Raw genomic sequence first — 72,089 nt, 5'->3', positions numbered from 1 at the left:
TGGTGTAGATTTTTTGTGATGAATTAATTCCTCTTTATGACCAAAGGTGCTAGTAATTACTGAGGGACACTCACAATTTGTTCCAGCTCAAGCATCCTGTTCTTTATAAGAGGAATGATGACTGGTGCTGGTCTGGTCTGACTACAGGGCTCTTCCCTCCCAAGAGCTGTCAGCTGGCAGGGAGGAAATTGTAAGTCAAGACGTGAAGGTAAGCTACACACAGGGGAAAAAGCAGTCTGGGTTTATTGAAAGGCAGGTAGTGCCATACTAACCCAGTATCTTCCTTTGACAAGACAGATGATTTTTCCCTGCAGATTTGCTCTGTTTTGATTTCAGTGAAGCATCTGACATGGTGCCATACAAGAAATATCAATTGAGAGGAGCTATACCAGAACTGTGACCTGCCTAAGAAGCTTGCTAAATGGGAGATGAAACACAGGCTGCTGAGAGGTGGGAAGCACGAATCCACAGGGTGGTCACTAGAAGGGTTCATCAAGGATTGGTCTTTAATCAGTGGTTGCACATTCCAGCAGTGTGGGAAGTCCACGGCCAGTGCCATTGAGAGCTCAGGACTGAGCTTTGATAAGATGGGAGGTAGAGAGGGATTTGGGACTGGCCAGCAATTGGTCCACCAAGGCACCTGCTGTGTCACGGGTTCCTGCACCACCCATGCTGGGCAGAGCATACAGTGAACATAACCCACAGTGTCAGACCATGGCAGACGTTTCATATGCTGATCCGAATACTTCTTCCACTTTGGATACCACGAGATCTTCCAGCTTCACCAGCATGGGGGGATACCAGTGAGCCAAGAGCTGATGGTGCTGCTGGCTCCAGAGGTCTCCCTGCCACTGACTTGCCCAGCAGGTGTGTCTAGGAAGATGAAGCAGGACCTGCTGTCATCTTTTCTGAAGGTTGGGAGAGCTCAGGTGACACATCTGGCATTGCACAGCCACATTATAAATGCAGAGAACTCGCCCGTAAAGAAGGTCCAAGGGGTTTCCATGTGTGTATGGTATATACAATGTGCAGAAATGTAGATTTTACATGGATAAATTACATTTCCCCTCAGGTCACAGCAGCAAGGATAAGAAAGAATAAGGGGGAAAACACATTGGTTTTGCTTATATTCTTGTAATAATCTATACACCTGTTGTCCGGGAATTGTAAGCAGCTCTTCATTAGGGTTTTGCAGATAATAGCCTGTGGTTTAACCTTGTTTTCTCATCTTAAACTTCACTTTCTGATATTTCTTCAGCAACAGGTTAAGCTTAGGTGAAGGCAAAAGCATGAGAGGATACAGCAATACCTTCTCTACCCCACTTTAGCCAGAAGTGTCAGGAATCCACAAAAAAAAGCTGCAAGGCAGAGACGACTTATGTCCCAATAATCCAATGAAACTACAGCCTCTAAAGAAAGGCCTGGAGTAAATGGATACTTTCGTGTACGGGTGGATGCTGTCAGGCAATTACTGGCACAGCCTTATATGCTGAAGGTCATTGGCACCTCTGTGGCACCTCCTGTCTCCCCAGGAATGACCCGCGGCAGCTGGCCAGCCCCAGCCCCTCGGCGCGCCGAGGGAGGGAGGCCTCCAGTGGACAGATGTGCAAAACACCACCTTATTTTTCTCATTTTCATGTTCTGCTAACGTATTCCATCTGCGAGGCAGTTGCCTGTCTGAAAGCGCATCCATTCCCATAGTACTAAAATGTCCTAAAAGCTAGTGTGAGCCAAAGGTTTTTACAAACACCTTTTATTTTAAGATGAGGCAAACGAGTGATTTTTTTTTTCCAAAATAGTAATCTCCAATTAATAAAATTGTTGATTGCTGGGTAGCTAACACAAACAAAAGCTAAGACAAATCTAAGACATTTTATTTGAACAAATGCCTTTTGGTAGAATAGCAGAGGAGGAAGCAGACATCTTAATTTACATCACTGCAGAGGGTCCAGCATCTTCCCCTCACCAGCAACATTAACAGTAGTTCATAGTCCTCTGAGTAAGAGCTCCCCTTTCCAGTGCCACCACCTGTTTCATATTCCCCCTTTCCCCCTGGGACACCCAGTTTCTGCCCAGCAGCTGGACGCAGTGCAGCCCCAAAAAGCAGCATCCAGTCTCTCTATGGAGAAGTTTTCTTTGGGTCTCTTTCCTCCACCCCAGTGACTGCTTTTCATGGAACATACAGGAATTTCATATCTTTGAGATTGCTAGCCTTCCATCAAACCTGGCCAGCAGGTTCAGAAGTTATTAGTGGGAGACAGACAGTGTGATCACCCACATTTTGTTTCTTAGGAAACCAGCCTAAAAATAAACCATCTCAGTGGTAATCTGAGGTTACCCACCTTCTGCCAGGTTGCTTTCAAAATCCTGCTGGACTTGTTATTTCCAGATACCTAAACAGAGGCATGGGTGATAAATGCCTCTCTTTATCTAACATGGATATTCATATGTTTAGGTAATGATATCCCTCCTGTCACTGGATCCTTTCAGCTCTTTATTTATGTGTGCTCCTGTTCTTAGATGGCAGCTCGTGTATATCATTTATTTCTTCATCATTTCCAAAGTGGATCACTGAAACCTGCTCTACCTGGAGTTGAGTATAAAAGGCATCCCTCTGAGGTCCTCTCTTGTTTAGAATAGAGCTGCCTATCTTTTGCAGATCATATTGGATAACATACACCATCATACATACATATGAAACACATTACCAGTAGCCAAATGCCATGCAGTCAAACCTAGTTTTGAAATAGGGAAGCTTTCCATCTCCAAACTTCTAATTCTTTTTTATTGTTGATTAACAGACCCAGAACAGATATCTACATAAAGCCTTTCTGTTGCCTAAAACAAGTACTTTGGTGATGAGATAAAACTGTACCTACATTTAGCTAATCTGTTCTCCAGCTAGTCTGTCAAATGACACAGTCTATTCTGTCTCTAGAGCAATTAAGCATTGCCTTGTATAGAGTGGATTGAAACATTAAGCATTTGTGAACGTAGGAAATGGGCACATGCATATATGTGTTACATATATCACTCCTTCTGACCCGGCTGAGCTACCTGGAGCTGCCCATAATATTTCCCACTTGACCCTGTAGTCCTGTTTTTCTGAGCACCCTGCATGCAGGCATCTCCTTACTTGCTGTATTCTGGGTTTTCTGCAGCCCTTCAGACTCTTTCTACCCCACCTGAGGTGGCCACCCAAGCTCAGCACTACCTATCTATCTCACCCGTAAGGCACAGGCAGCCCTTGTGCTGCCCCGATGCTGCACTAGCAAAGCCTTGGCTGAAGCAGCATCCAGCTCTGCCGCAGCTCTTGGAGTAAGAGGTAAACAAGGAGACAGCTCAGGGGGGAGCAGAAAGCATGGCAAGGAGGTCCTGCAAACCCCACTGGGCAGGCAGGACTGTGAGATTTACACTTGCTTTGTACAGAGAAAAAGCAGCAGAGGGGGCACGTCCACCAATAGGCAAAGGTTGGTCAAATGCATCTGGTTTGTCCAAGGCAGGATAAAAAGAAGCCACCTAAATTTACAAGAAACAGACTGAAGCTAGACTTGAGAGCAAACTGCCCAAGTGAAAATGAGTAACCACAGAGGAAAGGCTGGCCGGAGAGAATGTGAAATTCCTGCCTTTGGAATCGGGATGTTCTGGATGCTTTTATGGGCAGGATAGACCAATATCTACTAGGACAAGCCTAGGTATAATTGACCCCTTAGGTATTGCAGAGGGTTGGATCACTAAAAGGATCTTTGCTCAGCTCCATCCCCGTATTTTCTATCCTAAGGAAGAAACAAATACAGAAATTTGGACCTACCATCATTTGTGTACCGGTATGGGGCAGTCAGTGAGGACAGGTCAGTCCTTTCATGCCTAAAGATTTCTAAAGACAGAAAAGAAAAGGAAGAAAAAAGATGGTAAAGCAGAGAACAAAAAGGAGCCTGAGAAACGGCGATAAAATCTTTAAAGTATGGAATGGGGAAACGTTTGGAGAATTAGGAGTAGATAGAAAGAAAAGATGTATGGGGAGCCCTGCCCTTCCGACACTAGATGGCTCTGCAACCCCGAGGAAAGCTTGCCTTGCCGGACACGCTGCCTTTTTCTTGGGAAAATAAAAGCAGCAGACGAACACAAAGGTACTGAGAATGCTTCCAGTCTGGCTTTATTAAAGAGGAGCAACACTGCAACTGCAGATCTTCACTCCTAGATTAAGGAGTTTAAATACGCTAATGTATTTTGCTTGCATGTGCTTCGTGCTTCGTAATAGCCTTTAAAATATTTTATTGCAGGTTATTGGATGCATTGCATAGAAGTATACATTGCATTGCTATATATGCAATATAAAGTTAGATTAGTTAAAATACAAGAGAAAATAAGTTTTCACTACTGTCTTAGTATGCCATAGATAATTTGAACATTGTCACCTTTAAATTTCATTTGTTGTTTTTACAGAAGTTATTTTTAAGATGAATTTCATTATTTCCATCTATGCTCAAGGCTGCTTCCCAAACGTGCTGTAATTTGTGTGTGGGCAGAGGCTTTTTCTGGAAATCAATGCCCTCACTGTACTCATTCATGGAAGAAGAGACTAAGGGGGGTGAAAATCAAAGTCCCCGAGCCCTCCACCAGAGCTGGCTCTTCTCTCTTCCATCGGCAGCTGCTCAGCAGAGGGGCACCTTTGTGAGCGGAGGGAGCACGGGCTGCGCATGCACCCATGCTGCGCTGAAGCTGCCTGCTCCCATTTGTGCAGGGACTTGGGCAGAGGAGTTCAGGGCAGTGACTGGTTTCTGAACAGATGCAAATTGAGATTTATGTCTCAGAACTAGTTTATCTTTGTTTTCAGCAAACAGCAAGCCCTAAATTAGTAGTTTGTGTAATTTTCAGTTTGACTTTTTTTTTTTTTTTTACATGTGATCCTCTTCTCTTTCCTGCTTAGTTTTAACAGAGTTGAAGTGCACTGATGGTTTGGATCTCATGGCACAGTCCGTCCAGTACTGGCAGAATCAAGCATTTCAGTAAGAATCACTAATGTAATATCAGGTCTGACCAGTTGTACAGGATGGGAGTGAGCAGTGAGCTGATGTGGTACGAGAATACCAGGAGAACTGAATGCAGTTTAGGCTTGGGGAACTTTAATAGTCTATGATACAAAATTTTTAAACAGCAAACAATGTAACTTCATAAATAAATATGTTCATTACCAAAAATGCATATGCTTTTTAATTTCTTTTATTTTTGTAAGTGCTTTTTCTTATATCAGAGAGGTAGAAGGAGATCCACTGAAGTCAGAGCTTTCTAGTTTCTGTTGTAAAGCACCAGTGCTCTGAAAACCATTAGCATGAAGGTACTTTGGTTTTGAAAGAGTTTGGATTCACTTAACACAGAGACTGCCCTTCTTATCTGAGCGTGTTATATTAAGTGCTAAAAACTTCCTCAGATTTTTGTCACTTTCCAGTTATCTTTCTGTATTTTCGTTGGTCTCCTAGTAGGGAGGTACACCTTTACCAGTCTATCCAAAACACTGCTGCTAGGGAAGGTCACCTTCCTTTTCTGCTGTTCTTCCTTTGTCACCTCGCTCAGAAAGCTGTTACTGGCTTCCTGTCCCTTGGTGCATCGTATCAAATCTTTATTTTCTCATTTTCAGGGGTTTATCTACTATTATCTGTATGTACCCGGGTTCTGTATTTTATGAAGAGGAATTACACAGGCTTCCATAAATGGCTTATTTTTAGAAGCTCATTAAAGCTCCTAATGCAAGTATCTGCCAAAAACATGAATGATATGCTGAAGTGATATCTGAACTTGTTATTTACATTGTGATTTACTAATAAAAGTTTTCTCATTGCACTCCTTAGGCATCTGGTTCAGAGAGAAACATTTCTTCAGACTGTGAAGTTTAAAATCTCTATGATCACCATATCCAGGTAGAGTTTCTCCTAGTTTTGTGCCTATTACCTGTTCCGTTCTGCAATAATCTGTTATTGATGGCTTAATTAAAAAGACTTTTGATGCTGTGTGTTGAAGAAATGTGTAATAAAAGTCCAGGAGCAATCTGAGTGAAGAAGGGGTTTCTGAGAGGGCAGAGGGCACTGGGGGCTGTGCAAAGCTAGGTAGGAGACCAGTGTGTGCAAGGGTGTGAGACTGTTACAACTCCTCTGGAGTCTCCTTCATGTATATGAGTATCTATATTTGAGTATACATACTCAAATCCATGCATATGAGTGTTCAGCATCATATACTTGGATTTAAGCACAGCAGAGATATAACTTCATTTAGTTCCCTGTCTTTGTGTCAGATGATTCCCCTTTAGTACCTACTTGCTCACATTTTTCACCTTCTACCCACCTTTCATCCCCTCTTTTTGCATTACTAGCAGGGATATGCCTGCTGAGAGCGCCAGACCCTGACATGCCTATAGGGCATGCTCTGCTGGGAGATGAGATTTGAACTAATAACTTCCACTTTGTTGTTACTCAGACTACATCAGTTAGTAAATATACAGTGTTTTCCCCCTAAAATCTCAATTACAATCTTATATCCAAAACTAAGTACTTCTTCCTGGGCCAGGCAAGATTTCTATATTTCAAGAAATAATATTTAGTTTTACATTTCTGGAAGTGTTTTAATTAGCTTCTTGCGCTCTGAAACTGCAGTGAAACTGCAGTTTTGTCATTACAGCATCAAGCCCCAGTCTCGATGCTGCAGAAGAAAAATGTGAAGCAGCTGATGTAGAGTTGTTGGTCCCATTAATTAGTCTCAACTTTATTATTTTGTGTTTGTGCTAACATTGGAGCACAGAAGCAGGATAAGATCTCACAGCACTAAACAAGCACTGTGCAAGAAGGGAAGTGAGACACAATCCCTACGTCCAAAAGCTTTACACCAGCCTGGTTTCCTATTGATTGAAGCTAGTGCTTTTTTTCCACGTGCTGAAAGCAACTTAACAGATAAAATTAAGAAAAGACCCTGCTTTACTACCTTGGGCTCAGATGGTTCAGTACCCTGGAATACCATAGGAATTATTGTGCACAAAAAATAACGCTGATCTGTAGCAGCCACAGAGGTTTAGTATAAACTTTGAAGGCATATGCAAGGGAGAAGAAGCAGAGGACCATTTTTCTCTGTGTAAAGCAGAGGTAATGGAGACCACGTACACGTCTGTGAACACATTTTAGAAGGGACATTGCAGTTCAGGAGAAAGTGCAGAAGAGGGTTGCAGTGAAAGAGGGAGAATGGAAAAATGAAAGGAGGCTTGATTATGGTGAATTTACCTTCACAGGGAGAAAAAATAGGGCCCAGAGGCATAGCAAGAACTGGCAGCTGGAAGCCAAAGCCATACACATCTGATCACAGTGTTTGATCAAGGGCAATTATCAGCGACAGCAGACTGCTGGGCAAGTGGTGAATTCTCTACCTCTTGCTGACTTCAGATGAGTGCTGGACCCCTTCGGGGAACTGCTGAGGCAGGAGCCCTCTTGGGAGAAGAAATGGCCACGCAGCAAGAGTGGAGGTGAACGTGCCGCTTGACAGATCCCTGCTTGCCCACATTGTGTTGAGGGATGCCGTGGATGAGAGGGAGCGCCCCAGCAGTGCCCAGAGGCAGACGGCACACCACATCCCACCTGCATGGGTGTATTAGTCCTCACATTGGCCGTACACCAAGTATCAGACTCCATGTGAATACTGCTCAATGAAACTTGAGGTTCTCATACGTGTATCAAATCATTATAGTGAAGTAACGAATGATCCTCTCTAGCTCAGTAGTAGAGCCAGGCTGGTTACAAAGGAGTCATTGAAGGTCCTTGAGGCATCATAGCCATTGCATCCTGCTGAGAAACCAGGAGTGCTAGCTGGTTAGAACTAGTTTGTGTGATGGTTCCTTGGCCGTCTCTGCCCAGGCTGAGCAGCACACAGCGCTCCTCACTCCGTGTGACGGGGGAGCATGCAGTCAAGTGGGGAAGAGACTGCCCTATATCCTGGGCTAATGCCCAAACCTGCATACTCCTTACCCTTGCTGCCATGCTTGTGTCTGAAACGTGGCCAAAGTATCTTAGTTAAAAATTTTCTTTTGAGTAAGTAACAGCTGTTACTTACTGTTTTTTCTCCCCTTGGGGCTTTTTTTAAATAACAAACTCTCCAGCAACTCTGCATTTGAGAGCTGACCCAGCCGCAGCCCCAACTGAAGGCCAAATGGCTATGACAAACCTAATTCTGTGCTGCAATTTGAGGGAAAGGAAACACAGCAAGCTTGGTCTCAGTTTGGCTGTTCAAATAAAGCTGCGTGAACTTTCACACTTTATATTGTTTGTTATGATGTTTTCAAAATGAACCACAGATGTTTTACTTTGTTGTTTTTTTTCTTTCCCCCTGGTTGAGTCACCTATTATCCAGGCCAGATCTGGGCAGCTCAAACAGGAGTCACAACGAAGAAGTCTCCAAAAGAAAGTCAATAGTTTATTTGATTTTTAGATAATCATCTTCCGCACATACCTAAAAAGATAATGAAATAAACATAATCTCTACTAATGATGTAAAATAGTGTAAAATGTTGGGAAGTAATGGATCCTATCCAAACCGCTTGTGTTCCCCATCACTTAAATTGAGTCAATGAGGATGAGTTATGATTGAATTTTGCCCATAACTTGCAGCTTCTCTTTAAATATTCTTCTCTGATTACAGTGTAGCAGTAGACAAGACTGAAAAGTTTCTGAGACAACGTTTGATTTTAACTATCTATCTTCAGGCCTCTTGAGCAAGTGGGAGCCCATCAAGCAAATCAAACTGGAAACATTATGTAAACTGTCAATGTGATGGCAAATGACCAGAGACATGCTCTGAAAAATGCCAAGTGTCACAGCAGGGCATGGAGAAACCCCTTACTTTTGGAAAAAAAATAGTCACATATTCTCTGACAAAACAGATCTCTGTTTGGCAAAATGTTACTGCAGCATTCTTTGGGGATGATATTGATATGCAGAAAAAAAAGACAATTCTCTGCAAGAGTTAACCTGACTCGCATTCAGTAGTCTGCTGAGTCCTTCCTAGAAAGGAGAAGGGAGATCTGACTACAGAGTGCTGCTTGAGAGAAGTAGATGTCAGCCCATTTGAAACAAAAGTTCCCATCCAAACACATCCCCAGGTTATTTACTGCATGCTTCGTTTGTTTTTTTGTTTTCAAAGAGTTGTGTAATAATACATCCAGATCCCCAGAATACATGTTATAGTTTTAACAGAGCATTGTCCTTGGAAAGTTTTCAAAGTGTTTCTGTATATTTGCAGTATCTGTAGTTAGCACGCTCAACGCCAGAGTGATTCATTTCCTGCCCAGTGGCCATTTGTTGTTTCGTACATTTTTTTTCTTGGCTGCACCTTTACAAATATAATGGAAAAATCACAACTTGCAGATAATGAAAGTGAAGGAATTAAAAATTAATGCACACAGCAGAGAATGTCAGCCACAGAAACTTGCTTGCAAGTGCCAAAGTGCCAGTGCAGAGCAATATTTTGTATTAAATAGCCATGATCAGTGCCCAAATCTTTGCAGTTAGGGCATCAGTAATATGGAACCAGCTAGAGCCTTGGGCTACTTCTACAGTGTAAGTTCCTGAACAGTGAAAAGGAAAAAAAAAAACCATATTATTGCTTAATAATTCATATTCCAGTGTATTTTGGTTTGGGGGTGAATCTGTGCTAATCCATAATGCTTTGTATATCTAGTCATCAGCGATTTCTTGTTTGAAAGCACAGTATCTGTGCAGGTTGTCAGACGCTACATGCATAGGTGAGGTCTGGGGAACAGAGCATTGCTTGTGACTTCTGAGTCTTACCAAATCCAGAGTCTGTCAAAGCCAGGTCCATGACAGTAAAGAACACCTTATTTTGTATTGGACAACTTCCCTATATTTGGTCTATTTTTACTGAAGAAAAATATAAAGAAGCCATCAAGCTTTTCTAGCCAGTCAGGTCAAAGCAGCCACTGGTGTAACAGGAGGCTACAGAAGGCTTTAACCAAAGCATTCACCTATTCCTATGGCTCACCTTGTATGTGTGTATGTCCTAGGAAATCACTTAGCAATGCCAAGGGCCAGGCATCGCTTGTTTGAACTGATATTGGGAGAAAAGCAGCAGAAAGGCAAGAGGTACTAATCATGAAGATACAGGAGCAGTAGACACTGAACTTTCATATCACTGCTCCCAGAAGAAGTGAAGTTAATGGGATGAGACAAATGTTTGGACTTCTGGGTAAAAGATCTAATCTCTTTTCTATTTGAATTGAGGAAAAATCAGGAAAAAGGGGCAATGCATTTCTTGAGAGTTTATATCTGTTTATATCTATAAGTTTATATCTGATATCTTACTCCATCCCCTGATTTTCTCTTCCTGGGGAGCCCTGAGCTTCAGCTAGTATTAGCTAGTGTCAAGGACTGTGACTGGGTTCTTGTGGAAAGAAACCAGGACTTTGTGGTCCTCTTGAACCAAGAATGAACAAATAGTAGAGGTTCTCCCATACCTTAAACTTGGTCCATGATGCATGAATTTAAAGAAGCACCCAAATAAATGCTTGGTGTTCAGCAGAAGAGTTTCAAACAGAATCTGAAGCTTGACAAAAATAACACAGAAAAGGTATTTTGCCTGAGATGCTTTCTTTTAAGCATGGATAAAATCAGCAAACTCTTGGAGAAATGGGAAGCCCAGCTGCAGCACTCCGAGTCTGGAAAAGCAAGAACAGCATCCTGGCTGTTATGGACTAGAAATATGGAGGCACTAGGAAACCTCTGCCCAAGTTGGCTCTTGCTAGCAGAAATGAGCTCCTACAAGGACTTAAAAAACACACAGAAATATTTCCTGAAGGAAACCAGAGGTTTTGCAGGCTGTTGTAGAAGTCATCCACAAGAATAAAGGATCAGGCTAGTTTTATGATTATTATGACTGTTTTCCAATGTGTTTTTAACCATGGAAAGGGAGAGACCGAATCATCCCACTTCAGATAGATACTGCAAAGATCACAGAATTACAGAATGGGCGAGGCTGGCAGGGACCTCTGGAGATCACCTAGTCTAATTCCCCTGATCAGAGTAGGTTGCTCATAGCCATGCCCAGTCAGGTTTTGAATATCTCCAAGGATGGAGACTCCACAGCCTCTCTGGGCAACCTATGCCAGTGCTCGGTCACCCTCACAGTAAAAAAGTGTTTCCTGACATTCAGAGGGAACCTCCTGTGTTTCAGTTTGTGCTCATTACCTCTTGTGCTGCCACTGGGCACCACTGAGAAAAGCCTGACTCCCTCTTCTTTACTCCCTCCCATCAGGCATTTATACAAATCGCTAAGATCCCCCTGATCCTTCTCTTCTCCAGGCTGAATGAAGAGTCTCAGCTCTCTCAGGCTTTCCTCATATGAGAGATGCTCCTGTCCCTTAATCATCTTCATGGCCCTTTGCCAGACTTACTCCAGTATGTCCATGTCCTTCTTGTACTGGGGAGCCCAGAACTGGACCCAGCACTCCAGCTCTGTCTCACCAGTGATGAGGGGAGGGGAAGGATCCCCCCTTCAGCCTGCTGGAGACATCCTTTCCAGTGCAGTCCAGGAGGCTGTTGACCTTCTTGGCTGCAAGGGCACATTCCTGGCTCGTGTTCCACTTGATGTTCACCAGGGCCCTCAAGGCCACCTCTGCAGAGCTGCTTTCCAGCCCTTTGGCCCCCAGCCTGTACTGGTGTCTGGGTTATTCCTCCCCAAGTGCAGGACTTCAAATTTTCCCTTGTTGAACTTCATGAGGTTCCTGTTAGCCCATTTCTCTGGCTTGTCCAGGTCCTCTGCATGGCAGCACAATGATCTGGTCTGTCAGCTACTCCTCCTGATTTTGTATTGTGCAAACTTGCTGAGTGTGCACTCTGTCCATTCATGTAGATCATTCCTGGGATGGTAGCACCTGTCAATGCCTTTGCATGAACGGTGCATCTCTCACGGTGTTGCAGAACAGTCCCCTGGAAGACAGACTGAATCACCTGGATGGTGTACAGACCATCAGTCTGTGGCTTGGAGACAGCCAGCAATATGAGCAACCCAGGGAAACAGCTGAGAGTGAAGAAAAGGCATGGGGGCTTGGGGTTGGGAGGGAAACGAATGGCTCTACCTGAGCTGCTGGAGGACCACCAAAGTCACGTATTTGTAGTGGATAAGAAAGCTACCAAGGATTTCCAGGATAAACTGGCAATGAACCAACTTAGAGGCTTTCAGCTGGTCTTCAGCTTATAGACCAAGGTCAGTGGATGAACGCCAAATGACTCTGAATGGCTCTGGAATTTGCCATAATACTTACATTTTTTGTTGTAGTAGTGCAGCAGAAAAGGAAGCAGGTGCTAGCAAGGAAGATGGGTGCAGATCATTATGAGCCTAGTAACTCCAGCTCTGCATCTTGCTGAGAATCAGCAGTTCTGGTATGACTCATGACAAAGCATGAAGAACCAGAAAACAATTAAATTAACTTTGTAATGGGCAACCATTCAGTTTCAAAAATAAAGAAATGGTCACAAGGCAGAAGAGGATGGAGCATCAGAAATACAAACCACTCTCTGAAGTGAATAAGGGAAGGTACATGGAGCAGAAGGGGAAGCATCTGAGGGTAGGAAAATCAGCTTTATGGTTAAGTCTGGATGTGTCAAGAGCAATTGCAGGTGTTTCAGTATTGAGTACACAATGCATAAGAACAGCAAACAGTGTAGTCATACGGCAAGACATGCAAGATCATCTGGAGATTGAGGGATTCTGGCAAAAGCTGGGGTTGAAAACCAGACATCTCATTGCTCAGGGAAGAGGTCAACTCAAAAATCCGTTTGGACAGCATTACAGCTTCTGAATTTATAATAAAAGCCAGGAGTATTATAATACACTGGCAAATCCAAACAAGAAGATTATTTTTAAAAAGTCGTTTGTGCAATGTTTGGGCAATTTTCAGCAAAACCAGTTAACCTGCTTTCAGAAACTGCTATAGCATCCACTCACTGCGAAAGGTACCTTGCAAAGCAAAACTGGGGCATGATCAAGCTGCACCCTGACACCAGCATCTTGGCTGGCTTTAGCTGCCAAAGTTCTTGTGGAGCTGAAACAAGGAATGTGATTTTCTTGTAGATATTCACTATCCAACAGAGGCAATCAAGTCCATCACTAGATTTTCCTCCTAATCTGCAGGACCCCACACATTGGCCAACCATCTATATGAGAAGAGTATCTGCTGTACATGCAGCCATGCATATCCATAGTTTTCTCTGCTCCCCTGGCACCCCCAGACTGTGCTGCAGCTGCCACAGAGATTGCGTAAAGCCTGGAGAAATTTCTCTAAACGCACCCTGCTCTCTGCCTGTTGCAACAGTCTGGACAAGAATTTGAAAAGGATGTTCTTGCTGTATTACAAGCATCGCTACCAGAGCAAACCTGGGCTGTGTTTACTCTGCTTTTTGCTGTGTGAAAAAATAATTGTTTATCACTGATCTCAGTTGGAGCCATTTGATGGTTGCTTTCTGAGTTCACTTTGCTTCCAATTCAATAAGAACTAAAAATAACAACATGGATAATCTAATTGCAGATCAGTAGATATCCTGACCACTCTCAGTCTCAGAACATGTATCCCACGTACACTAGACGCACATGCAGTGCATGAGCTTCTTAGCAGCAGTAGCTTTTCACCTAGAACAAGGGTGACATTTGTGAACTGTAAAGCCTATCAATGTTATCCCGCTCAGCTGATATAGTGCAGAGACTTCCTTAAAATAAATAACAAATGTTGATCTCTCTCCCTGATTGCATACCGTGGCCAAGGAAAAAAAAAAAAAGTTTAAACCCTTGAATTTCATATGCACTGGAGAAATCTTGGAGAAAAGAAAACAGGAAAGCATTTGTAATATTAAAAATAGATTGCTTCCTGGAAGTAAGAACCCTGATGGTCTCGTTGACTTGTTTTTTTTCATGTTAAATGCCATATCATACAGAAGCACAGCAAGTCAGCTCCTGATTTTATTTGAAATTTGCCTGAAAAACAGAATTTATATGGTATATTTTATACTTTGATTCCTTTATATTTATTTTTATGTAATACATTTCTATGTAAAAGATACTGTTATAGGCCGTGATGTGAAAGACTAACTTCAGAGCCCCCAGAGCAGTATCTTAGCCTTAAAAGCCATAAGTAAATAGGAACAAGATAAATATTCCCCTAGATAATTAATATCCAGGAAAATGTGTCATTCTGAAAAGCTGAGCATTTCCAGGGGAATTCCCCACAAGGAATATTGCTGGAAATGGCAGAGATTTCCAAAAAGGAAAAAACGTTAAGTATGCCTACAGGCTACGCTGCAATTTAAAACATGCATCAGGGCTATGTGTCCACAGACTTATGGCCGCCTCCTTTGTTGCTATGATTTTACAGCATGGCACGCCAGCTTAGCAGAAGCTGTTGAGACCACAACAGCCTCGTGGTCCACTGTCATTGTCATTTTCCCAGCCAGTAAAAGGCAGGTTTACATGTGTGGTTTCATGTCAAAGCCCTGCAGCTGGAATGCAAGGAACAGCCCCCTTGCTGGGTAATTGTGAGCTGTTGGCAAAGATTTCTTGAAGAAAAATGCAACCTTCAGAGATGAGGAGGGCATATCTCTCTCTGCAGCAGTGAAGCTCGCTTGCAGATTTCAGCAGGCAAACCTTACCTCTCAGCATTGGCTGATGTGGAAAATCCACTTCTTTGTCCCAGTAGTCCATTACTATTGCATAGATACAACAAACGAATACAGTGCAAACTTGTTATAAAATGGGACGATCGGGATTACATGAGGACTTACATGCTAGCAGCTAAATGCCCAGTAACAGTCACCCAAATGCAGAGACCAGAGAAAAGTCATGTTCCCAATCGCATTGCATACTCTTTCTGCTGATTTTTGCCTTCCCAAGTTCTCAAACTTAAAAGTAAAGAAAGAGTAGCTAGAGACAACACCTGGAGGTGGCTTTTGATTTTGATTCTTATCAACTTAGCCTGTTACTCTGCAAAAGTGGAGACAGAAAATATACTTTTTAAATTAAAGTCCCTTCAGACATTATCTTGTCTATTGATTATTTCTTAAATACAATTTTTGCCCCAAAATTTAGTGTAAATGTTATTTATGCTGTTGTAGTTTTCTACTCAGGAAGGATTAAAAGGAGGGATATTTTTTCCCTGAAAGAGGCACAGGTATTCTTTAAATATAAGGTTTTCTTTAAAATTTCATTTAAAAAAAATAATTTGAATAATACTTGAATGTTTTTCCTCTTGCAGTTTCTACTCAAGACCTTCTCTAAGGTTTGTCAAGGCAAGGAAAGTCAGTTTTCTGAGTTTTCCTCTGGCCACTGGGCAGTTGTGGGTTCTCCCGCTCCCAGTAAGATCCTGGTGCAAAAAACCCATGAGGAAACGGGAAGACATTTCTCATGCAGCTTTTCTGCAGTGCATTTTTTTTCACCTCTGAAGACAATGGCAATTCCTGGTACATTCCAGCCTACAAAACCCGACAGTCTGCAAATGTTGCTAAAGATGCTGCAAATTTTGGCATGTGGGAGTCTTTTCACTCAGTTGCTGAGATACGTCTAGCTCCAGAAGCGGCACGAATGCCAGCATGGGGCTTGGCTGCCAGAACAGCCATGCACTCAATCTGTCATTTCTAATCTCTGCACTTCATTTTCCCACCTGTAAAAGGGGGAGTGGACATTTTCAAACTTTCACATGAACGGCTTCACAGGAGCCTGCACAAGTACACCTTCTTTCGTGTCTTTTTTAATTTTTGCTGTTACCTTGGCTCTTGTTGGTTGTCATTGTATCAGAGTGGAAAAAATGTCTACAGAAATAACTATTCTGAACAACATTACATATTCTACCAAAATTTTTGCCATAGACATTTCTGAGTTTCAATGGCAGTTTGAAGCACATTGTACCTTGCTGCCCTATTGATCCCTGAAATACAGACTAATTCTCCATGAAATTAACTGTTTATACACACCTAAGTTGTGTCCTCATGCTTTGGCTTGGATAAACAATGGCCAAAGTGGTTTATATGCTAAGGTTGTTTTCCTTCTGAAAGATGATCCCTAAAGTAACTTCAGTCAAAAAATGTGCAAAGATGAATGATGATTTTCTTTCTTCCAAAGGTCTTTCAACAGATCGGTTTAAGGTACCAATCTTCAGTTATGCTCAATTGTTCTATGAATGAATCACTTGTTTCTTGCTGTTAATTACAAGTTTTTATTAGTCCAATATTTTTTTTTCTGTGAAAATATTACACCTCATGATTAGGACACTGCCAGTCATTTTTATTAACTAGATAAACACAATGTTTTATTTTATAAGCATGCAGCTTAATTCCAGGACAGATGAGGAGAGTGCTAATGACATCCAAGTGGTGATGGTAAAATCAGTTTATCCATGTGCAAGTCTATGAACCCTTATCCTTTAAGTGCTTGGACATGTCTCGGTGTTTAAACCTCATCCCTCCAAGCACATCTCATTTCACACCTCTCAGCCCCTGGGATCTGTCCCTGCAGGTTAGGATGTAAAGCCCTGACTAGCCGGAGTGAGCTCCATCCTGGTCACGCTTCTCAGTTAATTCACTACTAGTGCTGTGTAGGAAAAGACACTAAAGGTAAAAGAAAATGAGGTTTCCAACTACCCAAATTGGCTGGAGGAAAGGGAGTGAGAGGGCTCTCTCTTTTACACTTTTTTTCTCTCTTCCCAAGCCTCTTGAAGAGATTGTCCTAACTATAACGTTCAGCTTGGCCAATGCAATGAGACAGCCTTCACCCCACTGTTAATTTTGTCTCCTTTTCACTGCACTCCTCCAGTCTCTCTGGGTAGTAGGTCCAGCCCGGCAGAAACATCTGCTAGCCTGCCTACTCATCTTTACCTGTCCTCACTTCATCCAGGAGGTGAAGGACATCATTTTTTGGGGTTGTCCTATGCAGGGACAGGAGTTGGACTTGATGATCCATGTGGGTCCCTTCCAACTCAGGACATTCTATGATTTTCCCAGGCCAGTTGTCTCCATTCGTGAGCCCGTTGTTGATGACTTCTTAGCCTTACTTACCGGGGGAAAAGAAGCAAATGTTCAAGCATGATTTCAAACTCCATTATGTCCCTGCAAATGTGAATCAGGTTATTGTAAAACTTCTCTCCTCCTATGCTCCCTTATAAAATCTTGAAAACTAAATAAAAATAAATCAAAATTACTGCTAAGAGTTAAAAACACAACAGGAACTTGACTTAGAAAAATGGAAGCAAAACCAGACAATCAGACAAATGCAAGCTAGCAGAAGCAGAAAGAGAAGAAATAATCTGTTTTACCGAACGAGGAGCACAATGTCGGGAACGACTTTCAACTTAGAGTGCCAATGCCGTCCACAAAACCTAGGGCTTGTCAAGCTGCCCTGCTTACAAAGGGGCGAGTTCGTCATTCCCTTTAAGCATGGATTCCTGGGACTTCAACAACTGATGTGAAAGAAGATCCTATTTCTTTGGTGAAATTCACCAAATGCTTTGAAAAGGGGATGTGGCATAGCTTCTGAATCACGAAGCAGAGAAAGACTTCCTGCCTCAGTCTGGTGGCACATCCCTTTTATCACTCAGATGATACAGAGATCAGAATTGCAAGCAACTGGTGATAACATAGCAGATTTTCTCTCTGGAACAAAAACATGGGTGGCTTCTGTGTGATGCAACATACAAGTAGGATGTATTTCTTGTGATAGATTTTGTCACTTCTGTGATCTAGTATATCATTTATAGATGACAGAATTTCTGTCTGCCCCTTTTCAGGTAAGTCTGACTTTTTTTTTTCTCAGGAAATAACTAAAAGTGTATAAATATTTGCAGAAACTATTCCAAACATTGTGAATTTGGAAACATCAGCCAGACCTTATCACAGTCATTTGATAATGTAGAATTCATTTCTTTTCACAGTAGTTCAGAGTTACAATAGAAAATATACGTATATATTTATAGTATGATTTTGTAAAAAATGTATACAGGTAATGTAACAACTGAAATAATATGTCCTATTTCAGTTTGGAGTTTTTCAAAGTGTTTTTGAGATTTTTGAAAAGCTTCACGCCAAAATACACATGGTCCTATGAAATAGTTTCATTTTTACTAGGGCACAATTGTTCTATGGAAAGCTTTCTGCTGAAATATTTTCCCAGTACAACCTAACTCTTTGAGTCATAGAATAACTTAGGGTTGGAGGGAGCCCTGGGGGTCATCTAGTCCATCCTGCCCAAAACAGGGCTAACTTCAAAGTTAGATCAAATTGTTCAGGGCCTTGGGTCCATCAAATTTGTAAAATCTGCAAGGTTGCTTCTCCAGGCAACTTGCTCCAGTGCTCATGGTGAAGAGCTTTTCTTTATACCCATCTGAAACTTCCTGTGCTCTTACCTGTGACCAGTGCCTCTTGTCCTTTCACACTGTACCTCCAAGGAGAACCCTGGCTCTAGCTTCTCTCTATGCCACAACAGGTAGCTGAAGACAGCACTTGGGTCCCCCTGAGCCTTTGCTTCCACAGGGTAAACAAACCCAGCTCCCTCAGCATCTCCTCACTGCTGGCTTGTGTTCAACTTCTTGTCCAGCAGGTCTCCCTTTTTCCATAAAACTGGTCCCAGCCCGCACTGCTGTGTGGGGTTACTGCACCAGGATGCAGGACATCTCAGTTCTTTGCAGGTCTTTGTTGAACTTTGTGAGGTTCCTGTTAGCCCATGTTAGCTTGTTCCTTCACCACCTCAGGATCTTGCTTGAGATGGCCTGGAGTGGTCTGGAATGGTATGACAGTCCCTAGCATTTCTGTCCAACACGTCATGCTACTTATATATCAAATTCCCTACGACACAACTGTACCTGAATGTACTTGTGAATGTAGGTGCCCTGGGACTATTTTCAGGCATCCAGAAACTAGCATGTCTTCCCAAAGTCAAAACAGAGAAAAGACCAGAAGCCAGGACTGCTCAAGGTGATGGTGCTGACAGATGTCCCCCTGTCCCTTATTCCTTTTTGGAATTCTGGCTTTTAAGTTTTAGGACTGATTTAAGTGCATAATCCTGTCTTTTTTTCTTTTCCTTTTTTCCCCTCTTTTTAAAAAAAAAAAAAAAATCAAGGGAAATGCTATAATATCTCTTTCAGCACTATCAGCTTGATATTATGCTGATGAAATGACGACACTTCCATTAATCTCAAGGAGCAGAAGACAACTTTATTATTATTTCTCATTTGCTATTTATTATGATGGGAAGAAACTCAATTATCTGATATACTGCCTAATGGATGAGCAAGAAGGTTATAGAAAGGTAAGCAGTAGTAATAATGGTTGTAATGGTAGCAATCAGAAGCCAATAAAACACATCTGATGCTGACCTCAATTAACACCGACATGCACTCTCATTTTAGCAGTAATATCAAGTGACTGCTACAACATAGTTAAAGCCCAGAGCTCTGTTTTCAAGGGATGCTGGTGACAGTTCTGTTTTCAAAACAAACAATGAGAGGCCACAAATCAGGATACCAAGTTGAAATGTGGTCTCCTGAGGATCCCACGATCCTGAGCTTGAGCTCTCAGATAAACACGGTGCTGCTACAGAGAGAGTCGTGTTGCTTTTCTCATTCCAGATGATAAACAGGTGTAACCTGCAATTTTAAAATCCTGCCAGGAGTGGAGCAAACATCTACAGCTGGGATGACACACGCCCTCTTCCAGTTTATAAAGGCAGATAATATAAGATACTCACTGACTAGCAGGCTTAACCTTTGAGGTTAGAAAGTTCAAACCAATTTGTTGAGAAAAGCTAAAGGCTTACATTAACAAGTCTCAGGAAGGGTTCAGGCGAGGAGAGGTGCCTGGACTAACAGTGATATGGAAACTCCTACAGTCAAGAACAATATTCACAGTGGGTAAGTCAGGCTGCACCTACATTGGCATTTTTGTTCCTTTTTGAACATTTTGGAAGCAAATCTTCCACTCCTCCCATGGGTAAACACTGTAGTCAACGTTGGGGTGCTATCGCAGAGTGTGCAAACTGGGGTCCCTTCAGATGACGCTGGCCAGAAAGGTGAGATCTAGAAATGCAACTGACATGTCCCAGCCACTACTGGGCATTCAGGCTATGAGACCAGGCTAGAAACAGTTCAAAGCAACCTCCTCTCCCCACATACAATGTGGTCACTGAGTCCTTGGCACCGACTGATTCACCCTACAGAGGTGCATTGATGCTAATGCAGACATAGCCTTATAGACAATTTCTGTTGGTTGACACAACCAAGAGTACTTACTCACATGAAATTGCCGAGGTATAATGGCAAAAAGCCAAGAAATATTCTCCAGGATGATGCAAGACTTACCCACCTTCCAACAGGCTAAATTTGAGCCTGCATCTTTTTTATACCTAACCTCATTTGCATGGGAGGGTATGCTGCATACAGCAGAGGTTCAGCTAGAGTACCTGTTCTTCCCAGGATGATATCTCACATGACTGGAAAAAGGCTCTCAGAAATAGTCTGGGGCCAAATCAAAACCAAACATGTCTCTATAGCTATATAAAGGCTATAGCCTTTGTTTGCCCATCTAGTATTGTATAGACATATTGATAGAAAATGTAAGAGATTAGACCCTTGTGGTAGCCCCCAGATATGCTTGTAAGGCTGAGGACCAGCTACCTTTAAATACTTTCTTGGCTTTCTGTTGTTAAAGGATTAAAGTGACTCTGGTACCTCCAGAAGTTGTAGCCACGGTCCACTGAGATGAATGTCAAAAGCAGCTGACTTATTTAAAAGATTCTGCATAGACGATGTCCTCAGCTGGTATCAGGAAGATGGATTTTATGAAATACCAATGGACAATTTCACAAGCACAACTATGTTTAATAGAGATGAGTATTTCAGTGTTACCCATACCACTAAACGAGGTGAAAACATGTGAAAAAGCTTTTGGTTAAAAGGTGGAGCCACTATGGATTTATATCATTGCGAAGCCTTGGCAGTGGATTTGTTCTTAATCTGAAGGAACAGATGATGAGATCAGCCTTTGCTTTAGTTTGACTTCTCTGATGATAATGAAAGCTATCCTCACTCACCTACTGTCACAATGAAAATCTGTTTGTGTTCGTTTTCCCAATTCGAGCATCCTATTTAGCAATGTCTTGGTACTGTTACTGCTACTGCAGGTTGTGAGTACTAACAACCAATATATAGAGAACCTAAATGTTTGCCAAATGAAAGATGGTCACACCAAGAGACCAGATGGGCTGCATCTGAAGGTGCTGAGAGAACTGGCTGCTGTCATTGCAAGGTCCGTCTCTATCATCTTTGAAAAGTCACGGAAATTGGGAGAGGCTTCTCTGTAATGACTGGAGAAAAGCAAATGCTACACACATCTTCAAAAAAGGCCAAAAGGACAATCCAGGGAACTGCAGACTAGTCAGCCTCATTTTGATCCCTGAGAAAATCTTGAAGCAAGTCCTCTTGGAAGATATTTCTAGGCATATAAGGGAATGAAGGTGATTAGGAACAGTTAGCATGGATTTACCAATGGTACATCATGCCTGACTAACTTGATTGTCTTCTGTGATAAAATAACTGGCTTTGTGAATGAGGGGAGAGCAGTGGATGTAATTTACCTTGACTTTAGCAAGGCTTTTGAGATTGTTGCTCACAATGTTCTTGTATCCCAAGTTAGGACATGATGATCTGGATGGGTGGATAACTAGGCGGCTAAAAAGTTGGTTGGATAATCAGGCTTAGAGGGTTAATATGGCATCCTCCGCCTAGAGGCTGGTAATGAGTAGGGTACCATAGGGGTCTTTCTTGGGACCTTTTGTGTTTAATATCTTCAGCAACTACCCAAAGGGGGTGGTGAAGTGTGCTTTCATCTGGTCTCAGAGCTGGCCCTGCTTCAGCAGGAGACAGGACTAGAGACCTTCTGCAGTCCCTGAGTTACCCCACCGTCCTGTAAGAAGGCATTAAATGCAGCCCATGCTGTTCCTTCCGAGGATATTAGCATTTGAACTGCAGTACGCATCAGCCTTCTTTGCACTTATCACAGCGTCTGTTGCAGGCAATTTCCCATTTTCTTTTTCCATGCCGTGGGTTTGTTAATCACAGAAGACCATGATGGGTCAAGTGGCTCTGTTGCTTACAGATCACATGCTGAAGCTGTGATTTAATTTCCTCTCTGTTCTTACTCAGGCAATAAATTTCAATGTTCAGCTCTCACTTTATATGTTCTAGCTGTCAATATGGTTTCAAATCAGTACAAGGTTTTCCACTCAAAGAATTAAAAAGAGGAGAAATATTCCAACACTAATGAGTCAAATACTATAGCTGAAAAAGGGTGGTGTGTCCTGAAATAGACTGGAGAGGATCAGTGCTGTAACTAAGTTTCCGTGTGAACCTCTGACTTTTATAAATACCAGAGACTCTTTCCTTTCAGATCCCAAGTTTACCTTCCTCATCTGGGTTGTTGCTTCCTTTAGCTGTGCTGGGAGGGGAGTGCTGTTTTGTAGGGAGAAGCCTGGGTTATTGTTGTCTAATTTGCCTTGTTGTTTTTTTCCACAGATACTGTCCCATGGGCTTCAGAAACTGTGAGACCAGTGAAAGGTGATTTTTCTGTGCACAGTTTGTGAGATCTTGCAGAGATAGCAACAAGTAAAATCTTGGCTGGATTAAAATCAAAGGTGAAACACTCCCAAATTTCAGTGAGGACAGCGTTTCACCCAGTTCCTTTTGCAAGATGATGTTTCTCATAAGGAGGAGGTTTGTATGAGGGCAAAAATCCAGTGAACTTCAGAGAAAACATGTAAATTTTCCCCGAACTCTCTAAAAAAAGTATTCAATGGTTGTGACACATTATGTATGACATTTAACTTTTTGCATAACGTTGCTCTGATGGTTCTTGCAGACCACGGGCAGGAAATATTTTTAATGCAATCATACTGTCTGTCTGTCTCTCCTCCCTTCCTGCCCCCTGCAGTGACTTTTTAATCCACTGACCATCTTAATCCATTAGTTTTCCATTTTATTATTTTATATACAGTCCAGTGCTGGGGAAAGGCTTCAAATGGAGTTTGTGACTTAGTAGGCACTAAGAAATCTGATCATGAGAGCGGGAGCCGCAGCTTGTTCAGCTTTGCTGGTTCCAGGCTCAGACGGCAGACGAGGAGCTGTTCCTGACGGGGGATTTCCTATGCCTGCTCCCAGCTTCATCCACCCACAAGGACCCACAGCTCCCAGCTGAAACCACAAATTTTGGAGGAAAAGCAAATTTCCTCTAAATTTGCCAGAGGAAAAATTTGAGCCAGCAAATTTGGGCTAGAGGACAGCAAATTTTGTGCACAGGTTGATAAGATTCCCAGGAAAGACCACAGAGTTGCAGCGAAACAGGTCGAGCTCTGAGTGCATTAAGGAGCTCTGATGAGGCTACGTCAACGGGGGCTCGACTCAGTTTCTCTTTATGTTCCTGCAAACAGACTTGTCTGCTTTCCCCTTTTATTCCAATCTCGGGTAATGTTAACGTGTTCTTCCTCTAACGAGTTTTATTTTAAAACGCCCTTATCTGGGGAGGGCTGAGTTTAGAGAAATCCAGCTGTAACTTGAGTTTTCCCTACTGCTTTCCTAGCAGAACAGTAAACATTTGTTCCCAGGGGCTGATTAGCTCCTGCTTTGACAATGTCAATCACAGCCTTACTTGCATCTCCATCTATCCTCAGAAATAATTGAGGAAAGCTAGACCAAATTTATACTACCTTGCTCTAAAGATAGTGGGGAGGATGACTGAAATGCTAAGGTGTTAGTGTGTATGTGAAGCAAGGGAGTAAAACAGCAAGAAAAAAGCTATTTGAATATTTAACACCTAAGGGCTAATCTTCAACTTTTAAGGTAGAGTCTTTTTAAAGGGGGAGACAAGTAACTTGTTTCTGAAATTTCCCGGGGCCTCACCCCAGACTTAGAGGACTATTTGCAGAAGCAGCTTGTTTACAAGCTCATATCATGTCTCTCACGTGGGAGAAGGCTTAAAGTGAGGCAGTGGCTTGCTGGAAAGGCACACAGATAGTGAGGTATAAGCTGAAACAGGGAGCTGGACTTTCTGGAGTGCAGCTTTATCAGGCTGTCTCGTTGGTTTCTTCAGCCGTATGGGAAAGGCTTGGAAGAAGTCAGACAGGTTAACTGCTGTGTTACAGTCCTTTGGAGGTCTCTTACCTGTATGCACTGCACGTGGCTTGTACAATCCCTGGAGCCAGCTCTCTCGCTGACACCTAACGCCAGCAAGCACATGCTGCGCTCAGGCTGACAGAGCTGTAGCAATACTGTCAGGTATTTGGTGCTCAACTGCACCAAATACCAACCTTCAAACCTGACAGGGCTTTTCTGCTCAGGCTCATAATCAGGGCAGTTATTTGTCTGCAGAGAAGCTGTGGATGTGCAAGTCCCAGCAGCTTCAGGACTGAGCTCACTGTATCTAGCTGTGTTTTGTCGCTGGAGATTTTCCCAAGGCCAGAATATCCGAGTATCTCTTAAAGGTTAAGAAAGCAAGGGAACATCCAAAGACACCAAAGTAAACAGGCTTTACATCTCATGGACCTTCGGCAGTTGTTTAGCACTTCCATGCTTTAGTCTCCAGGAAATTTTTCCTTGTAAAATTACTAACACCACATTGCTTCCCAATGATGCCAATGAGTTTTCCCTCTCTGTGCATTGCTGAGCATGGTCTGATTTAGTGTTCAGCGAACTTTGAGCTAGAAGCATGGAGTGATAAGAAAAATGTGATTTAGTTTTTCCTTTATTAATTACCGCTTTACATTTACCTTATGTTTTTCTCTGTCTTAAAAAAAGAGTAAACAGGTTGACTTCTTTGCCAAGATTGTGTGGAAATACAGGATATATATATTTAGCACTAGTCAATCTGTTGAGAATGAGTAGGAAACCCATCAGTTCCTGAGGCTGTAGTAGATTTCCTCTGTACAACTTGTCAGCAGCCTGCTGGAGCTGAGGATATTCTGACTGTGTACTTGAAATGACAGGAATGCACTGTTTATTTGCAGCCAAAAGGCTGAAAATCAGGACCTAAAGTCTCTCACCCAGAGGCTGCATGACTTTTCAACAAGGTGCTGACAGGAGGCATAAGCTGTGCAGCTGGTACACGGTGGCCCTGAAGCATCACTGGAATGAGACTGCAGGCTGCAGCCGAACACGGGAGGCACGGTGTCTGATCCACTGTCCCTTCATTCGCTATTTGGAGACACACGAATTGTCCGAGGGCTCGGGACCACTTAGAGCAATTGGAGCAGAATTCCCTTTACTAACCTACATGGTGCTCAGTGCAGAGCTGTTTAAGTGTGTGTTGAAAAACACACGCTTGGGATCTTTTACGTGCAGCCTGGGAACTGGGAACCGTACCTCTTGCAGAGAATTACTGTGTCAAGCCAAGTTTTAGTTAACTGTAAGAGCTTACAAGTTAACTTATAAAAACTTCAAGGGGGGTGATACCACAGCATACCAAAGCACCCTTCTAGGAGCTCTAGCAGTTGATAGTGGAAACATAAGGAAGAGTAAAAGAGCAGGATAAGCACATAGAAAACTTCTCCCAAATACCATATCTCAGTTTCCCAAGATTCGCAGCTCAGAGATTTCTTGAACCTGTGGTGGCATCTTTATAGTTAGTACCTCCGAATGCTTTCTTCTTCCATTAATTTGCTCCACAGTTTTCTGAACTGATGTAAATATTAGCAACCTGTGGAAAAGAATTTCACAGGTTCACTGAGCACAGCTGAATATTTGTATTTGTTTTGAACTTGTCCCCTGTACTGTCAGCTGATGCTCACTAGTTCTGGTGCTGGAGGAGACAGAAAACAGCTTTTCCCTACACCTCTTCTCCTGTGAGATACTTACAACTCATGTGAGGAGCTAGCGAAGTGTTATCGTTCTTCTCTGTAATACAAATAAAGGAAAGGCAGAGAACTGTTTTGCTGAGGACTTCAAGTATCTGCAGGAATATCTCCAAGTTTACTTGAAATCCTTTCAGATAGTGAAGAAGCTAAACCAATACATACTGGCCAGGGAAAGATGCTTTTCTTGCAAAAATACTCTTCAAAAAATCCTCCAAATGGAGCAGTGGGTCACTCTCCCCCTTTGCAGCTCTGCTGGTACCCACTTACAGCCGCACAGACACATCGTGCTGCCTCTGGAAAAGGCCACAACGGCTTTAGTTTCACAAGCAGTGTTAGCTGGACGAAGGAATGAAGCTGTGCCTCTCCACCACTGCCAGCACCCACTGCTTTCCCTCCTGTGGCTGCCATGTCCCTTTGTAGCTGCGGTGCTTAGCAAATTGCATCCTCGGACTTACTCAAGTTCAAAGTAACCTGAGAAAACAAATCAACCAATCAACCAAACAAAAAAACCACAATTTGTTTTCAGTCAGCTCTGTCTCTTGACTGGATTCACTCTGTGGTCAGGCAGCTGCTTTGCTGGCACAAAAAACATGCAGCAGTGGGTAAGGGTTAAGCCTGAGGGTCCCGAGGAAAGGTAGGGCAGTTTCTTTAAGTTACCACCTTATGTGGTAAGCGTCAGGGAAACGCTGGGCTGAGCTATACTGAAAGTATATATACTGCAAGTATAGCTCATGAAACGAAAGCTGCCTGAGATGCACCCTGGGTTTTTTTACACAAAAGAAAGTAATGATATTTAAGCTCTGATGAACTGTCATATGCCCAGACCTAAGGAAAAGCCCTTAAAAAAGAAAAAAAACACTATATAATGAAAAATAAAAAGCACTTCAACAATTCAGATGATAAATCTGTCACAGACACTTCTGTGGCAGACAGTTCTCCACCTTAGATCACCTCAGATCAGTGAATTTTTGCAATGGGTGGCGAACATGTTTATGGCATGGTGGTTTGAATAGACATATTTATGTGAATATATCAATTTGCTTGAAAGCTATGTAGTGGTCAGGAATTTTAATGAAGTTTAGGAGTCAGAATGGGGGAAGATGTTTAAACATACAGCAATGAATTTCTGCAGTCTACTTGTAAGACTGTCACTTGAATGCGAAGATTCAAGACTGAGGACGGATTTTGCAACCCTCTCTTCGATGTCTAAGGCACCTATCTCATCATCTCAGTTCCAGCAGAATTATAAAGATTCCTCCTTAAATTGACTTCCAATCTGGTCCCATAACAGACTCAACAAACTGTATAGCCATTAAGGGACTCTACATTATACAATATTGATTTCTCTAATTCCATATAATTATACTGAGATGCAAATTGCTAATAAAACTTAATAATCCTCCTGAAAAATTAGCAACATTAGCCTGAGAGCAGGCTCGAAATGCCTAAAGCTATTGTTTTGATAGCATTACCAAGCCATACGTTAATAATTGTATCGCTTTAGCTGCACGCTCCCTGCTGTTTTAGTACTTAAATAAACTGTAATGTTAAATACTTGTTGCCAGTTTAAGAAGTTTATCAGACAATATAAAGATGTCTTTGTGATTGTAATTTAAAACTACACATAAGTGCACCCAAAAAGTTCCACTTGTGAAGTTATCTCCTAAGGGCTCCATTTATGGGTATTACCCAGAGTTTAAAGAGAGTTTTTATACCCCCAGGTCTTAACGCAGTAAGTAACTGATAAGATAGGCCATGCTTTCACTCTGTTCTACTAGTTTGCCATGGTAAATGGTGCCCCTGTTCATGCTGAGTTTGAGCCATATAGCCTCTGCTTTCTGCATCTTATCCCTCCCCGCAGCCAGCCAGGAGCCAGCGCAAACAGCCTGGGAATGGGGCGACGCTGCACACCCAGGAGACAAGGCCAGTCCAACCCCTGGAAACATTTCATCAGCCAAAAATAGCAACGCTGAGAAGATGCCGGCAAAGTCAGGTCTTGACATTGACCGATGTTTGCCGATGCTGCAGTACATCCGTCACGCGAATCGGCTGACATAACGCTCTCCTCTGCTGACTGTCCCACACCCTCCTTCCTCCTGACGGAAGCCGGGTATCTTGTGGAGACCTGCTTGGGAATCGCGCCAAGCAGATGTCACCTTCTCACCGAGGGGCCCTATTTACAGGTTTTGGGATATGCAAACAGATTTTACTATAGGCTAGGAATATTCTGGCTTGAAAGGAAAGGACTGAGTGGATAGCTGTCCATAAAATCCTAAATAACATGGAGAAAATGAGTAGGGAATACTTGGTCAGTGTACTGGAAAATACCTGCAGCCATCGAGTGAAAATCTGCATGCAAGAAGACCTTGCTGCAGGATGTTGTAGATGCTGAGGGTTTACATGGGTTCAAAAAGCAAGTGGAAAATCCGTCAAAGGATATTAAACATAAGGGCCCGTTGCTGGTCCAAATGCCTTGCCCAACTGATCAGCTCTTAAACCATAGCCTGAGCATGGTGAACAGAATAGTAAACAGTGCACTCTGCAAGTCTGCAAGTGAAATCCTAGAAAACTTCAGGGAGAAAGGGGCCCTATTTCTGCATGCAATATGCACTGCAAAGCAGCCTCCAGAGCAGTAAGCAACGCTGGTCTTCCAGGCCTACAGGGCGACCCCATCGTCTCTAACGAGCAAACCCCCTTTGCTCTCCCTCGATTCCTGGTGCTAAAGTACAGCTCTCTAGTATAAGGACCTATGCATATTTGAAAAGGACATATACAATTATTAAAACTTTCTTTCAGCGTTTTGCTCCTCTCCCCTGCTCCATGCCAATGCAGCACTGCTGAGTCCAGGCAGAGTGTCCGTCCCAAACCCAAGGCCACTGCTGCCTGCTGGTCCCATCGGCTCCAGGGTTAAACAGGGTCCACAGAGCCGGGGTCTGGTACACCGAGAACGAGTGGTGGAAAACAAATTGCAGTCTCCAGCCTCAACTGAGTCTGGGAAGAGATTGTGGGAATGACATTCTGAAACCAAAGAAATGAAACATCACAGATCATCTTTGCCACCGTAGTGCAAGACACAGGTAAATCATGGATTAGTGCAGTTCACCCAGAAGTGCAAGAAACTCCAGTAACCAAACGTGACTTCCATCCCTGTGGTTATTCCTAAATGTGGATGAGCTGCAGTTGAAGGTGTGACTTTGGCACATACAGAGGTTATCCTGCGGCCAGCTTTCTGCTGGTGAGCTCGGTGCCAGCAGCACAGGCTTTGCTGTGTGCCCCACTATCAGTGGGCGACGCTGCGCCAAGCCGAAGCCCAGGCTGCTGAACCCTCGCTGGTACTGCTGCTTAGCATGGCAGGATGAAAACTACCTTGCATCTATCTACAGTGTGATACAATCATGCTTCTGACTATCGTGTGAAAACAGACCAAGAGAAATAAAACTAGAAGTAGCTACTCGCTTTTGTGAAACCACTGCTAAACATGACGCTTAGTGTGACTATACCGAGAGAGAGAGCAGCATGGAGCCCAGGGAAACAGCTCTGTGGGATGCTGAACGTCTTCAGCTCCCCTGGAAAACAGAATTAAACCTCAGTTCATATATTCCACCTTTTAAGGAAGTCTTTTTTTTGACCAGGATTCAGGAAACCACATGGCGCTGCCATTTTTCCTGGCACCAGAGGCTGTGTCTGACACTACAGCTTGGTCTGGAAACTGAATTCATTTGCTCCCCCCCCCAAACTTACAGAGCAGCCATCATTCACCGTAACATGTCATCCTAACAAGCTGCAAGGCAGAGATACTTCACATTTGAACCAACTGGTGGCAGTCGGTGAATAACATCTAAGTAACCAGAACGCCCTTCATCATGAACCTGATATGTTTAACAGCTAATTAAATCTGTGTAGGGATTAGGCTTTACATTGTATAGTTTTATGGTAACAAAACCTGAGCTTCCTAAGATTACATTGACCAGCTCCTTATCTCTGATGCTGAGATGTTTATCAGCACCATATGTTACGAGCTCCTGCTATGTTTCCCAATGACCTTCTGGGACTTAATCAGCCCGAATGTCAGGGGTTGAGGAGCTGAGGACATATATTATGACACAGAATGCAACGCTCAGCCAGGCAGAATGAAAATCCAGGGCTGAAGTCCAAAGAAAAGGTCTTTGTTGGTTAACGTCTGTCCCTAATAAATTTGTCAATTAGGAAGAACAAACGTTAACTTTGTTTTCCTTGCCCTTGCTGTTGCTTTGTGAGGTCCCATACTGCGAGGTAACACAGGGTGTGTACTCAAGTATCAGCAATGAGGGGAAACCTCAGATGATTCATGGTTTGGGAATGTTTCACATAAAAATAGCAAATTCCAGCTCTATATCTGAAGGCTATCCATGCTACCCAACTATGTTTTCCAGCCTTAGAACCACCAAAAAGAGATGCAATTAGCAGGAAATTTTTGTCCCCAATTTCAATGGCTCTGTCATTGTCGTCTTTTTTTAGTCACACGTTGCTTTTAGAATTAGCGAGCACTCCATCCCAAAGTCCCCAGGCATGGTGCTCGGGGATAATCGCATCAGAAGACATGGAGGGTCATCATAACGCTTTCAGCTGAATGTGTTTATGCTTATGTGAAATAGAGTTGCTTGTGATTGGAAATGCTTTAATAAGAAGCGCTTAGGCAAGGACTGGATTTTCCATGCAAAGAATGCGATACATTGTACAGTGTCATTTGCAGGGAGAAGGACCTAGCTACCATGCTCGAATGCCCCTGCATGTTTACATTGATAAGAGCTGACATGAGCCATCTTCAAGCCCTGCAACTGCTTATTTCAGGCATGGCTCTGCTTGATTCCCAACATCCAAACCTACCAGCAATTCCAGTTCACTCCAGCAGTTCTTCTGAACAGGAGGAGTCAACCCCATCACTGCTTCTCCCCACTCCTACCCAGCTGCTCACAGTGATATGTTTGGATCCCTAATCTCACGGGTGTCCCTTCTGTTTGCAGCTCATTGGGCTCAAATCCAGGCTGGAATCTCCCATGCATTTCATGGATAAGGATGCTGATCCACATGCTGACACTTCACTGCATGGCTGCAGAATAGAGATAAAGCCGGGACTGGTTTGCGAGGCATTTGCAAATCTGTGCACTGTATGCCTGTCGTTTCATTGAAAATACCCTTTTTGGAATTTAAAACATCTACCAAGACACATGTGGCCTGACTGGGGTTTAGCTGAACGTGCTGTATTCAGAGTACAACAAAAAGTCCAGGTGTTTTAAAGGATGTAAGATAGTCTAAGAAAAGAATTGTGCAACTGGGTGCCAAATATATGAACACATTTATAGAAGCTTTGCTTGCTCCTGAAACTGAATGTATGTAATTTTTTTTTAAAAAAAGAAGCTAATTTCCTTTCCTAAAGCAGGTGTGTGCTAGTTCCCACATTTTACAAGCATCTTTAAAATGATTTGGACCCACAAGACAGTTTCATTGACTGACAAGGATTATAAACAAGAAAACTCATTATCTGCAATGGCTATATTGTAACTTCATCAGCCTGCATTACGATGGGTGTTTTAGAGGTACTATAAACACACAGGGAATCATCTGACTACGCGTATGTGGCACACACCGTGTGTTACACCAGGCTGGAGAGGAAACAAAACTACAAAATTTAGATGTCTAAGTTGAACATCCCAAACCTTGGGGAGCTCCAGATCTAGGGCAGATGGACACTGATAACAGGTTTGCATCTCCACCTCTCTGACAGGACTCTCCACCATGTGGCTCAGCAGGGTACCCAGCAAGCTTCTGCCAGTGTCCGTATTTTATGTCCATCGTATAATAACACATAGAAGAACACTTTAATTCAAGATATTGAAAAATATTGGGGAGGGGGAATGTTAAAGAATGTAGCACTGCCTGTTGAGTGTACTCTACTGGCTGGACCCTTGCCTGGGAAGCAAGGTAAATGTCAAATATATACATGAAAATACAAGTCCTTCCTAGGAGCCCTTACAGCAGATCTAGGAAGCCTCTCCCTTATTTTTCTGCCTGACCTCCCAGCTCCTGCTTCCCTGGCTGTAAAATGCTTTAGATTCAGGGAGAGGAATGGAGAAACATTTGACACTTGAGACTCCACAGCCTTGTAGCTGGGACACGCACATAGTGTGCAGAAGGTATTAGTCCCATATTCAGCCTCAGGAAAGCTTAGCAGTGAGATCTCCCGCTTCACAGACAAGTGCTCTCACTGGGCAGTATCCTACAAAGGTCTCATTTCAAACTGCAATAAAGAGAAGTGAATTAAAGTCTGAACTTTGTGGTTTAACTTCTCTTGTACTTTTTTTAGCATAAGCTGTTATGATTCTTTGAGTCCTGATACCCCAACGGTGGCCAGCCTTGCACTGAGGACGAAGGTGTACACAGTGCAGAAGCGAAGGTCAAAAAGTGGACGACAGCATGAAAAGGTGGGAGCTTTAAGTCCAGATTTACAATAAAGGAAGACATTGCTACACAAGAGCAGGGACAACATTTCAGCTATAAGAAGTGAGATGGAAGACAGTGGGGAAAGATGAATAAGGCTTTTAGGGAAACTGCTACTCCCCAGGCAAAAGCTGCAATACAATTAGATCAACCATTCCCTAACTGAACACAATAAACTCTTTCAGAGGAGATTCAGTCTGTACAAGCAGTCTGTTCCTCTGACCCCTCCTCTAAAGGCACTTATTGCCAACTACTAAAAATAGCTGAAGTTTCTTTACTACAAATACCCACAGAAATGTTCATAGACCTGTACAATGGTATAAATCACTAGATTCATTAACTGGCACTTGAAGTAAGTAGCGCTTGATAAACTTCCTTGTCAATAGACAGACAAATACATGCAAGAAAAGCAAACAGATCTACTCATGACCCCCAACTCGAAATTTCCAGTCCCTTTTAATAAAGTGAAAAGTTTTAGCCATTAAAAATTTTGCAACCCTTCTAATGCTACAGAACACCAATACAAAAACATGAACAGTACAATATCCATTATATAATATATATATTTATATTTTAATATATTACATTTGTTTCTACATAAAGAGGCTATAAATACTGTATATGCCTTATATTCATGGTTCCCAGCATTTGACATTATAGTAAGTACAAACAAAAAAAAACCATTATAAAAATACAAAAAAGAACTCAGTAGAAATAGCTTTACATTTTAAAATCTTGTAGCCTGCACTGTCTATCAATAGAGCTCTGGGACTACAAGAGCACAGGTAAGAAGTTGTCCAACAATTAGTCACAATCTCGCCACTCGGAGAAGATCAGAGCTGCCATGAAACCAGTCACGGATTCCCAAGACTACATAAACCAAGATCTCTGCCGGTGCAAACAGACCTGGAGTTTGCAAAGTGAAGGAGTCAGACCTACATCTGAGGGAGAGGGGATGAGATGAGAAGGTAGGGTGCCCTTAGGATACCCAAGCAGGACCACAGGGCTCCCTACAGTCCTAAGGTAGATTACATTGCCCTTTCTACCTGTTGTAGAGACTGCCCCAGTGGTGATTCAAAGCGGGGGGCATTTTCTGCAGCCGTTTCAGGCTAGCTCAGAAGCAGGGAGGTGCCTGGCATGGGCCAAGGGTGCCAGGGAGGATGGGAGGCAGAGCCACCCCAGGGCCACCCCCAGAGGGGATGCAGGCCCCCGGCACCCATGTCCCATCACTTGGCTCAACGCTCTGCCTCCTCCCTACTAACCAACCTCACCAGGCAAGTCTTCCAAGGAAATGCAGCTCATGAGGTCTGGTACAGCAACTTTTTTTCTCCACCAAGGACAGAGACCATCGCCCCGACCTATATTTAGCCCAGCCTATGTTTAGTCTCAGGCCGTTGGTGAGTGCCAGAGCCTTGAGCTGGAGGTTCCTTTTTTTGTTTGTGGAGGTGCAAGCAAGGGATAACTCTGAGAAACAAGAAGCCAGTGCCGTGCTGTTTCCTTCCTGGAGTCCAGCCACAAGGGGAAAAACAAAAACAAAAAAAAAAAAGAAAAAAAGAGCAGGGCTGTGCCGTTATTTCGTACAACTAGAAACAGTTAAGTTGAACACCGTGCCACTGCCTGCATCGGGCAGACGCTCAGCATGTCACCGGGGTCCCAAAGGCCACCACACTGCCTCTGCCATCGGGTCAGCACAGCACTCGCACACCGCAGCTGGGGCTTTGCACCCTCAGCTGCCAGCATCTCTCGAGCAAAGCACCCCGCAGCCTGGCACGGTGCAGTTTTGCTGCCAGATGCTTCTGCATCCTCTTCAGGAAAAATAAACATCTTTTCTTAGTCTCACGGACGCCGTCTTTCTATACATCAAACCTGAATACCACCAGTCCGGACAAGGAAGGCACATCCCGGGGAGACCCAGAGCCGCCAGCTTCGCCCTAGAGCGGCGGGGAGGCGAGCGGCGCAGCGCCTTCGTAGGCGAGCCCGTGCACACGGCAGAGCGGGGGTGAAGCCTCCCGGGTGCACAAGAGTTCGGTCTCCTCGCTGGAGTAGACGGTGGTGTCCATGTCGTCCGAGTGGTACCCCGACTGGTACCCGCTTGTCTGGTTGGAAGCTTCGGACATGACAGACTCGTTACTCTTGCTGGGCACCAGCGTGCTGCGAAAAACAAACAGAAACAGGACTGAGAGAGCCGTGGAGACCGTCTTCTGGAGGGCAGGTGGGCGATTCCTGCCGGCAGCTGCTTTCCATCACAGCAACAACCAAAGCAAAATGGTGCACTTAGCAAAACTGGCTTCAAGCCTTTTTAAACATGCACTTGATTATGAGGAGAGACCTTTTTATATGCCCTAACTTCACTAATGCATGAAAAAGATATTTAATTTTATGATGATACAAGGACTTAGGTTGCAACCAGAGATGAAATGGAGAGAAAACTTTGGGAGTCTTCACACATTTCAGCTGTGGTGCCATCATAACTGCAGTATACCTTTGTTTGCTCTGAGGTTGTCCTGGAAAAAATAATTCCTGAGAAGCTCTCAGAGAGCATACGTGAGGTTTCAGCTCCACGAATGCCACTGTGCTTCCTGTGAACTGCACAATGAAACCCCTGTACAATGCTCTGAAAATACATGCAGGTACATCCTGAAAACTCAGGAGTCAGCTTTAGGAAAAAAGAAAGAAAAAGAAAAAAAAAAAGACCTCTTTGTCATTGCAGACAGGCCCTCACAAATACCCTCAATTGTGTGCACTGGCTCAGTTCCTTCGAGGGGTGGTTGATGCTTTGCAGCTGATAAATACAAGTCCTTTCTGCGGTGCTGGCTGATGCTTCCAAAAGCTGCATTACCACTCCTCTCCTGGTACCAAATGTGGATGACCAGGCATACAGTGCACAATTTTGCTTTGTGTTTTTAAAAATCCAGGAAGAAAAGATTTTGTCTTCTAAAAAATTTTACAAACCAATCAGTCTTCTGACATACTGCACACAAAAGGTCATATTCAATCCTACGTGCAGCCTGAGCCTTACCTAAAGGGTATTTTCACTTGTTTATCACTCTCTTCCAATGTCTTCAGCTCTTCAGATGCAAGAACCATCCCACTATCTGTCTGGTTTTCCTGCAAATTGTTAGAAATGCATTAAATGGAAAGGGATTAAAAAAAAAAACAAAACACGAAAAAAGACATCAACAGAAGGAAAAGACGTACAAACAACAGACAAACTCACCTCCTGAACAACTTTTACAGTGGTTACCAATGGGACATCTTCAAATGTTTTCACACTCACAGGGCGGCTTTTTCTTTTGCTACCTTGTCGGTACTGACTGAAAAGAAAAAACAAAAAAAGTTTTGTGTCCACTATCCACAACTTGGCTGCAAACAGCACAATGATATCAGAATCCTTTTATCTCTCTACAGAAAAGTTAATCCTTTTGTCAAAACATATTATGCAAACCTCAAAATATCCATTTATTGAAAAGGACGAACAGCCTAGAAAGTGGCATGTTTCTGACCTTCTGCTCCTGACAACCATGATCTCTGAGCAAATTCTAAGAAATGGCTTTGAGAAAACAGCTCCTTTCCTCAGTTACACTGGAGGGCTTTGCTTCCTGCAAGCCTCACTTAGAAGTATAATAAACAGAGGAGCCTGGAGCACAGACATATGTCTCTTCCTTTGGACTGCACTTCTGAGACCCCTGGCTGGACCTAGGACAACAACAGCAGACTCAGCAGACTGCCGCCCTTAAACCGTGGGGATCAGGACAGGGAGTGCTACATGTCTCTTGAAGACTCTGCTCCAAAAGAAGCCCTCTGGTCAGGATGACATCCATAAAAAATATTGGACAAAAAAATAAAATTGACTTTCACAGAGGTACTAATACAGCAAACAAAACAGCTTTCTGTCTAAGTGGATATGGAGTAAAATGGACGTTGTCCCAGTTAAACAGGACCAATTTATGTTCCTAACAGCTAACGAAGAAAAAGCTATGGAGTTAGAAGAGAAGCCTGCATCCACTTGAAGTGCAAAGCTGGAGGCAAATAAGAGCACCATTCATCCCACTTCCCAGCTTTGAGTCTAGCTATGCTGAGTCCTGCCTATCTCCAACACACATTTATTTAAACTGGTGGGGATTTTACAAGTTCCCTGCGTAGCCTGCTCAGGTGCTCAATCAGACTTTAGAATGTTTTTCAAATATTAAACCCAAGTATTTGCTGCAAATAAAATTTGCCCTATTGATGGGGACACAGAATAATTAATTAGCATCCTCTTTCAAGCAACTTTTCATATACTGAGAACTGTTGCTATGTTCCCTCTGTTTTCTCTTCCTAGACTTAACAAAACCCGTTCTTTCAAGACCTCTGCACTGACCATGTCTTCTGCTCCTGTTACTCTGCAATGGTATCTAATCCACTTCTCACCCAACTCTCCCAGGACCAAAAACATCTAATGGACAATCTAGTCCACTTATCCTCCTGGACAACCTGACCTTGAATGATAAGTTCATTCCACAACTTGCCTTCCTAGTCTGAAAGCTCCCCATGTGCTTGCATTTAATCGTCCACACAGGCACAGAACTGCATGGCCAGGGCTACAGTTACCAGGGTGGTCAGGACTGGGAATCCCAGCCTCTTGATCTGAACGACCTCCAAGGTATGGGAGTCCTGCCTCTGCTCAGCCCAGACAAGAGTCAGCCTACATGGGCAACAATCAATGAGATCCTCCTGGTTAAGCCAAGGTACTGTGCAAACAGGACCAGAAATAGTGTGCAGGCAGAGAGAGGCCACACATGGAGTCTGCCTCCTGCCCAGTGGCGGTGAGGGCTCAGCTGAAGTCCTGACAGTATTTGCTGACATGTGTTTGCATTTTGTAATAGACTGTCCCATAAAAAAAGGGCCAAAAATGCCCTACAGAAAATCAAAATTCATCTTCCCTGCTATCCATCAAACCAAATATTTTTTCAAAAAAAGGGAACTTGGATTGGTTTGACTTGATTTTTTCTTGACAAATTCATGCTGGCCATTTTTAGTTACTTCATTTTCCTGTAGGCATTTACCATTATTTATCTGATCGTTTATTCTAGGATCATTCCTAGGACTCAAGTTAACCTGATTTCAGGGTGACTCCCTTTCTGTTTTTCCTAAAGACAGGCATTATCTTTACACTTTCATAAATCTTCTTTACCTCACCTGACTGTTCTTAATGACAACCTTTCAAGGTTCAGAAATTGCGTATCTATTTCCTAAGCCAAATACACAGATGTTAGGAGGTTCTGCTGATTTTAATTTACCTCAGAAATTTAAATATTCTTCAATATTCTCTGTGTTTTCTCTGTGTTTGCTTCGTCTCCTACAGCTTTGATTTAGAGATTGTATTTATCAGCCTCTGCTCATAGATAGTACTTTTGTGAAGACTGATAAAGACATTACTGAACAGATCAATCTTTTCCACAACGCGTATAGCAAGATCCGTGCCTACAAAATCATTTTCAGCTACCGGAACCGAAGTATAAAGGCTCAAAACATGTCTGAAGCTCCCCCCTTTGCCTCTCCTATTATGGTTTCCAGAAGTGCTTTCTTACAACCCCTGTCACACCGTAAGACAACAGAAAGAGGTTCAAAGTCTCTTTAAAAGGTTGATGGAGAGGTTTTACTTCTGTTCATAACAGGAAGTGGGGACCGGGAAAAGCCACATAGGAAGTATTAGAAGTGGAAAATAGGTGTGATGTTTTCAGTGTTAAATTATGCTTCTGTGCCTTTTAAATATTTATATTTTTGACTGCCCCACTACTAAAACATGGGGTTGCGAGTTCAGCTCTAGGACCATAAGTTCAACTGAAGTGTGAAATGCACTGTGCCTACCTAGTCTTTTCCAGGACTGCATGAAAATGTAATCCCGTGGTACTCAAAATCATTGGGAACTTTGTTTGTCTTTGGTGGATATAATACAAGCAGTGAGGGATAGGGCTCCATTTTGTGGAAACGACATGAAAACTGCCAGCAGAGTCCATCTCTGCTCTGACGGTTGGATCCATCTCCTATCCTTCCCCTTCTTCTGAGATTGCAGCAAGCACCCTACGGCTCCCAGCATCTAAGCAGCTGAATTTGATCTTAGACAGCACTGGATGAGGAAAATATCTTTCTCCCTTACATCCTATGCCTGAGGCCCTCACAATGTCCAACATAAGCACTGCTTAACTGCATTATTACAAACTTCTTACCAGGGTAGCCACCTCTGCCACAATACCCAACAGCATCTACCACTATTGGTCCATCGTGGATGCCTCAGCAGCCCAGCAGAAGCAAGCAGCAGACAAAATCCAGTGATGACAGTATTTAGGTTGTATTCCCCTTGGCTATCAATTCATGACCTATTTACCAACATTTCACTTTAGGAGGGGAAATGCCAGGGACGTTATTAATGACAGATCTATTACCATTAATATTTTAGGGAGCTGCAATACAAGAGTGTGAACACAACTGAACTGGATTGGTAAAACTTTGTATTTGTTCTGGTTCTTAAAAACTAAATAACAAGTATTCTTGTGGTTTTTTGAATGAGGATACCAAATCTTGAAAGGGTAGCAAAAAAAAAAATTCCCTAGCAATTGGGGAGGTAAGAAACTAGATTTTGCCTGCAAAAACTCTACAGATTCATTCTTATCCCTATGGAGGAGGTTAAATATGGACCAGGCAGCTGAAGTCTCTTCCTTTCATTTTCCCTGCCCCCAGCATGAACAAAACCTGCCCAGAGGCCCCAGTAGGATGTCCACCATATAAAATACCTAATTCCTGCTGTGTTGTCATAATGGAATTTAGGATCACAGACTTCCTCTTCCTCCCTACAGGAAGCAGGTGAAGTTGGGAGAGAGAGACCCGAATCCTCTTCCATATTCAGCGATACTGACAAAGGAAGGACAACGTAGTCTTTACCATCCTGTAGAATGCAGTGAAAAAATACAAAAATTAAATAAGGCTACAGAGATACACAGACATAAAGGGCTACACACACGTACGTGTGGAATGCAGCAGTCCCACAGAGCTACCTTGGCTGTTTTATTAAACTATGAGCATTATACCATCCTTGCAGTAGCAGCTTCATTAAAAGAGGGAAACTTAGTAAGAGCCACTGCCAAGTAGTTTTCAATAAAGAGATTTATATATGACATACCATAACATAATGCGTAAACTGAACTTTTTCTTGATGTCATTGAAATAAAAAATTTAAATTTTAGTAATGTTTGAATTGCAATGACACAAAGAACATGACCCTGAGGGAAAAAAAATAACCTTAAACTGAAAGTGAGATTGAGTTGGACTACAGCATATGAATCATAAAGCCTAAACTAAGTATAAGAAGTAAATGAAAAAAAGAATGACATGGAGATAGCAAAAAGGGAAGTTTCCTATCAATACTTTGGCATCTAACTCATGTGAATAACAACGATAACATTTTTAAAAATTTCTTCCACTTGTTTGCATTTCTGGTCTAAAGTATGAAGAGAAAAACTGGATTATGCACCCTTCGGTACTGCACACCTATTTATAGTCCCATAAGAAAAAACTTTGTAGATTCCCCCTTTTCTCTAATGTTTTTGCATTTAACCCTTTTGGACTACAATATGACACATGTGTAATTAGCTATTAGTTGTCAGAGAGTAAATCATGTTTGTCTTCTATAGTCACAGTACACTACAGTTTATGACAAGAGAGTCTAAATCGTTAGTAATCCAACCATATTAGGTTATGGGCAAATATACATACAGTATGTTCTGAACACACAAAGAAACACATTTTTCACTGTGAGGGTGATCAAGCACTGGCACAGGTTGCCCAGAGAGGCTGTGGAGTCTCCATCATTGGAGACAGATAGTAAAAAACCACCTGGACACAGTCCTGGGCAGCCAGCTCCAGGTCCTTGAGCAGGCAGTTGGACCAATGACCTCCAGAGGTCCCTTCCAACCTCAGCTAGTCTATGATTCTGTGATACATAAGATTCAAGCTGCTCTGTAGGAAAGCGAAGAGATTCTATCCTTTCTGAGTTTTGGTATGCACAGAGGACACGATACTTTGGAAGGACAGGTAATTCCCATCACTACCAATAGGTTGGAAAGGGAGAACTAGTCTAATAGGAGAGTATGTGGCAAAATCCAGCCTCCTTCATCTGAGTGCTCACATCTATTGCCCTGGCCTTGTCCACATTTGTGGTACATGAAGAGGGAGCTACAAGATGGGAGAACCCAGCAGGGAGGGAGGCCTGTGTACCCCACCTGAAAGCAGTGGGCTCTCTTACCACAACACCCATACATTGGACAAGTCTTAATACACTTATCTGTATGAAGCTGCTGACAGGCAGTGAAATGCCCGTATCCTTGTCTTCCAGAAGAGTCATTAAAAACACTGCGTCCCACATCCTCACATATGCTAAGATATCTATCTTTGGCACAGTAAGGTCAATAGGAGCTACCTGCCAAAATGCCTCTGCATTATGCAGAGAGATCAGGGAATTGAGCCTGTGCCAACAACTTCTCAGCAGGACAGCTAAGTAACCACAGCGGTGGTGTCATGGGAAGCCCTTGCTGGCAGGGCAAGGTGGCTTTTGGTTACCACAACAGACATCTGCGATCTTTGCCCTTCAGGTCATTCTTCTCTTCCAGTTGCCCCAACCGCTGGTCAGTAACAGAAGCGGCGGAAGAAGCCTCCACTTCCCAACGGCTCCAGCGGACAGTACACGGCTGTGGGATTTCATGGTGGCTGGCAGGACAGGCAGGGTTCAGCTGGTGGTTTTACCAACCAGAGAATACATTTCAGGTACCTGACGGACGTTGGCTTGCAGTAAATTCCCCAGGTGTTCCACCAGCTCTGAAAAAGTTGGTCTCTGCTTAGGATCTCCGTGCCAGCAATCCAGCATTGTTTGGTACCTAGAAGGACAAAGCCCATTGAAATATCAGCATAAAGAAAACAGCACCCATTGCTTGCTCAAGCACCTGCTATTATTGTGCGGTAAATGTGGGTAGCTGGAAGAACAGTTCCTCACATTTCTGGTGTTGTATAGTCTGGTGCTCTCATTCTTGTTCCTTCTTTCAGTCTTCTGCAAAATTCCTCATCGATTTTCACTCCAGGGTACGGCGACGCACCTAAAATGAGAGCAACAGTAATTTTAATGCATTAGACTCTTAAATTCTGGGATTAATTTTCAAACAAATAATTTGCTATGGCCTGAGTTAATAAGGTAATTCGGTATATTTGGATGTGCAAACAATTTGTATTTATGATGGCAACAGCAACTGATTGAGTAAATGAGGCACATAATCACATACTGAAATTGTATGAAGAAGCATTTCAAGTCCATGTTCCTACATTTGCATTTTTAAGGAAATTTGAGTATTTTATTTTGATGGAGAAAATAACCAGGAAATTTTCAAGAAGTAAAAAAGAATGCTAAAGAGGATCCAAGAACACTTTGACTGTTTTCTTCAGACTGTGTTGTTTAAAATTTAAGATAGCTCAGTAAAATTAAAGAGACTCACCTAATGAAAATATTTCCCACAGGAGAACTCCAAAGGACCATACATCACTCTGAATGGTATATACTCTATCAAAAATGGTTTCTGGTGCCATCCATTTTAGGGGTAGTCTGGCCTGAAAGCATTTCCGTAAACAAAAAGGTATCACAGTTTAGCAAAACACGGAGTTTCCACAAACCCATTTAAGGTGAAAAAAAGGGAGTCCTGACTTCATATTAATTCTCTCAAATAGAGAATCTGAAACTTACATCTCCTTTCCTGACGTAATCTGGGTCTTTGTAGATGTCTCGAGCCAAACCAAAATCACAGATTTTGACCACGTTATTGTCTGACAAGAGGATATTACGAGCAGCCAGGTCCCTGTGGATGCACTGCAAAGAGAAGTAAACAACTTCATATGCTGCCTGTCGTCACAGCTCCGTCCACAGGGCTGATCTCTTTCACATATGTGCTCTCCTACCCTCAAAGGCCAGATAATTCTTAAAACCTTTTAAGAAAAAGAAACCTCAGCATCAACAGTTACTGATTTTAAGTGCTTTTGTGATGGTCACAACTGATTTGGCTCAGGGAGACTTGTGTTCCCAAGTCCAAACATACATCTGTTTATCCACTATGCAGAGAGGCCCTTTGAAGTTAGCTAATTAATTACCCTAAGAAGCTGACACAAAACAGGTTCAGATCTGATTACCTTTAGATTTACTTAGGTTCACCCAAATCTGTGTACTCCACTCTCTCTCTGAAAAACATACCACACTGAAACACCAATTTGATTCCAACGCAAATTAATCTTGACTACAGACAGAAAAGTCTATGCCTTTACCTATGCAGAATGACAGCTTAGCCAGCAACCCAAAGACTTCAAAACTCAAGCCTCAATAGACTGAAGTAAAAAAGCCAGGCTCTGAAAGTGGCTGCAGATTTACTTCTAGTATGGCCTAGAAATACAGATCCTGGAAAGACATCCTTTTACATATACACACCAACCAGGATGTATAAAATGTAGACAAATGTATGTTTTTAGAGAAGACTCTGAAGTCTGCTCTTCAACACCTAGCCTGCACTCTAAAGCAGTGTTATATTCCCTGCTTCTATTTCCTTTTCCCATTTCTAAGTACTTTCTGTTTCTATACAACTGCAGGCAATTCCTTGTTCTTGCTGGAATTTGCATCCTTTGAAACATGTACTATACATATTTACGATCAAACCACAGAAAAGCACTTCTAGAAGGCCAAAATGCAGGTGAGGTGCTATTGACTGCCAGGGTGTCTTTGGCAAGAGACTCTCCAAGGAGTCATCCACGAAGTTTCATAGGTGAGCATCGCGTCTCCCGACACTGCCCTTCCAATCCCACTGCACAAGTTACAGGCAACCTCCTTAGAGCAAACTCCTACTTCAGTTTATCTCTGGTTACCAGGGATTTATTCCTAATTCCTTTAATTGTCCTCACAAGTCAGCTCCCCTCCTCCAACTACTTAATCATTCTTCTATGAATTGGTGACCCGTAAACCTTATACAGATCACTAACATTTGTGTCAATAAATACATGGGCTGTTTCACTCTGTAGTATTAATGATCTGGGTACGTCTTAGGGCAAAAAGAAAATGTTGCAGATGACTGCTAGTCCAAAGATGAACATGCTGTTTCCTTCTATAGACATACAACACTATTTCCTACAGTCAAATAAATAACATGCCACTCTTCCTGAGAAGTTCCTTACTTTGCGTGAAGCCAAGAACTCCATTCCCCTCGCCACCTGGAAGCTATAACAGATGAGGTCCTCCATGGTCAAAGGGTTCTTGCAAAGGTCTTCAGGACCAGCTGCAAAGAATCAGATGACAGTCAAACATGCCTTTTGTCACTGATTTCACCCGTAACTGCTTCTTAGGTAAAAGTCCATCTTAACCTTATGCCACATTGAACTGGAAGAGCAAACCAAGCCCTTTTTTGGCTGTATAATTATCACTAACAACCCATTTTACACCAAACTGGTCCTGTGTAAAATAAACTTTGAGATGATGGGTTATACCCCAGGCCTCCTTGCTTATTTCCAGAGTTCCCACCAGTGGAAAGATTTATGAAACAATACCAAAAGAAAAACAACGAAAACTCAGCTCACGAGTTCCTAGGACAGGAAAAGCTTGCTGTGGTTTCAGCAGCTGAATTTGGAAACCGATGAGAGGGAGGCCCCACCTAGTCCTTACAGGGGAAGAATGTGCCATGGGGAGAAAGACTTGAATTTCACAAAAAGCCCTGCTAATTTAGGGTAGAAGAAGCCTTAACCTCATCTTCTAGTGACCTGGAGGAATAACGTACTCAAATATCCAAAGATACCTAGGCATTTAGTTCCTGCTGAAATAAACAACTCAGTGACTTTACTCAGCTCTTGATTTTAAGAAGAAATCCACCAAGAACTACAACACTGGTGGCTAAAACCCTCATCTCAAGGCCTGCTTTAGGTCTACGTACTTCTTACAACATCCCAGCTCAGAGGGTCAGTGGTTACACCAGAGAGGTCTGAAAAGGACCAAAATGGTGTGGAGCATAAAGTGCATGCCTGACATTACCTATTAGGACCGCATTGAAACCACAAGATCATCTTCCCTGTTAACATACTGATGTTTTCCTTTGCATTAAATGACTTTTAGTAAAAGTACAGGCGGTTGAGCTACGGCCTCCCTCCTGACCAGCCTGATCCCACCACTTGCTGAAATCAGCAGTCTCTGAAACATGTTGGCAGCACTGAGCACTTTGTGCTCTCCCTGCCAATGGAGAACATGCATCAGTGAAACTGCTGCAGAGGGTACGCATATCCAGGGCAGGCTTTGAATGAGAGGATAATTCAGGTTTCCTGTTCCTGGCAGACCACCTGCGCAGAGGGAAGGCAGATCAACCTCTCCGCTAATAAGCAGTGAAGCAGATGGCATTTCATGACATTAATTTCTGGCTAAACATTGAGGAAATTCAGTTAGCATCCTGGCACATCCCTCTCTGCGCTGCCTTTGGAGTTTGTGCTCTGCGATTTTCCCTGAAGACCCTGGAATGTTAAACAGACAGATCTCCAAAAGGCAGTGCACTAAAAATGCACCCTTTTCAGACAGAACATTACCTGGGATTGGGCTGGGGGGTTTGGGATGCTGAACTAGATGATCCATAGCTTGGGAACTTTGGTTATCCAGTAAATACCCTGCACACAGTTTTTAGGGAGCTTTGGAAATCACATGGTCCCCAATGTCCCTCATCAGCCCCCACCAATGACAGCTGTTCCAACACCAAGAGAAGACATATCCTACCGTCCTCCTCTTCCACATCACTCAGGGACCGCTCCTCCACAAAGCCAGAGCTTGCTGAACTCTGGCTGCTCGTGATGCTGTCCAACCGTCGCTTCAGGTCCGTGGAGACATCACCAACATAGTTTTCCTTCCCCTGCCGAAACCTGGCACTTTTGGTCTAGAAATGTGAGGAGAGGGTGGGAGAAATTAGAAGCAGAAAACGTGCCAGAAGCTTCCTCGGGAGAGGCAACGACACTCCCCACGGTCTGTGCCATGGGCACCACTGAAGGCAGGGAGGGCAGCCCAGCACTGGCATGACCGGCCGCTCAGCTCCAGGGCAGCTCTGGTTGGGGCACCAGGCTGACACAGTGACGGTGCCGGCAAACCCCAACCCATGGCCATGCAGGCTCACCAGCTCAAGCACCCTCTGTCACTCCACAGCATGGCTTTAGCCTGCTCCCACATTCTCCCAGCCACCCCCCATCAACATATCCGCGTGCTTGGGAATAAATGCACGCTGATGAGCTGGCCTTCTCAGCTCACTGGTGCCTACCACTTGTGAAGCACACGTGGATGCTGCTGAACCCCCTCTCATACTCCTGAGTCTCTCTGTACTACTACAGCTTTACCTCCTGCTGCTGCAAAGACCCTTCCGCTAAACCTCTACCTTGGCCAAAACCCTAGCAGCCCTCAACATCTGATTTATTTCCTTCTTCCCCTAAGCCCCCAAATGCCTCTAGAGAGGATGCCAGCCCCGCAGGCTTCCTCCACCATGTTTCCATTTTCTCCTGCTTTGGTTTGGTGACTTTTCTGCCCTGGCAGGGCTGTTTTTTTCCGTTGCCAATTCCCATCCCCACTGCTTATGTAAGCAAGGGTCAGCACCCTTGTGAAACCCTGCCTCTTCCTTCAAGGCCTCTCAGATATTTGTTTATCCTTTTTACCTCACAAGAGGATGCAGCAAGTTGCCTTTGCCAATATCAAATAGTAAACAATGACTCCAAGGATAAAGAAAAATAACCCCCTGGAGAACTGACAAGCAGTTTGAAGAAGCTCTTATCTAAACACAGCAGCTGCAGGAAGACTGAAGTTCAGGTCTACCAGCATGGTAGAGCACAGCCCAGGATCTTCGCTCCCAGCTATGGGTAAAAAAGGTAGGGTCCCGAGCATGATGCTCTGTGCTGAGTACCCGCAGCCATGCTCTTCATCCGGCAGTCTGACCCTCGGAGGGGATGGATCCTCCCAACCCTCTCCAGAAATCAGATCCCCTTGCAGAGGCAACCAGAAATGAGTTTGAAAATGCCAATCTCCATCCCCACTCTGCTTTCAAACCGGGGTGCAAAGAGGGGCTGTTGTGATGGGAACTCAGCTTTGCAAATGACTTGGGAGGTGAAAAGCTGAACGTAAACTCATGAGATACATCACTTATACAAAATGATTAACAGAAAAAAAAACTTATAACCTGGTTCAGCAATGAGCCAAGGGGATAGCAGAAAGGATAATCACGGGAGAGAAGATACCTACACATATCTGATGTATATATACACTAAACAGGGAGTGCAGTTATTTAAGGTGGTCTGGAGCTTAACTAAGAAAGGAAAAAATTCAGGCTGATAATCAGAAAAAACTTCCTGACACATACGGCCAAGTGTAGAATAATCTGCCAAGGGAAATAGTGGAAGCCCAGTTCCTTTGCACATTTTAAGCTAACAATAACAAAAGAGCTACATTGCAGGGGCCGGGGGAAAGACTAGATGACCTCTGATGTCTTTGCCATCTCTCATTCCCATGAGAAGTACCAGATATTCAGCGTCCCCAAGGATTGCCACTATCGTCGGCACTAGAAACAGAAACATCGTGTGGAAAAAACCCACCAAATCAAACATTAACCTTGACTCCTTACCTTGTACGGGACAAATTCACTCCTCTTGCTCCGTAGGTAAGCTGACAGGTTTCCAAACTTGCAATATTCCACGATCACCATGAGTGGGCCTGTATAACACATACAGCAATTCCTTAGAAAGATCATTTATATCCCACCTTATCTCACAGCATAGTTTGTGCCTGGAAGTACATACATTTCAAGAAGTATTCTACTACCCAGAGGTTTTTAAAAATACCAGTAACAAAAAAAAAAAAATCTAATCAAAGCAGGGAAAGGATTCCTTTTCTGCTGTATAAAGAAGGAAAAGAGGGCACATTTGAAAATCACAGGCGTAATTTGACATGTGAAAATGTATAGTGCTGTCCTTATACTTAAAGTGCCGATAACTACCTGTGCTAATTGACATTGTAAGGATGCGAAATACATATTTGAATGACCTTCGGTGCAATTAACCACTCATCTGCAATAAAGTACACACACGATTATCCACGCATTTTTGTGCAGGCAGTTTAAGTCCTAAAAACTTAAAACAGGAATCTCAGTTTCAGACATACATGCCTTAATATACAGTCCAAATGTGGTATTTCATTCCCAAATTGCTTCGTATAGGATGTGCTACAATGATAAATTTCCATCCTAGGTTCCAGATATTTGCCATGTCTATTTTATTATGGAATAAACAAGGAAAGAAATATTTATGGATTATGTTTCCTTCAACTACTGCACTTCTGTCATGGAACTTTACAAATTAAATTCTGATCCCACAGTAAGCCAACAAGTCAGCTTCCCTGAAAAATTATTACTGAGTTACTTTACACTGAATTTCTTCCAAATTAGCGTGCAGTGCTGGATTTGTTAAACAAAACATCTGTCCCCGATTATAAAGTAAAATAGGTTCATCCACCCAGAGTTGGACTCCAAATTGCAGTCTCCCCTCCTACACACACACAGAGGCACCAGAGCCCATCCAAAGACAGGGAGGGAAGTCACAGCTTGCAATTGCACTGTAGCTGAGGACAAGAATAAGACCAACTTGTTCAATCTGGTACTAGACTCAGACCCAAAGTCTGTTACACGTGGCGTGTCCACTATAAAAGTGGATCTGAGGTACAGAAAAGTAGTGATAGAACAACTAAGGGATGGAGCTGCATGTAGAACTCAAGGCTTCTGAGCCCTTATTCCGCCTCTGGACCTGCTCACTCTTATCACAATTTCTTTTTAAAAAATTAAGAAAATTTCTTCCAGATCTTAATTTTGAAACACAATTTTCTATGCAGCAGAAATGGCAGAAATAGTGTTTTCATTAGTACCTTTCCACCCACTGAGAAGTTACTCACCCCCCGGCTTTGTGCAGGCTCCAAGTAAATTGACAACGTTGAGATGGTGGCCAATATGAATGAGGATCTTCAGCTCCGACATAAGTGCTCTGTGCTCACTATGGGTTGCACCCTCTGCAGAGGTAAAAGAACACAGATCAGGAGCATCACAGACAGAAAGATATTCCTCTCCTCTGCGTTCTCTTCTGTTATTTTTCCAGCCCATCTAGTGGGAAGCCTTGTTGGTTGGTAGCATGGATCAGCTATGCTGCAGGACACTGATGAAAGCTAGGCACATGCATGACAGGGCTGGCTCTGCTCTGCTTTTAAACATTTTCCAAAGTTTGCCAAGGGCCGTACATCAGAACAGGGATACAAACAATCCAGATTAGCAAACACCTTTTTTCCTACAGACCTTTTGAGCAGTTTTACTCTGCCGTTTGTCCCTCCCAGCCAAGAGGAGCTAGAAACATTGTCCCATAGCCTTTGCTGGGGTCCATGCTAAGGGTCCAATGGGTCCATGGACTGGGGGAGACAGGGTCAAGGCCAAACATGCCTGACCCTGCAGCCTCACCAAAAGCCTGGAGACATGGCTGGTGTCCTCATCCCGCAGGCATAGAAGGGGAAGAGGAAAGAGCTGAAGCAGTGGGGAGAGAGGGGCGGAGGAAGCAGCTGTCTGCAGGCTGCCTGAGCACTAGGAAGCTGGAGGGACAGGGCTTTCTAATTTTTGTTGTCATTACTGCACGCTCATCCCATTGCAACGAGTCTGCAACAGGTCTTGCCTGTGCTTGTGCCTGCTCACACTGTACTGTCAGAAATCCCCCAGCTTTCCCACCCTTCCTCCAGTATACCACAGGATGGGATACAGCCCCTGGCTACTGGGAGCCGCATTTGGCTGCCCCAGCTACGTACTCCTCAGGAACAGCATGTCTGGGAACCGCAGCTTTCAACGTTCCTGTGGCGAACGCGAGGCACTATAATATGATTTAAAGTGAGCAGAAAGCTGTTCAAAACTATTACTCATTTTGGAGCGTGCCTAAGTCATTGTCTGAGACTTGCAGAAAGCTCCCTACTAGGCTGCATAAGGCAAAAATGGACACGTGCGAATTTCTTGCAGGAGCAAGTTTATGTTCTGAACCTGAGTAGATCTATAAAGCAATGGCTAAGAAACCACAGTCACATTGCTCCAATTATCAACGAGATAAAGGCATGTACTTTCTCTAATCATTGCTTCATGACACCAACTGTTAGGCTAAATTTCAATACACCATTGGTACAAACATTTTGATTTTTTTCTGTCTACTGGTTATAGTATTGGCAATTATCCCTATATTGTGTATTCAAGGTGAAGTTTTAGTCATCACTTTTACCTTTAAGCATTTTGACTGCCACTGTTTTGCAGGTAGCAGTTTTGTCGATCCCAAATGCATCTGCTTCTATGACCTGGCCAAAAGCTCCACGCCCAAGAGGTTTACCTTGAAGTGAGAAGATGAACATACTCCTGTTTATTTGCCTGGCACAGTGGGCAAAACATGCACAACAAACAGAAACTCTAAACTGATTTTATGTATCAGAAATTAACAGAGGGCTGATAATAAGGAGAGGATGCATTATGTCCTATGGGACCACAGAGCCCACCTGGGGGTCCTGCATCAGGGCAGCCCCTTGGCAAGCCAGGACCTGAAACATGCCCCAGCACAGGGCTGGCTGCAGTATCACTAAATGGCTCGTGCAATGAAGACACACCTAGCTTTAGGCGGTCTCTGGGAAACTCCCACTTGCTGGCATCATAAGGGAGCCGTTCGCAGTGCTCGTCTATAGGGACTTCATCAGGATCCATGATGATTGACAAGTAGCCAGTCTTCATGTCCCCTCCGTTGGCCTGGAAAATAGTATTAGTTGTAGTTGCACAGATTTTTTGCTGGTGATGTGCAGGCAAAGTGCCATTTTCTCACTTTGTAGTGTTCCACTACTTCCCAGGAATGCCAGGCTACTGTTTCCCTACGCCATGTCATCATCGTGAGTGTGATCGTTAATTATTTGCACTTTTTTTTCCTTTTTTTAATAAACAAAACAAGCTGAAACATTTTTTCTCTTCTGAGGGCCTGTTCAATTAAAAACAAATTTCTGTGCCCCCGGTTCCAGGCAAGAATGTTACGGCATGGAGAGAAAAAATGTGTCTGTTGATTTAAGAACAATGGAAAGAAACAACACAAAAGGCCTCAAGTCAGCTCTCATTTGTCATGCAAGACCAGTGCTGATAGGACAGTAAAAGAATTTTTTTCATTACCCGCTTAACGGTCCGGAGGATGATTACAAGAAGCAACCAGAAGAACATGGCAATCACTGCAGTGCCAACGAGGATAATGAGCTCCAGATTTGTTTTCTCTTCAGCGCCTGGGAAGAAATAAATGAATATCTGAGTGATCGTTGGAAGCATATTGGTTTTGTTCATTCATTAAAGTAGAGAATAGAGGTCCTTGTTCTGAAGGTTCGTTTTAAAAGTGCAAGGAAACGAAAGCAAAACAAAACAAAAAGCTTGGGTTTTTATGTTGGAATATTACGCTTAGTTTCATGCTGTTTTACACACCACCAATTTCTTAGCAGCAGATTTGTTCCAAGGACAGTATCTGGACCTTGGGCAAACATAAAAAAGTAAAATCTTACATTTTAAAAAGAAATCATTGTTTTAGAATACGCAAAATGAATGACTCTTTCTCCAGAAACTGAAAAAAACCCATCATATAGTAAATAAAGTGCTGTGAGAATGACCCAGAGAACAATCTCTCTCTGGTCTCTTTACATGCTTCAGCCGGGGCATGAAAAAACACGGTTCTACAAGAACACATGAAAATAAGGTCTTATTTCCAACATCCCTTTTCCAGTAAAATAGTCTCCAGCAGATACCACTTGAACATCTATTAATGCACAGGAGCAGCTCTCTTCTTCAGCTCCCGTTTGCCACATCATGCTCCTGTATTTCATCCCTTGCACCATACGGATTTTCCTACACAGTAGCACACTCCATTGCGTGACCCCAGTGAGCTGCACTATAAATTTCTTGGAGTGAAACAGTATGTTCTACACAGATTTCCAACTTTTACAGACATGCCCCAGCAATATTTACCACATCAGCTGAAATCTACATTGATGTCAGCTGCAGATAATTTCCACCCCATGTAAACATATTGCCCAACATCTTAATATCCTAATGGGACCTATAAGAATAACAGGATACTGCTTTAATTACCTTAACGGAACAGATCGGACAATCACTCTGACTTGTAAAACAGAGGTTTGTGAAGGATTCAGTGATTAAATTTTGCAAATGTACTAATATCAAGGGCAAGGAGCTTTGAGTTCAAGGCTTCTCACTGCAGCTCTTGGTGGAAAGTCCATTATGGTTCCAGCTACTCAGACTGCAGACTAACCTCTTGTTAGGATTTATTGTTTATTATTGCAAATTGCATTTTGGTGTCCCACAATTGGACTGGAACAAGTGAGAGACGGGCCTCATAAACATTACCTTCAGAGCTTGGTGGACTAAGGCTGGAGTCCCCTAACCCCAAACCACTACCTGTTCCTATCACTGAAATGGGACGGCAATCACAACAGACTGCACAAAGTCTTCATTCTTTTTTTTAGATGCTGTGACAGCAATGACATAGCTTAAAAAGTTACAACTGTTAAAAAACATAGTATGACATTACTGACTTGAATTACATTACCAAGACAATGGAGATGCCCCAAGACACCTGCAAGTTTGGGTAGGTTCTGTTGTATAAGTTTGTATGTAATATAGACTGGCAGAGTTGTCTTTGCAACCACAGGTAAGATCGATTCAGCTTTTGTTGAAAAGCACTAAACAACATTGTGGAGAAGAAAGCATCAGCCTCAACAGCTGGGATTACGATGGCTATGACAGCATCCAATTTGAGCTTGATAGGAATGGTCAGGACTTTTTGCAAATCTTTTTTCAGAACTCCGATCAGGATAGCCAGCAGATTTTCCTTTTAGTGATTATGAAGATTTCATGTACAATCGGGAAAGAAGCTAACACTAACCTTCCACTGAAAAAAAAGCCACTGCTTTTCTGCATCCGAGGACGTTGCAGGCAAGGCAGGTGTATAGCCCTCCATCTTCTTTCCTCACTCGACGTATGGTCAGTGTTTTGTTTCCATCTTTTAAAACAATACCTGGAAAAAATCATGATTCTTAGTTCTGCTATTTTTATGCCACTTTGTGTTAAAAATTCAAAATGACACTTTTCATGGTGAAAATCAGCAGTGAGTCCCATGAAAGAAAGTCCTTAGGTGACAGAAAATTACAGCGAAGGAGGAATCCTCACCTGAATCTTCAACAAGGGTTTCATTATTTTTAAACCACATGATGTTTGGAGGAGGAATACCATTCGCTGTGCATGATACTTCTATGGTTTCACCAACGTTTGTTGTTTGATTTTCCAGATTTCCTACGAGTGTGGGTGCCATGGGCTCTGTTGGTTCAAAAACATGGCAAAATTACTGACCGTTAAAGAAAATATCCATTTTTGCAGTAACAGCACTTGATGACACTCTACACGCTTGACCCAGTAACAAAGTCTCAGATCCTTTTATAACACCAACAGCCACAGCGTTCATGTTAAGATCATAGTTAAAATTCCACATGACATGGAAATATTATAATAGCCAAGAAAATTTTAACAGTATTGATGTAACCTGCTTTAGATGGTTTAATTTGTAACTGCTCAGGCTGCTGAGGGAATAGGTGAGAAACTGCTTCCCTCACATTTCTATTTCCAGGGTCATTACGAGAAGTCTGATACTGCTGGTCCATCAGACACCCATTCAGGACAGCCCATGAACATGCATAGATATTTTCCTGAATCTGCCTAATCAGCCTAGATGTCTAGGTCCCAAAGCAAAGTCATCACTATTTGTGTGAAAAGCTGATTGATTATCAGCTTGCATTGCTTGCATCTGAATACCAGCATCACTTTGTGACAGTTTTAAATTATAGACACTACTTCAAACTCAAGAGTTAGTGACACAAAGCAGTAGGATTAACGCTATGAATACGCACAGGCATATACAGCTAGAGGGAAAAATGTGTTTTGAAAAGTAAAATTGAGAGGCTATTGAGCTAAACACATGCCATTATTTGTGCAAAAGCCAAACTCATCTCCTTGCACAGCACAGTGGCTCGGTCAGTGTTTCCTCACTGGTACTGATGAAATAGTAAGTCCCTGCTGCCCAGACAAGCCCCAGACCTCCATGTTACAACAAATGGTCTAAATCTATTTAACAAATTGTGTGCACCATTAAGCCAACACATTCAAGACCTGCCAAAAACTGACACTACTGCAGTTATTTTCATACACAACCACCCATTTTGGTTCACAGTAAGAGATCTATACCTTGAACAGTGAGGTGCTTCACCAGGCAGTGCTGTGTTTTAGCCTTTTTGTCCTGAGCAATGCAAACATAGTCTCCTCCATCTTGGAGGGAGATGTTACGGAGGATGAGCTCTAAGGTGACATTTTCACCATTGGTATTTGAAGCTGTTGTGTTCAGCTTCTGGAGAGCATTGAGGTTCTTGCAAACAGGCATGGGCAGCCCTCCAAAGGGAGTCTGCGAAGCGTGAGCACTGAGTTTGTACCACGATAGCTTCTCAAAGGTGAATTTGTCCGCCGTGCATTGCAAGGACATGTTGTCCTTCTCTGTGAGCTGATTCCGAGGCTGGAGATTAATTTCAAGACCCCCTGCAAGTTGAAAAAAATAAAAGAAATTCCTGTTAGGTTGCACATTTTTCTGCCAACAGCAACTTGAAAAAGCCATTTTACAAATATAGCCTTATTCTCATCTTGGCCAGTTGTAAATATGGAAACAAAACACTGAAAAATCAATCAATCATTTATATAGAGTACAGTCTCATTAAAACCAATACATTTAAAATGGATCAAAGAAAGACCTGTGTAAAGAATATAGTTCCTTTTACTGTAGAAACTTCTGGCAACCTAAGATGATTCTTAGCATTATCTTACAGTTCATTTTTAGATTTGGATTAAAATATTATTTCTGTATGTGAATATGGGGACTGATTTTCAAGAAGACAGAAGCTCTTTGCTACTGTTTTTGAAAATGTTACTCTTAGTTTTTACAATACATCTTTACTCATTTTGTGACACTACCATAATTTCTCCGTAACTCTTTTAAGAGACGGCAAAAGCCCAATAGCAATCGCTCTCGGGACAACAGTGCCCATTTTGCATCATGTTCACGGGACTGCCACTCCACTGGTGCCAGCAGAACTAACTACTTGGCTGAAGGTAGGTGGTGACTTTAAAGGCTGCATTAGGAAAACCTTAGAAAAACCTAAATTCCTAAAGAATGAAAGGATTTTATAAAGGACGAGAATCAGACAACAATGTTGAGGCACTTATCATTAGCAAAATAGATGAAATAACATTAATTTAACATGGCTGTCCTCAACAGGGTATACTTACTGGTCACATGAAAGGAGATAACTCTCTCACTTGACCCAGCTCTGTTTGTAGCCATACATCTATACAAAGCAGATACATTCGCTGCTTGAATCATGAGGGTGCTCACCGTCTACAAAAGAACAATCGAGCAATTTCATACTGCGCCAGTGCTAAAGTACATATGTGAGCCCAACCACCTCAACAGCTCGGCAAAGTGCTCTGCAGATATCTGCACAACCAAAAATCCCTCTGCAGCACAAATCCACGGCACAGCAGGAGCACAGTCCCCTCCTGATGTTTACATCTTTTTCCTTAAGTCTGTAACAATCAGGAAAAGAAAACAAAAAAAAGCAGCCTGCCAGAAGGCAGACTTCAGTATATGTGTTAATAAATGCTGCACCCACAACTTTTTCTGGTCTTCAGTCTCTCCAGCTTCTCCCTATTACAGTTAATTGGCAAGATTAACTCACCTAACTTCAAACTGCTAAAAGGTAAACACTGAAATCTAAAAGTAAGTTATGTTCCTCAATGGAGACTCACTTTGGGTCAGTGTCTAAAGGACCTGAAAGTGTCTACCTCTGCCTATTGGCTTCAGTAGAAGCTTGCATGACTAGCTGCGAGTACAGCCCCAAGTTTAACGTTTCGTGAAAAGAGTCTCATCTCTAGTGATATATTTCCAGATACGCGGACTGCTGAACAGGGCTAATCATCCCCAACCAACAGGAAAGAAAATCTGCTCACCTTTGTTTTCCCAGCAATAGTAACGACTCGGTGCTTAATTTCAACCTGATTCCCACCCTTTCTCTCCGAGATCACTTTCCATTTCCTGCATGCATACGGATTGGCTCCTGAGCGAACCTTCCTGAGATAGAAGTAGAGACATATGCATTATATAAGATGAATATTCGCCCTTCAGGAGAGTGGGTTTATGTTCTTTTTATAATATGCAGATATTTAGCTATAAATCAGATGCATCACTGGCCACAGCCTGTATCTGGGAGGGAAGAGTATGTTTCTGGAGACATTTCTATTAAATTGCACCCTATAACCTTCTGAGACCTTTGTGCTCTGTAAAATAAGAAACCCCCAAGCTGAAAGGTGAATTTCCTAATTAATCTGCCTGTGTCAGCTCAATCAGGATGCTTGGAGGGAAGCAGCTATTCTGGGAACAAACCTCCATTCATAAATGGATGATTCAAGTTAATTTAGTTCAAAGGAAGACAGAGAGACACAGAAATCACTGAACTCCCTACAAGAATTTCTTGAGGACAGTAGCCATTGTGTAGGAAGCAACCAGGCACCAAAGGAAGAAACTAGTGGAAATGATTTTAAAAACAACAACAGGAAAGAAGAATGCTTTTTTTTTTTTCTGTTTTTTTTTTTTTTTTTAAAGGAAATCTGGGCTTATGGCAGGCCCAGATAAGGGAAGCTGCGTGAATCTCAGTCAGGCACTCTCTCTATCATTCCCCAACATCAATCAGTGCACTTCCTCCGAGATACACTTTCACACAGATAAAGAACACCATCACGCTCAGCACTTGAGCGTAAGAAAAAAAAACACCACCAAGATCCATAATTAGCATAAACAGCAAGTTTCCGCTGTTTGGGATGGAGCTTTGGGCCTGCATCCCACGGGGAGGTCTGAGGGGAGGGCACGCAGATAGCTGCGTTTGAAATCCTGCGCACGCCAAGATGCCCTTCAAGAAGGCATGATGGCAACATGCAGGCGTTGCTGGCTCCTGGCTGCGGGTGGCCCTTGCCTCTGCAACTCACTGCCAATGATGACAACCTCGGCAGAGCCTGCCAGCAACGACCTGCCTATTAAGTACAACAATCTTTTCTTCATTGGCCATTGGGTTTGCACTCGGTAATGAGCCCGGACAAGGGATGCAGACAAAAAACCCCCTCCAACCCAAACAACCCTCAAGAGCTACATAAGCTGCAGAAGATGGCAAGGGCTTAGCACTCACTGTGGGCTGAAAGTGCACTCCTCCTCCAGCTGCCAGTGCCAGAGGATGGTGGCAGGCGGTGGGACGGCATAGACGGTGCAGGTGAGCGCCTGCGTCGAGCCGTATTTGTAGGAGTCGACGGGAGCCAGCAGCGCGTTCTCGCCGATCTGAGGGGGGACTGGAGGAGAGAGCAGCAGGTTACACCGCCCGCCAACGGCTCCCCAGCAGCACCGCCTACACACGTTAGACCCACCGTGACTAATGCACACTGTGCCCCACGTCCAAGTGCAACGCAGAGCACCTCCAAGGAACAAGGACATGTTGGGAAGAGGTGAACCTGCCCAACACTTTGAGGATCAGGCCCTCAAGACACAATGCCTACTATCTCCTATAAAATCTCCCTTTACTACCTCCTGGTTTAAAATGCAGCCCTTGAATTCCCACCACCATCCCCAACAGTTAAATGCATATTATTCCCCAGCCCTGATCCCACTGCATGTAGCCTCGCTGCCCTTTCCAAGACCTTCTGTCTTCAAAGCATGGGGGTTAGGCTGTTTCCTCGGGAGCAGAGAAGAGGAGGAAGAGAAGGAGGAGGAGGAGAAGGAGGAGGGTTGCACAAGGCAGGGCAGAAGAGGAGGGACAGCCGGTGTGGGGCAGGAAGGATGGGCGAGGCGGGCCAGGGCCAGGATGGAGCGGGGTGGGGGAGGACTCTGGCAGCACGGCCAGCAAGGAAGGCAGAAAAAGAGCAGGATGCAGAGGCAAAGAAATAATATACAGAAAACAAAAACCACACACAAAGTATCATCACAACACCAGAAGTCTCCAGCCTCTCGACCAGCACATCCTCGAGCCAGGAGAGACAAGCCACCTCTGCCCTCCTAGGGCTCAGGTTCAAGTGGTCTCCTCCTGGCCACCACCCCCACCTAAATCTTCATAGTTCTGGGATGAATTTAATCCTAAGAATGGTAATACACCACACCCACACATGAAAGAAAAGTGTCCCTGTACACCACTTACCATTCACAAGCAGGGTAAATGTATGTCTCTTCTGCATCTTGTTAGTAGGGTTTGTAAGGACAACAGTGTAATTCCCAGCATCCTTTTCAGTTGCTTCAGTGATCACTAATGTGTAGCCAAGTTTAACTGTATGATTTGCATTGATGGCTTTTCCATTTTTATACCTGAAGAAAATATAGAGCACTTTGAATACTTTAGAGATTTACCTTGACTAAGAATAGCTCAGTTTTTCAAACACATTGTGTCCCGATTCTTACCATTTCACCTCTGGGGGAGGATATCCTTTAAACTTGACGGGAATTTTGACTGTATCACCTAACCTTGTCTCGACCGCATTCTCCATTCTTTCCAGGTGAATAAAAGGACTTTCTGAAAAAAATTAAATGAAATTGTCTTTCCATGTAAACAAAAGCGTAAGCGGTCTTTGTTCGGGTTAGCACTTAAGAGCAGATGACAAATAGAGGAGATTGATAGGACGCCACTGGTAAAGCGCAGTTGGCTCCAAAGTGGAGAGAGCTGGTGGGCTCTGGAACCACCATGAAAACCCAGTCCTTTTCCTTGCACAGAGGAGCAGACCAGTTCCCCCACCAGGGAGCCCTGGAAAGCAGAGACAAGACTCATCTCTCAGGATGGCACACCAACTCTCAGACTTATATATATCTATAAATAAATAAATATCATAAAACTGGCTTGATCTACTCATTCCAGGAAATAATAGTATTCAAAACTATAATTTGATAAAGTTAGATACTTTCAGCCTCTTCTCAAGTATGTATGTGAACCATTGCAGTCACAGAATACTTTGAAATTATTTATGTTACTTGTTATAAGTTATAAATTTGCATTCAGACTAAGACAGTGATTAGCCTTTTGGCGAAGATTTAGGATGGTATCAACTTAATATCTGGTACATGCACTATAGCACATGATCTGGTTTTGGTTCCTGAAGAGAAATAGAAAGAACCCAGGAGAAAACTGAGTCTACCTTGAATCACTGTGCCGCATAATAAGTTTGAATGTTAAAAAAAAAAGAGCCATTAATATTCAGACCCCTGAAATCAGACCTCAGGAAAACCAGTCTCCTTGAAAATATAAAACCCTCTGTCAGACTCAGTGATTAAAAATGGGCCATTCTCATGCTGGCAATCCTTTAAAATCTTATAATTAGCTAAGCTTGTGGTATAAAAATAATCCTATAGTGGGTGCAAGAGAAATACTATAGCTGCAGTTTGGTTCATTGCTGTCATTTGATTCATCACGGAGATGCCTTCTGCATCCCAGTAATCAATCCCAAATCCGAAGCAACCAACAAAACTGAAGTGGAAGATGCCATACCATGGATAATGAAGTAACTGCTGTTTTTCATGTTCATACGGCCACTGGATGCTGCGCAAGTATATCGACCTTTGTCACTTAAGGACACACTGTCAATGGTAAGAGTGCTTACAAACTTCTTTACTTCTCCTGCAGTGGTTTTTAAATCCCTTATGGTTGCACGTTTTTCCTGTAATAAATAAAAGACAGAAGTGTTTGGGAATTTTACTGTTATTCCTCCTGTCACACTTTGCACACCTGTATACTAGCAATTTCTTTGTATATTATCATCTGCTTTGTCAATATTATAAAGAGGGGAGTGACATTATAATTAAATAAAATTTCGTTGTGATGTTGGCACCTTTACGTTATCATGGATTTACCTTGACAGAAGGGTAGTCCCATTTAAAATCAATTCCTACATTCAGCTCCGTTCTTACGGTGCAATTGAGAACAAGTTTTTCTCCCACTGCAAGCTCTACTTGGTAGTGCGGGTTCATCGTCAGGTCATAAATTCGGTATCCTAGAGGAAGAAAAAGGCACACACAAAACAGGGGGGTAAGAAAAGACCTCTTTACAGCACTCAGCACCAAATTTCCCAGGCGAATTCACCGAAACTCCGACCAAAACCCCAGCTACAAAGAGGCCCCTCGATGCCCCAGTGCAGCACGATGACAGGCGTACAAAGGAGCCTGGAGAGATGGGATGTGCCTGCTCTGAGCACTTCCCATCCGAGAGCTGCGTCAGACACGGCACAGCAGGATGTATGCACTTGATCAGAGCCCCCCCAGCGGTGGGAGCAGGCAGGAGATGGTGATCCACACAGTTCCTCTGCCTTAGACACCTTCTTCTTAACCTTGTGAGACCTGAAACTAAAGGAGATACATCCCCACCCCCAGCAATAAGTGGGAACTTTTTATTAAGAATGACAGTCTGGCATTGGTAAAATTATCCCGAGTTTACTTTGTGCAATAAAATATTTAAAATATTTCAAACCAGAATATTCTGAATGCAGAAATTCTGCATGCATAAATTCTGCAGAAATTCTGAATTTGCTCCAAACCAGAGTGAAGACTGATGAATTTGGTGGAGAAGCAAGAGCCTGCTGCAGAGAGTAAAGGGTGGAGGGCTGCTATGTCTTCCTGCCAAGCAGGGCGAGACTGCCTTGGTGCCAACTGGCCACTTGAAGTGGTCATTATGTCCTTAGACTCAAAAGAGAAATAGCTGCAGTTTCAGCTCAGGCTTGAGCCTCCACAGAATCATCCTGGTATTTCTAGGTTTTGATGAGCTACTGACAAAATATACCAGGACAGCATAAACCCCTGTCAGAGTCAGGACATAGGTCTGAAGGAGACAAGACAACCCAGTTCCTAGTGTGACCTTCAGATCCCCCATTCCCTTGGTAACGCCTCAGACCAATTCCCTCCTATCTGCTGCTGATGGATGCCTGCCTCTAGTTCCCTTCAACTATGACTTGCATCCTGGATAAGTGAATAAAGTACAGAATAGAGTGATTTTATGAAAAAGGCTTGCATTGTCAGGAAAAAAAATTAAAATCCCTGGCATCTATGTAACACTAAAAATAGAAGCACTTATCTCAATGATCAACCAGAAAGAACACAATACATTGCATTTAAAAGAAAAGTAATATATATCACAACATCCATTTTGCATTAGCTGCACTGTCAGTATTGAATAACCTAGAGTCCAACCAAATGTAATTGGTTCAGTATGTTGTAGTGAGCGAAATAACATTGGCTATAGAGGAAAAAAAACCTTTGGCTTACCTACAACTGCGACTATGTAGATCACAGACTGATAGCTTTCATCATCTATTTTAGCTTCACAGAAGACCATGGCCGCATAGTTGATTAAATGACTGGGTATAGTGAAGCCTTTTTTATTATTCCATGAAATTGATTTACCATCAGGAACAAATATCTTTTCTGGATATTTCTGTTTGAAATATCGATAAAATACATAGTTAGATTTCAAAAATCAAAAAACCCTGAATTTTCAAGTCCAGCATTTCCATAACCACAGGGTCCCAGTTTTAACATCCTAGTTCAGGCAATCTCCCTTTCATAGGCCATCACTCCGCACTTTGAGAGTGCAGGATCATGGACACGTACAGTTACAGCACTCACCTTGTAATCATAGGCTGTAAAATTCCCAAGGATAGAAAGAAGTTTTTAGGAAACATATTTATACTTCAGGCAATGTATTTATGTCACAGTGATTTCAACTAACTCTTATAATAATAACGGTTTTTTTTCCTTACCGCATGTAGAGATACATTGAGATTTGATATGGTTCCAAGGCACGGCACTACCACAGTTTTGTTCTTAGTGATGTATATAATGCCAAGCTGATCACTAACTGAAGTCACAAATGGAGATCTGTAATCTAGAAGAATATTCAATTGGTAAATGGATATTATTTGTCACGTGATTACGGAGGAAACTTTTCCAATTCTGTTCTTTCCCTGTCTATTTCTTCTCAAATAATTTTTATTCTTTTCTACGTGGTAAAACACTTAAACGATGAGACTAAATAGGGGGGACATATTTTTACAGACCCTCTCCCTAGCTTTACCATATCATTATTCTCAAAACAGCTATCAGCAGCAGCATGCACTTTGGAGAATAGCTTCCTGCCACCACAGTCTTTGTGCCGACTAAAATCCGATTTACCCTAGTGCGACTTTCCTTGCCTAAGTATTACAGGAAATACCAGTTAAAAGTAGTGACATGCTATATTGGCTCCCCCAATGGCAGCACCCTTTTCAAAGTCAGATGAAAAAAAATGTAAGTTTGTGATCTTATAAAACAAGCTAACCCGTGTATATAATAACATTCCATTTTTCAAAACGGTAACTATAAGTTAACAATAAAAAGGAAGCCGGGCGCACGAGAAAATGGATATCAAGCCATCAGTGCAAAAAGGCAGATGCCTCAGTGAATGCGCCTACTTAAGCTGAGTGTGTAACGGGAGGCTTTGCAGTGTCTGCGACGCTCAGATGCATTCCTACCAATACAACCGACCGCCTGAGTTTGAAAACTTAGCTCTGAAAGCCTAAACAAATTTTGCCATTACGGTCAGCAAATATATGGAAGTTTATGTTTTGGGTTTTGGGGTTTTTTTTTTGAATGGTATCAGATAGTACAAATTGTAAAAGGGATCGGATCTGTTGTTATATATATATATTTATATATATATTTTATATACAATCTCTGTAATCCTCCCTCATATGAAACTCCTGCTGAGGTCAGTAACAGCTCTTCATTCATAAGGACAGGCTCAGAGCGCAGTGGAGATATGTATGCTAAGTTCTGGGTGGAGGAAAAGAGCAGACCAAGTACTGCATACAACAGGTCAGTTCAAAATTACAGGTACAAAGGCTTTTCTATTGATGGCAACTAGCATACTGGTATGTAATTACTCAACATGAAAACAAGAAAAATAACAGTTTCACAGTATCAAACGTTCTAAGATTAAGAAATTTTAATGTCAAAACCGTTTTGAGATACTTGATATTCCTTTTTTCTCTTGAGGCTAGGGGAAGAGCCACTTAAAAACTGTGTAAGCACGTACCTTGAACATAGACATAAATGGTTGTAGCTGCCTGGTTGTCCCTGTAAAGGCACCTGTAGTCCCCTGTGTCATTGCCGATGACTTTGAGGAGAGTAAGTGTCTTGCAGTAGGGGCCATCACTGCAGTCCGTCACAGAGATACGCTTCTCAGCACTGCTCTGGTTGCTTGGCCAGGACCACTCCAGTGGTCTCTGACCGCTGGGAAAGCAAAGGTTAGAGGAGCGTCAGCATGCGATGAGCACCAGTACTGATCCAAGGTGGTGAACCTCAGCCCCACTAGTCTCTACAGCTTTGGAGAGGAACAGGCTTCATCCCGTCACATGGAGCATTAAGTTACATAGGATAAATTCACGTAAATCGACGTATTGTTAATACCTATAAGGAAGCTACCTGAGATTTACATTCTGCTGAATCTAAGTGACACAGCACCCAAAAGGGAGAGTCTGGCTCACCAGCTGGCTCCACGAGGACCTGGCTGACGCCTCCTCCTCCCAGACACCCTGTGCTCCCCACCTCTCCCTTCTGCAACCCTTTAAGATCAATCATTTCTACAGTCTGCCAGGGAAAAGTGAGGCCAGGGGCACAAAGGGACCGGGGAGAAACAGGAGCGATGATGGGAGAGAGACCGAATCACCTGCGGTTCTGTACAAAAACTCACTACATAAATTATCTCCACCAAAATCATGCTGGACAGATTTGCCCTTACCTGCAAGTAATATTTAGAGTGTTATTTGCGGTTATTGTGAGGACATCTTTTTGGATGCTAAGGGTTGGCTGATCCAGAGAAATAAATAAACCTGCAAAAAAATGTATAAAAACCCTCAAATCAATGCAACAAACAAAGTAAATGCTACTCAGTCAGAAAAGCCTCATATATAGCAACATGTGGTATGTTTTAAGCGGACACTTTCACATCACCTACTTAGCAGAGAAGGGTAAGTAATGACTTTTCACACATCCCAGAAAGTTCAAAAACTCTGTCATAACAGGAAGCAAAGGCAGATGGTCAGGAGCTAGCTGCAGAGCACTACAATTCAGCCAGCCAGGGTGGAGTTCCTGTTTTCTTGCATTGCCAACTTCAAGGTCTAACAAGAGGATGTGGAACATTGAAATGAAGTGAACCTTCATCTGATGATCTCACTCCCTGGGGAAAGGGATTACCAAATTTTCTTATAATAAATCGAATATACTTATGTTCTTCGAGACTACTGATCAACAAATTATGTGAAGAAACTATTTTACACCATTTGTCACAAATTCAAGATCACATGAATTTATTTTATCCCATGATTTTCTAGGGTAATCTCTTTCCTCCTAGACAGTTAGGCAAAAATCTATTTCTACCAGACATTATTCACACGAGGGGTTGCATTGCGCCCACCCCGAGCCACCCGTGCTTGTGAAGGCTGCGATCTGGGTGCCAGTGCTCGCTCTGAGGCAACAGCCCAGCTTGTGTAACATCTGCAAGGACCACAGGGAGAGATTTTCAGTCCGCCCTGGCTGCTCCCAGCACCGTCAGGAATCCCGCCTCACCGGGGCGAGCCAGCAGCCCCGACCACGACAGCTTGGCCAGCTACGACGGGCAACAAGAAAGTGAGGCCAGACCGGGACCTTCCCTATTTCCCTAGTATTTCCCCGCGCTTTAATCACTGGCATCCCGAGCAGGTTCTTCGCTGATGACGGGTTTCCCGCATTTGGCTCCAGGGACATTTTGCTCTCGGAAACGACGGCTGGTGCTGGAGCCAAGCGAGCAGGACACTGTGCCATGGCAGGCAGCCCTCTCCGACGGGCCAGCACCGGCCGGCCAGACAGGAGAGGGCAGGAGGACAGGAGAGGAGAGGACGGGAGAGGACAGGACAGGACAGGAGAGGACAGCAAGCCCACAGCGCTGGGCGCCCCGTCCCACCCCGGGGCTCTCACTGCCTCACCCACTCGACCAGCCCTGACAGCCCCACGGGAAACCCGCACCCGCGCCGATCATCCCCGCGCCCCCTCTCCTCGGGGCCCCGTGGGGCTGCCTGACCCCGGCGGCTCCCCGACAGGCCGGACCCGGGGGACGCGGGGCTCCCCGAGGGCTTACCGGGAGCCAGGCACAGCAGGACCGCCAGCAGCCGCGCCGCACCGAGCTCCATCCCGCGGCCGCCGGCCGCTGCGGGGCGCGAAGCGAACCCGTTGCCCGACGGCGCCGTCGGGGCGGCAGCCGAACCGCGCCGGGCCGGGCCGAGCCGAGCCGAGCCGCGCCGAGCCGAGCCGAGCCGAGCCGAGCCGAGCCGAGCCGCGCCGAGCCGCGCCGCGCCGCACCGCACGGCGGGGATGCGGGACCCCGGCGAGCAGCACCGCCCCTCTTGTGCCCGGGGGCGGGGCTTGTCGCCGCAGCCCCGCCCACCCCGCCGCGGCCCCGCCCCCGCGGCCCCGCCCCAGGGCCCCGCGGCGGGTCCCGGCGGGGGTGCGGGGCTCGGAGCGGGAGGCCGCCTCCCTGCCAGCGGCAGGAGGGCCCCGGGGTGGGTGGCCGCCAGCACTGAAATTCAACGTCGCCAGGCTCTGCGTTGCGCATGTTTGGGGTTTCTTAACATCCCCTCAACAGAAATGACCCCAAGGACCGACCCTACGGGGCACAGACAGTGAGGCGCAGCCGCCTTCCTGCTGGCTGCGACTTCATCCAGCCGGGCTTGAAGGGCCTGGCGGTATCAGTGCCGAGTTCGCAACGTGGGAGCCCCTGAATCACGTAGCATGTACCCACCAGCCTAACCGGCCCCATCGCCTCTAACGGGATCCAGCGGCCGCCTGCGAGAGCCACCCTTCCCACCCCCGCTCTCTGCGGGATGCTACCCGGTGGCAGTAACCGTTCCCCTCTCACACCAAAGGTTAGATTTTTTTCCGAAAATGAACCCCCAGCTAATAATGTACCTTTTAATAAAAATTATTAACCTGTGACTGTTGAAAGAGAAGTTAATGAGATGATAGTCCTTCGGGGAAAATAAACACGTGGTTATTAATGGTTTTATCCATACACATGACCATAAAGCCTCTGGGGGAAATAAATACATCTGTGTAGACAGATACATAGATAAATAGGGAGATAATCAGGTCGATAGAAACACACAGCTATGTACATAGCTATGCATGCGTATACATACATGTACTTTTACATGCTACATTTTTCTCTTTCCTGCAAATCTGCGTGTGATCTTATCCACAAATGACTAAGTTAATGAAGCAGTGACTTTATTTTGCATGCTATGCAATTCCAGCTGTTTTACTGTACTGGGGGATGAGTGTAATTTCCTTCGAAATTACACCCCTGTTGCTCACAGAAAGATACAGGGAGTGGGAGAAGCCAAATGTCTATACTGATTTTTCCCAGAGATCCAATAAAACCCATGAAAAGTCAAAGACGACTCATGTGGTTCAAGAGGCAGCAAGTCGACATCGTGCAAATAAAATGTGTTCTTGCTATTCTTATGAGTTCTTAAACCAGAAAATTGGTAGCCCTCATTAATATCCCCACCTCCATCATACTGCAGGTCAGGTCATTGGTATTTCTGTGATTTTGGGAACTCTGGCAGTGATTACTAAACAACTGACCCTTGCTGAGACTAGGCTGCACATAGGGTTATGTGGTAGTGCTAAAAACCTAGCAAGAACCAAGGGTACCGACTGCTAAAGAGCCAGTTTGGATAACTTTATTTGTGGTGGTGCTGGTTTTGTTGGGTTTGACTACAAAGTGCAACATTTTGATAGGGGATGGATGACCTGCAAGAACTCTTTGCCTCCAAAGCAGTTTAGCTAGTCAACAAAGCAAAGTAAATTATAAGGGTAAGTTGAAAAATGTTCACATGAAAGTATTATAGGATCCATAGAATACAGTAGAATCACTGGTAGCTCACTTTAGTGCTTTTTGCACTCCCACCTGAGCTTCCAAAAATGCGATCTGTAGAAAACATGCCACTATATTGATTTTAACAAGTGGCTTTTATGAAATTTAGTCAGATGATGTGCAACTAGAGCTTCCTGCAATTTCGTTTAAGCTCTGTTTTCATGCACAGTCATTGCTATTAAGTCAGTGGTTTGGAAGGGGAAGGTTGGTTTCATTGTTGAAAATTATTTTGGTGCCTGAGCTTTATGGGAACAAATACCCACTGTTTGCCCTAAGCATATCTAAGCAAAGACAGATCAATGCTAGCCTTCCCCAGGCCCTTTGGTGTTTGCCATATCCCCTGCCTCCTTCTCCCCTGCGGTGTGCTGAGGAAGGGTAGGAAAGGAGGGGGGCTGACCCCTCAAACACACAAACCTCCTGGCTGGCCAGTGCACACACTGAACTGAGCAGCTGGCAGTGAGGAGCTTGCATGTTGTGAATGTTGGGCATCCACAGGGAAGTGCACATTTCAAAAGCACAAAGTGTTTTTATCTCCCTGAGTGATCCCATTGAGATCTCAGTTTTATACCGTGCTTCCTAAATGGGACACAATCCTTCAGTACTTTGCCTGGCTGTCAGTATAATCTTGTTAACTAGAATAATGCTGCAGGAACTGCTGCTTCACTGTATGAATTGCCATTCCTATAGTGCCAGGGACATTTGTGATACCAATGAGCAAACTAGAAGATAAATTCTTTACCCTCCAGGTACTTGAATGGGGCCCCAGCCCCGTAAATATTTAAGCACAAGAATAACTTTGCTCTGGAGAGTCATTCTACAGATGCAGGGCTTTTCATGTGAATCAAATTACTTATCTACATGGAGTTTGTGGGACTAATCCTCTAGTAAGACCAAGTAAAAACTATAGCCAAGAACCACTGGAAATGGTGAGTGCCTGGGGAAAGTGAGAGCTAGAAAAGATGTGAAGTGACTTTACCGACACAAGGTGTATGGTATCGTATGTGCTTTGCTACACTGATTTTTCTATTTTGAGCTTTGATGGGGCTTTCTCAAGAGGGTTGCCACTGGAAGATGCCATGGGGAACCTCTGAGAGAAAAATCAGCCTGAGCACATAAGAAAGACAGTCACCTAAAGTCCAAGCAATGTATTCATCTAAATACACTGTTACGGTGATAGCTATGGGACAACAGATGTCTGGTTACAAAATGAAAACCCCAATGATTCAAGTGATGGAAGCTTTCTTATCCAGCCTTTTAGGCTATAATCTCTGCACAGCCTTTGTGCCACTCTTCAGACTTGTACAGTATCTAACACAGCCCAGCTTACAGCAGAGACTATCAGTGCTGAACCACAAGGAGCTAGTGAGAGAAGCCAAATATATTCACAGTAGTGAGTGAGTAGAGGGTGGGATTTCCTCCCTCCTTAGAGACAGTTTCAATCTGGGAAACTTCCCAGGATCCTGAAAATAACATGAAATGGCTTCTAAGGCTATCCCACTCTCTGTCTCAGCACCCTCACTTGCTTTAAATGACAGGCAATCCTATCAATACATTTAAAATCTGGCTTAGTTCAGAAAAGTCTTCCCCTGTCTTGGCCAGACAATACCAGTAAAGAAAGAGGGGGCTGGAAGGAGCTGCATGAATGTTCAGCCCTGCTGCCACACTGAGCAGATCTCAGCCCAGCGTGGGACCAGACCTGGAGATTTGCAGGTAGCTGACAGATGGGATGCGATCAGACCACGTGCATCACTCCATGTTTCATCATATCAATTCCCTGCTCACACAGCGTTCCCAGAGCCCCTCAGAGAGCAGCTCCTGTCCTGAAATCAGTGTGCTTCCAGCCCCTGGGGTTTTTTCCTCCTTCCCTGCATCTTCCTTCTGTCATAGCCCCTGTGCAGGGGATACTCGGTGTCCGTGGATGGTCCCTGGGAACGGTCTGTGTGATGTGAGGGGACACAAAGTCCCGCCTTGGCCAAACAGGGCCAACAAGCTTTTGTTTATGCATCTGCTCCTCCGGTCACTCAAAGGCTCATTAAAAACAAGACACAAAGAAGCAGCAGAGGAACCGGACAACCCCCCTCCCCTCTCCTCCCCAACCTGTCACGACTCCCCTGGGCTCGCCGGCTCCATCAGTGCCTCCCGGACAGCCCAGCCGAGAAGCCTGGCCAGAGCAACTGTGGCCACAGGAGCAGACAAAGGAGCCGCCTTTTGTTTGCTTAATTATTCAAATAACAACTTGTGGGGAGATAAGGGCAGGCACTGGGAACACTGATTATGTGCTTCCTTGCTCACGTAGCTCAGTAAGTTTGCAAATGCTCAGCATGCCCTGTAGAACACATCTGGGATGCAGCAGCCAGCGGCCGGACTCGCAAGCGGTCACACCTGCGTGCCACATCTGGGGCTGCAAGTGCCTCAGCGTCTAATGCAAGGGTGGAGGCAGGTTGTGGCTGTGGGTAGCAGCCCTGAGAGCTCTCAGGGGAAGCTAAGAAACTAAGAGATTGGCTTGAAGGAGTTGGTTTAACGCTGTTTGTACACAGTTGTATTAATATGCAATCAACCTAGCATGGAAGATACCATCAGCTCTGTCTACACTGCAGGTTGCCCTGTTGCAACAACCTGCACCCTTGCAACAACCACTGGAGCCAGGCAGTATGGCCTTAGTGTGGCTTTCATCAGGCATGCTTCGCTAGTACACTGATATACCTTGCTAAGGCAGACGTGGAAGCATGTTCAAGATGCCACTACAAGAAGAAAATGAGAAGGCATCCATTTAATATTGAATGCCATCACTTTTCATAAACCACATGCAAAAGCAGAAATACATTTAGCATGACACATACTCCATGCGTAGGCCCCAAAAAATGTGTGCAAGTGGCATTGCAAAGGACAAAATCTACTGTGTCAGCTAGAAATGAAATAGTAACTGTCCCAGGTGAGAAAAGCTATGGAACTAGGAATGAGAAAGCATAAACCCACTTATTTTCAGACAGAGTTGCCTAAAGGTAGAAATTTGAATGACCCTGTTTTCAGAGTATGCCAAAAATGTTGAGACCTTTGCTGGAATCTGTGAACATGTCACTTGTATTTGGCTATGTCCAGCTATAAACAGGAGGTGTGAGTTCGGCATGTGTGGACATCCCCAAAGCGGCTTTATTCTAGCTTGGTTGGATGCTGATGGTAACAAAACTGGAGGAGCAGGTTCCTTGCTGTCAAGGCCCAGACTAGTCTAACTTGCCTTGGATACATCTCTGCACTCCTAGGCACCTAATTATGGTTGGAGGCACGTGGAATTTTAGGGACACACCTCTGAAAAACTCAATTTCTTTCACTGTTTATTTGCTTGCCCCCATCATGTCCTAAAACTCTGTACATGTACGTCGTGCCAGGACGACTGGGTCCTATGCACCCTCCATTCAAGGAGCTGTTCATTTTCCCCCCGCAAACCCTTTGCAGGGCAACGGCTTTGTGGGGAGGAGGCAAATGCCTTTACTTGTTTATGTGGCTGAAGTCTCTGGAAATTTCTCTCCTGCTTGCAGCAGGAAGCAGCTCTGAAGCGTCACTTTCTGAGCAGGAAGCAGAGGGTAATTCAGCGTCTGGGCCCCTGGACGTGTGGTCAGTCAGGCTAATGGATGGGCAACTGGTGACAGTGACAAGCTACAGATTCTTACGCAGAACTAAGTTACACGTAATATTTTTTTTCTCTTTTTTTTTTCCCCCGTTTTTGTCTTTTTTTTGGGGGGGGGCTCAAAGTCGATAGTCTGTGAAAAAAGTCTCAAAGCCTAGGTTGACAAAACTGCTGGAGAAAGACAAAAATCTTTTTTTTCAATAGCTCACTGGTGCAGCATGCTCTCACTGCACCCTGTCCCATGAAGAGATTTGCATCTCACAAGAGTACCCTCAACTCCATGCTGCAGGAATGGAAAGCAGCATCCTTAATCGCTTTGTCCACACAGCTGCTTTTTTATGCCAATTCCCTTAATATTCACTGAAGGAGAAGCAGAACAAGAGAGCAAACATCACACTACTCACAAAGAGGGTCCTGAAGGACAGACCTGGATTCTGGCCCTTGCACCTGCAAATATTGAAGGATTTTGTTCAATGTGGAACACTGCCATCAGGAAACCTGAAATGCCTATCCGCTATAGCGTGGTGCCTAAGGCTTTCTACTGACCTGAAGCCAGGCCTTCCACAGGTGAATTTCCACAGTGGTGGAAGTCTAACTGCTTGGGAAACAGTCTGCCAAAAATATATGTTACTGGTTTGTTATGAAATAAAGAAAAATTATGAATGTATCTGACAAGGAGCCAGCCTATCCAACGTATTCTTACAACAAGGCATAGAATCATAGAACTGTTTGGGTTGGAAAAGACCTGTAAGATTAGGAGTAGAAGCAATGCACCCCAGCTCCCAGGGGGTTTGTGTCCCCCATATTGCATAAGGAACAATCTCCAACTGAAGGTTTTTGGGTTGTTTGCAGCACCTTTCTGCGATGGAGGTGCCTCAGTGTCTGCCAAGGATTTTATCATGTTGCAGCCTTTGACTGGTGAGGGCTCTAATGAGATGTCTCTCCTGCATCCTACTACTTTTTAAATGAAATATATATGGGCTTAATATCTTAGAGATATTTGACCATTGTCACGTTTGCTTGAAACTGGCAGAAGGGTTAAAAAATTATCAGTCAAGTAGATGACAGAAAAAATAAACAGAGAGACATAAAACGTGATTAGGTAAGTCCTATTTCCCTAGGAAACCAGCCTAAAATTTACACGTCACACCAACTGGAGAAAACTGCCAGCACTTCATAGGACAGGATTAGAAGTTGAAACTGGAGGCAACACAAAGGAGAGCAAAGCACTGTCAGAAATTGTGAAAACCCAACCTACAAGGAAAAGCTGAAAGATTTGAGGCTGTTCAATCTAGAAGAAGAGATCAGACAGACAGGTGTGATAACAGCCTTCCAGTGGGGAAAGGCTGGAGGTCCCCAATCAATTATCCTCATAGCCACCTCATAGCTGATTTTCTGGACAGGAGATTTATCTCAGATAATGTGGAACATTTTCTGACTTTCAGGGCAGTTAAGCACTGAATAAGGTTGTCTGGGGAGTCTGGGACTGGCATCAGCTGAGGTGTCTAAGATCGGGTCTGAGAGATCTCTGTCAGGGATGAAGTTTAATTCTGGTTTACAATAGAAGTAGGTATCAGGTTTATTCAAGTCCCATGTATTCATGATTGATAGGAATACAATTTCTGGTTTCCTGTTCTTTAATAAAACAGCCCAAAAATGAAGCACTTCTTCATTGGGTCAAGAGTAATGTTTCATCTAGACTACAATGACATTTCAGTATTTCTTTTCAGCATTTCTTTTCAGCTGGGAGGACTAATATGATCAGTCTGAGCTGATACCTCTTCTACTTCTTTTTTTGGAAGGTACCTTTGAGTGAGTGGATTTATTGTCATTTTTTTGTGTTCAGCAACTAAA

At 43.6% G+C, this 72,089-nt stretch overlaps 1 protein-coding gene across 1 annotated transcript; it reads right to left on the bottom strand.

Moving 5' to 3' along the window:
* Positions 1-32,831: 32,831 nt before the first annotated feature.
* KDR (kinase insert domain receptor) lies at positions 32,832-65,002 on the bottom strand. Its single transcript, XM_082315218.1, has 30 exons — positions 64,814-65,002; positions 63,440-63,530; positions 62,735-62,931; positions 61,422-61,546; positions 60,928-61,096; positions 59,524-59,663; positions 59,162-59,330; positions 58,084-58,195; positions 57,827-57,990; positions 56,831-56,987; positions 55,602-55,722; positions 54,882-54,990; positions 53,793-54,137; positions 52,725-52,871; positions 52,441-52,572; positions 50,667-50,773; positions 50,123-50,258; positions 49,747-49,851; positions 48,398-48,511; positions 47,079-47,167; positions 45,200-45,356; positions 43,627-43,727; positions 42,158-42,280; positions 41,913-42,024; positions 41,420-41,519; positions 41,198-41,303; positions 39,168-39,319; positions 35,612-35,708; positions 35,414-35,502; positions 32,832-34,545 (listed from the first exon to the last, which is right to left on the bottom strand). The coding sequence occupies exons 1-30, from the start codon at positions 64,863-64,865 to the stop codon at positions 34,326-34,328; spliced, it is 4,038 nt and encodes a 1,345-aa protein (XP_082171344.1). The 5' UTR covers positions 64,866-65,002; the 3' UTR covers positions 32,832-34,325.
* Positions 65,003-72,089: the final 7,087 nt, after the last annotated feature.

Source organism: Platalea leucorodia, assembly GCF_965183815.1.
Source record: "Platalea leucorodia genome assembly, chromosome: 6".
Lineage (NCBI taxonomy): Eukaryota > Metazoa > Chordata > Aves > Pelecaniformes > Threskiornithidae > Platalea > Platalea leucorodia.
Note: the sequence above shows the minus strand (reverse complement) of the source record. Positions and strands in the feature narration are given on the sequence as shown.

Coding starts and splice junctions, on each gene's coding strand:
- KDR (XM_082315218.1), bottom strand. CDS start 64,865: ATGGAGCTCGGTGCGGCGCGGCTGCTGGCGGTCCTGCTGTGCCTGGCT. Junction 45,357..47,078: donor GTGAATTTGTCCCGTACAAG/GTAAGGAGTCAA, acceptor TCACATTTCTAG/ACCAAAAGTGCCAGGTTTCG. Junction 41,520..41,912: donor GTGGGAAATATTTTCATTAG/GTGAGTCTCTTT, acceptor CTCTCATTTTAG/GTGCGTCGCCGTACCCTGGA.